At 54.4% G+C, this 68,681-nt stretch overlaps 3 protein-coding genes and 1 pseudogene across 3 annotated transcripts in view; 2 read left to right on the top strand and 2 right to left on the bottom strand.

The window, feature by feature from the left end:
- The window catches only part of SAMD10 (sterile alpha motif domain containing 10), an 8,132-nt gene extending 3,925 nt beyond the window's left edge, over positions 1 to 4,207 (bottom strand). Inside the window, exons 1-2 of the mRNA XM_075022607.1 lie at positions 4,138 to 4,207; positions 1,639 to 1,823 (exon numbers count right to left, since the gene is read on the bottom strand). Of these exons, the coding sequence (XP_074878708.1) occupies positions 1,639 to 1,823; positions 4,138 to 4,207 (255 nt within the window). The remainder of the gene's footprint in view (positions 1 to 1,638; positions 1,824 to 4,137) is intronic.
- A 14,542-nt stretch (positions 4,208 to 18,749) lies between these two features.
- Positions 18,750 to 44,348, top strand: PRPF6 (pre-mRNA processing factor 6). Its single transcript, XM_075021071.1, has 21 exons — positions 18,750 to 18,948; positions 19,910 to 20,078; positions 20,881 to 20,999; positions 21,647 to 21,725; positions 22,519 to 22,695; positions 23,540 to 23,695; positions 24,408 to 24,502; positions 25,233 to 25,389; positions 25,599 to 25,761; positions 28,666 to 28,784; positions 29,443 to 29,661; positions 31,307 to 31,429; positions 32,284 to 32,405; positions 33,553 to 33,691; positions 34,681 to 34,800; positions 36,025 to 36,201; positions 37,076 to 37,209; positions 37,696 to 37,787; positions 39,892 to 40,006; positions 42,072 to 42,198; positions 42,992 to 44,348. Exons 1-21 carry the CDS (start codon positions 18,878 to 18,880, stop codon positions 43,142 to 43,144), a joined length of 2,826 nt encoding a protein of 941 aa, XP_074877172.1. The 5' UTR covers positions 18,750 to 18,877; the 3' UTR covers positions 43,145 to 44,348.
- Positions 44,349 to 46,555: 2,207 nt separating this feature from the next.
- C2H20orf204 (chromosome 2 C20orf204 homolog) lies at positions 46,556 to 52,292 on the top strand. Its single transcript, XM_075021087.1, has 5 exons — positions 46,556 to 46,687; positions 49,696 to 49,830; positions 50,075 to 50,137; positions 50,225 to 50,377; positions 51,300 to 52,292. Exons 1-5 carry the CDS (start codon positions 46,685 to 46,687, stop codon positions 51,453 to 51,455), a joined length of 510 nt encoding a protein of 169 aa, XP_074877188.1. The 5' UTR covers positions 46,556 to 46,684; the 3' UTR covers positions 51,456 to 52,292.
- Positions 52,293 to 57,637: 5,345 nt separating this feature from the next.
- On the bottom strand, positions 57,638 to 59,032 carry LOC142028767 (ammonium transporter Rh type A pseudogene; annotated as a pseudogene).
- Between the last annotated feature and the right edge of the window lie 9,649 nt (positions 59,033 to 68,681).

Raw genomic sequence — 68,681 nt, 5'->3', positions numbered from 1 at the left:
GCAGCTGGGGACATTCGAGCGAGAGGGAAGAAGGCAAAATTGGGAGGCTGTAAATTAATAACCAAGGAGCCCATCGCCAAAGCAGACGGAAAACGTGATGGGCAATGCGCACAATTTGGTTTCCCAACCAAACCAAACCCCACCTTTGGGGGGGCCCCTGGACACATCCCGGGAGCTGCCTGCCTGCGGGAGCAGCCCCAGCCTGCGCCGGGCACTCAGCTCCTTCACACTCGGCTGAGCGTGCCGGAGAGCGTGCCGTGGGGAGGAGGAGGCGATTTGTTCTGGGCTCACTAACGAGCGATGATGAGAAGCGGAGGGGCTGGGAGAAATAACAGCCAGCTTCCCGTAAGCTTCCTGCGAGCTTCCCGTGAGCTTCCCGCAGCTATTATCCAACTAACCCTCTGAGGCACTGGGGAAGAGGTGACAAACAACCTGCATTTTCCCTGGGCACTCTCACATCTGCAAGCGGTTCGCGAGCCCCTGCGCATCCTGGGTGGGAAGGGGAGGTGTAATGAATCACAGACTCATTTTCCAGCCGGTTGAGCTGCGCTGTCTCTCCGATAAACTCTCAGCCGTGAATATCGAGCGCCGGTGTTGAGGAGAGCAGGCAGGAGAGCTCGGAGGTGGCTGGGGGGGAGCTGGGTGGTGGGAGCCATCCCCTGGGACCTGCAAGGAGCAATTCGCATCACCTCCCTCCTCTTGGGCATTTTCCCTTGCCTGTGGCAAAATTAAAGCCTTTCTCCCCATCAAATCCCTCTGGGAGGTAGGTGGAGGCAGACAAGAGAGAGCCATGATGAACGCAGCTGGTACCCGGAGAGTGGCTGGCGTGTCCCTGTGCAGGCAGCGCTGTGCAGGCAGGACTGTGCAGGCAGGACTGTCCCCATGCTTTTCGCAGAGGTGTGAGAGGGAAAGAGCCAGCGGGGTGCTTGAAGGGGTGATGGGGACAGTGCCACCAGGACAGGGGACACTGCACCCCTGGGGCTGCCGCTCCTGTGAGCATCACAGCATCTCCATGTTGGAGGCTGGAAGCCGGGCAGTTCCATTTCCCCCATTTTCTTTCCAGCGCTCACCAGCTGGATGTGCTGCCTCTGAACACCGCTCCTAGGGTGTTACAAAGGGGTTAGGAAGCACCAGGAGCCGCACGCTAGGAAGATGCTCCTTCCCATGGCCGTGCAGAGGCAGGGCAGCAGGCAAATGGCTGGAAACCTTCGGCTCACAGCCTCATTAATGCAATGAAGTTCAGAATTTTAGGAGGACAATGGCCCAAACCTGGCTAAAAGACATACCCAAGCGCTCAGGGATTTTACGGCATTATAAGGAATTTGGTTCCGGCACATTTACTGCAAAATTGTATTTGGTCCCATGTCCAGGCGTGGAGGGGAGGCGACACGCAGAGCTCACCCCAGCCCAGCCCCCAGCCTGATGATAATAATTAAATTATTATATTTATGTATATTACTATAATTAAATGCCCAAATGCACATGCTTTCAGCAAAACGGGATCGAAAGGCCTGATCCTGCAGAGAAAGGAGAGATGTTCCTGCAGGGAATCGATGGGATGGGGGGGGACGACGACAAGGAGCCGTCCGGGCACCCCCGGGGCAGGGGCCGGGGGGTACGGAGGAGCCCAGCGGGTACCTGCGAGCCCTCGGTCCCCGGCTGCCGCAGGAGCTTGACGGTCCGGCCGCCGTCGGCCCGCTGGCTCCGGCCGTCGTGCCAGGTGAGGCTGCTGCCCGGGTTCCTCTGCAGGCGGTAGCTGAGGTTTTCGGCCGAGACCGTGTGCTCCAGGAGGCTGCGGCAGAAGCTGAAGTGAGCGGCGGCGGCTGCGGAGGGAAGGGGGGTGAGAGACGGCCACGTTTGGGCACCCAAAAATGCCTCTTGTACCCCACGGGACCTGCCGAGCTCGGCTGTACCCCCCCACTGCCAAAAATCTCTTCCCTTCCCATTGCCAGGGAGAAAACCCATGAGCCCACGAACTCGCCGGCTGGCGCCGTCAAGATGTTTGCCCACACAAAGCCCTCGCGAGCGATGCTTGTTTTGACACCCGCCTGCCGAGCAGACGCGGGGACCCCGCAGCTGATCTTTGCCGCGTGGTTATAACCTCCTGCTCATCACCGCCGCTCTGCTGGGAGAGACGCCGGGAGGGGGCAAAGGGGAAAAGCCACTTTCCATGGACCAGGCTGACATTAAACTGCTGCCGCCTCGGGATGGCGAGCAGAAAACCCCCATCCTGGGCAGCCTGATGGAGAAGGGGATGCAGGTTTGTCCCCCCCCGCCCCAGCACAGACCGTGGTTGTGTGGGGACGGCTGCTGCCCCACAGATGTGCAAACCTGCACACCCAAGCGAGGGCTGAACACGCACCAGCCCATCTACCGTGGCCCAAAAAGAGCCATTTACCCACGATGAGGGTTTTTGCCCCTCACCCCTTGTGTTTTAAGCAGCTTGGGGTTTTGGGGTTGGAATGAGGATGCAAAGCTTTCCTTTGTGGGGGCTGAAGGGACCTGGCTGCTCTGGGAGAAGGATGTGCAGGTATTAGGGGTTCACACACTCATCTGCTCCAGATAAAAGCCAGCCGGCTTGACATAAGCAGCGCTGATCCACAGAAGCAAAGACCAGAGCATCCCCCAGCTCACCTGCTCCTACTACAGCAAGCCGGGCAAGCCACGAACCACCACCGAAATCAGAGCAGCACCCGAAGGAGATCTACCTCCAGGGTAACCCACCCTGGGGAACGGAAGGGCTGGAGAAAACCTGCTGCAGATCATTTTCATCATTGGTGGGTTTTAAGAGGGAAGGGGTTTCAAAGAGACCTCTTGAGCACACCTTCATGCAAGAGGAGACCAACCAGCCCAAAGAAGTCAAAACGGAGCAGGAAACGGTTGTTGATGTATCCGTGTGGCCCAGATTATCCAGACCACATCACACCACCTTGCTCCTTAAACACACCCACCAACAAGCACTGCCTTGGGGAAACTGAGGCAGGGGACCTGACCGACGTCCGGGGAAGCAATTTTATGGAAAACAAGCTGAAGGGAGATCCATGGAGGGGCTCGGTGCTGAGCAAAGACAGGGCTGGCAGGAGTGGTCTCTGTGCCTGTCTCAGGCGATGGGGATATCTCTGATATCTGGGGATATCTGCCTTCCTGCAGCCTCAGACACCCCGGACCCAGCAGGCAAGAACCGCAGCGAGTTGCGTTCCCTCCAGCCAAGGATCCCTGAGATGTCCCCGGCTGTCCTGCCCCGGCACCCAGCCCTGCCGTGGCTGTGCTGGGCTACCCCTGAGCTGAAAACCACCCATCCCACTGGGCACTGGGGGCAGATATGGTCCCGGCAGGTCCAGAGGGGATGGTGCCAGAGCTGTGTTCTTCAGGCTGTGCTGGGGCTTCCCCAGGACTGGCTGCAGAAAGGCTCAGTTAGGGAGCGGTGAGGAAGAGGGCTCTGGCCATCATCAGAATCTATATCCATGGGGGGCTATAGAGCATCTGCCACCAGCAGCAGGACGTGGGCATCTACGCTCTTCCAGCAAACAGGGCTGGAGGCGAGAGAGCCGGAGCGAGAGCAGATGGGAGAGCGGGGGGAAAGACGAAGGGAAAAACAAGACAAGAAGAAAGGCAGGGCTGGGAATGCCGGCGGCACCGCTCCTGTCGGGGGCAGGCAGCTGCAGCCCTGGAGCCCAGAGCTCCAGCCAGCTCCTCCGGCAGCTCCTCCGCAGCCTCCTGCTCCCCCAGTCCAGCCCTCGGTTCCCAACTTTCCCATCGCCTGGCGGCACTTGACCCGGGTAAGGGTAGGGGGGGTGCTGAGCCAGGGCACACGGGAGCATTTCAGAGCAAGGGAAGGATGGGGGTCAGAGGAACCCCGTCGCAGGGCAGCCCCTGGGCTGGCTTAACGCGGGGACACGGAGGTGGCCTCCGCCACGGGCTCTCCTCTCCTTCCCACGCCCTGCACGGGAGCAGCCACAGCAATACCACGAGCACCCAGCCGCCCTCCATCCCGTCCGCTCCTCTTTCTGCTGAGCCGGAGGCTGTGCCCACCAGCCGGGGATGCACATGCAACATCTCCCCCCAACCCTGCCGGCCCCTTAGTCCCCCCCAGCCGTGGCCTGAAGACCCCGGCCATGCCCTGCAGCCCCCCCTCACCTGGCTCGGGTGGTCCCTGCGAGCTGCGGATGGTGGAGACGCAGCAGAGGGATGGCCGGCCCTGCTGCATCTCGGCGGGAGGAGGGATGCGCGCGAGCGTTCGGCAGCACCGGCTGTCACGAGCACGGCTCCATCCCTGCCTCCCCTCATACCTCGTCCACACCTGACTGACTCCCCCGATCGCCTCCCTCCCGCTGCCAATAAATGGTGGCTGCACGCTCGCCCCAGCTCCGGCGCTGGGCAGCCCCCAGCTGGCCTCGCACGGGGAGGGGGAGATAAATTACACCCCCTCCCCGCTGCCCCGTGGGCGTTTGATCCGGAGAGATGCTCGGTGTTTTCCCTGCGTGCTCCCGCCTAATCCCGTGGCAGGGCCAGCTGGCACTGGGATGAACGGGAAGCCTGGGGGGCTGCTGGGGGGGACACCGGACCCGCCGGGCATCGAAGTGCCCCGGGGCTGAGCTGAGCCGTGGCAAGCTCGTGTGTGGTGGCACCGGGGTCACCGGTGGCTTGAGGCGTTTGGGATGCAGGAGGAAAAGAAAAGAGGGAGCGCGGTGATGAGCATCCTTCCCAGGCAGGGGCTGCGGGGCTCAGCATGGTCTGCTCCTGCACCCGGCCAAAGCCGTCATGGTTATGGCCATGGTTGGGGTCCAGGCAGAGGGGGGTCCCTGCAGCCGGCAGTGTGGGTCGGTGAGCAAACGCTGTGCTGAACCTTGAAACAGAGCTGCAGGAGCCTTCAGGCTGGCTGAGCCCGAACCGGGGCAGAGGGGAGAGAGCTCAGCTCTGGACCCCAAACACCCGCTGTGCCCCCATCTTTCTGGGTCCCCACAAACCGGTCCACGGTCCCTGTGCCTCGTCTGGCAGCCCTGCGCGATGGACATCCCACCGCCTGCTTGTGGGCTGAGGAATCGCTGCCGGCTCGTTTTCTCTTGGTGGCTCATTGATCCATTTTGGGCACCTCTCCAGCCACACAGGACAGGCGGAGGGGGAGGCCAGGGACTGGGTCACCGCAGGGAGACCAGCGGCCGCCTGCCCCGGGGCGGTGGGACAGGGTTTGCAGCAGCGGCAGGGACAGACATCGCTCCCTCCCCTCGCCCGGCACGCCACGGCTCCTTTTCCTTCTCCAGACACTTTTATGGCTGGGGAAACGTGAGCGCTGGAGAAGCTCAGAGCAGCAGCAGTCACTGCCGGGGAGAGGGACGGGAAACCTCCCGGGGATGGAGACCTCAGGGCAGGACGTGGCAGCACGCACCGGCAAAAGCATCCCCGGATCGGTTCCAAATTGGGAACGAGCTGCTTGCTGCCAGCAAACCAGCATTGAGCTGACTTTCTGTGGGCATTGCCTGCCTGCTCACAGGTGTCCGGGACCTGCCCCAGGGGAAGCGGTGACAGGCAGCCAAGCTGCAGGAGGAACAGGCAGGGGCACGGAGAGGGGAGCCCAGCACCTGGACAGGCAAAACACTGCCTGCATCCATCTCCCTCCTCTGCCACCGCTTCCCAGCATGGCCTCGGGGTTGTCCCTGTGTCTTTGACACCGTCGCGCGCGTGGGTGTCCCACAGACCTGCCCTCTTGCTGGGGACGTGTCTGTAGGCAGCTGCCGTGGGGGGAAGCCAGGCTTCCCGGGGTCAGTCAGGCTTCCCGGGATTAACGGCGGGCCCTGGGAGAAGCTTGGAACAAGCTTTGCAAGGAACGAAATCCCTTTGTCGGTTTGCGTGGTGTCTGGGAGGGAAAGAGACATTTAGCACCAAATGGGGCGAGAGATTTGCCTACAGGCGCAGAAGGATTCGCGGGGAGCTGGTTGTTCCTCCTGTGTTCCTCCAGGCAGGTGAAGAATGGATGAGACCAGAACTCTCCAGGGACTCCTAGGACAGGGAATCCACTCTGCTCACGGAGCAGCTTTGCGAGGGACTTATCTCGCTTATAGTGGCATCTGCATGAGCCGCGAGCCCGGCTGGCATTGCCATTGCCCTGGTCCCCTCTCTCCCTTCCACGTGGCTTCACCCTGGTGCAGGGCAGAGCTGCTGCTTGTGCTGGCAGAGCCCCTGGGGAGACGGTGATGCTCGCTGGGAGCCCCCAATGCACGTAATCTTTGAAGCCGTACCCGTAGGATGGCCTTACGGACCAGATCCTGCCCTGAGCCATTCCCTAAGACCTGCTGGCCCCGAGGAGGACGAGACCACCACCCCCTCAAGCCTCTCCAGCTTCCCCTGGGGCATACTCGGCCCAGGCCCTGGCTGCGATGAGCATCACCCAGCATTTCCCTCTAAATTCTCTGCTTGCGGAGGTGAGCTGGGAGCCCCGCGCAGGGACGGAGCTCAGGCCGGCGGCTGCTCGCCGCTGGTGCTTCCCGAGGAAGGAGGAGGAAGGGAACAAAAGGCAAATGCCCTTTCCATCCTCCCCGTGCAGCACGGTGCCCTGGGTGCGCATCGGGGGAGCGTGCATGGGTGCTGCCTGCCTGCCTGCACAGAGGGGCAGGCAGCCCTGTGACGGAGGGCCCTGGGGCACAGCCTTAGGGGGGGACTGCCTGTGTCTTTGGGGGTGTCTGTGCTCCTGAGCCCCCTGGGGGTACTGCTAGGAGGTCCCCACGCATCCCAGGACAGGGAAGCTCTGTAGGGTTGGGTACCCAAGAGAGCGTGGGGTGAGGGCAGCAGGCAGGACCTCGGGGCGGCTCTGGGCAGGGCAGGGTCTCCTGGCAGGAGACAGGCATGGGAGCCCACAGGCATGGACACCCCTGCCTGCAGCGAGCCCCCTTCCACCTCGACGTGCTCTTCCCGGGGGTCCTGCCCAGCTCCAGCACCCCCAGGCCTGCCCTGCCCTGCCCTCTCACCCGCTCCAGCCAGATTTCCCAGCCCATTTCACTGGTACCCCACAATACTGGGGGTAGGGAATGGGGACAGACCCTCCTCGGGATGTTGAGGGCAGCAAAGGGGGATGTGGAAGAGCAGACACTGGGGATGGAGAGCAGACACCCGGGATGGAGGGGGCAGCATTACGGGGTGGAGGGTGGGCAGACCCCCAGGATGGAGCGGGCAGCATCGGGGTGGGATGGAGAGCAGACCCCTGCGATGGAGGGGGAAGCATCGGGGGGCAGAGGGAGGGCAGACCCCCGGGATGGAGGGAGCAGCACCGGGGGGGGGATGCAGGGCAGACCCCCGGGATGGAGGGGGCAGCACCGGGGGGGGATGGAGGGGGCAGCATCGGGGTGGGATGCAGGGCAGACCCCCGGGATGGAGGGGGCAGCATCGGGGTAGGATGGAGGGGGCAGCACCGGGGTGTGATGCAGGGCAGACCCCCGGGATGGAGGGGGCAGCACCGGGGGGCAGAGGGAGGGCAGACCCCCGGGATGGAGGGAGCAGCACCGGGGGGGGATGCAGGGCAGACCCCCGGGATGGAGGGGGCAGCACCGGGGTAGGATGGAGGGGGCAGCACCGGGGTGGGATGCAGGGCAGACCCCCGGGACGGAGCGGGCAGCCCCCCGGGGCCGTGCCCGCCGCTTTTGGGGCTGGGGGAGGCGCGTCCCGCCGTGCACCTGAGCCCCCCCGTCCCCCTCCCCGGCCCGTGCCCGGTACCTTCCATGTCCTTGGGCCGGCCGCAGCTCATCCTCCGCGCAGCGGGGCCGCGCTCAGGCGGGGACGGAGCCCCGCGCCCCCCAGCGCCGCCGCCGGCACCGGGCGCTCGCGCCCCGCCCCGCCCCGGTGCCCGCGCCGGGGGCGGTGCCGCTCTCCGCCACCCCCGGGCGCCCCGCCCGCCGCGCCGCCAGCCCGCCCCGTGCTGCCGCCCCCTCCCTTCCCCGAGGATGCTCCCAGCATCGTGGTCCAGGATCCCGGCCCGGAGAGCACCGGGCATCATCTGCCCCGGATCCCTGCCCGGAGAGTACCGGGCATCATCCCCCCGGATCACCGCCCAGAGACCACTGAGCATCATTCCCCCCTGGATCCCTGCCCCGAGAGTACCGGGCATCATCCCCTTTGGGTCCCTGCCCAGAGAGCACCGGGCATCATCTGCCCCGGATCCCTGCCCGGAGACCACCGGGCATCATCCCCCCGGATCCCTGCCCGGAGAACACCGGGCATCATCCTCCCCAGATCCCTGCCCAGAGACCACCGGGCATCATCCCCTTGGATCCCTGCCTGGAGAGCACCAGCCATCATACCCCCCAGATCCCTGCTCAGAGACCACCGGGCATCATCCCCTTTGGGTCCCTGCCCAGAGAGCACCGGGCATCATCTGCCCCGGATCCCTGCCCAGAGACCACCGGGCATCATCCCCCCGGATCCCTGCCCGGAGAACACCGGGCATCATCCTCCCCAGATCCCTGCCCAGAGACCACCGGGCATCATCCCCTTGGATCCCTGCCTGGAGAGCACCAGCCATCATACCCCCCAGATCCCTGCTCAGAGACCACCGGGCATCATCCCCTTTGGGTCCCTGCCCAGAGAGCACCGGGCATCATCTGCCCCGGATCCCTGCCCAGAGACCACCGGGCATCATCCCCTTTGGGTCCCTGCCCAGAGAGCACCGGGCATCATCCCCTTGGATCCCTGCCTGGAGAGCACCGGGCATCATTCCCCCAGATCCCTGCCCGGAGAACACCGGGCATCATCCCCCCCAGATCCCTGCTCAGAGACCACCGGGCATCATCCCCTTTGGGTCCCTGCCCAGAGAGCACCGGGCATCATCTGCCCCGGATCCCTGCCCAGAGAACACCAGGCATCATCCCCTTGGATCCCTGCCTGGAGACCACTAAGCATCATTCCCCCCCGGATCCCTGCATGGAGAGCACTGGGCATCATCCTCTTGGATCCCTGCCTGGAGACAACAAGGCATCACCCTCCCGGTTCCCTACCCGGAGATCACCGGGCATAACCCCAGATCCCTCCCCAGATGGGGCAACAGGTCCTGGGGACATCAGGGTGCAGTGGGCACCACGCACAGGTTTTTGGTCGTGCTTGCAGTGGACACTGCATGGAAAACAATGCCTGGTTGTTCCTTCCTCCCCAAATTTCTCTCCTCTCCCCAACATGCAGATCCCCAGATGGGTGCCAGCAGGGTGGGTGAAGAAGGATGCTCGTCCCCTTGTGCGCAACATGGGCTCTGGTGGGCAACCTCAGCGTGAGTGGGCACCCACCAAACCTCACCGAAGCGCAGCACACCGGCATGGAGCAGAACGGCATCACCGGCACCCGTCACTCCCCCGGGGATGGCAACCCCATGAGTATTTTTGGAGGTGCCTGCCTTCAGCTATCGCACCTGACTCCCAGCCAGGGACCGTCACTGTCAGCCCAGGCAGCCGCAGAGCGGCTGGGGTCCGGCTGTGCACCCTGTGATTATCCGGCACTGGGGTGGGACAGGGATGGGGACACCCCTGGATGCCCAGGATGAGGACAAGTAAATGCCCGTGCTGAGATGCTTCACCTTTGCAAGGCGTTCCCTGTCACAAACCTACCACAGCACCCTCACCCTTGTTTAAAGATGAGGATAACTCAGGCTTGTGGGATGCTGCTTCCAAAACCACGCTCCCTTCTTAGCCGACAGCTCCGGCAGGGTTAGGCACGTTGCGTGGTGATCAACCACCGTGGGCTGGGGCTGTAAAGGTGCAGTGGGTGACAGTGACCTTGCATGTGGCCTCGTGCCAGGGGTTGTGTGGTTGTTCATGGTGCTCTGGTATAGCTACGGCATAAAACCCACTCGGATCCGGGCTACGCAGCCGTGTGTGTGTGTGCAGCACCTGCAAGAATTAAATTCAGCTCCCCAAATCAATACGAAATTTCCAAAATTTTGGATGCTCGCTCAGGAGCTGCTCTGGATGGGGCTCAAGCCCCCCACCAGGCTCGATGCCAAGGATGCCGGCTCAGCTCCGCACCGCAAGCTGGTCAGGGCTGCCGCATTTGGCGAGCCAACAGTGCTGCCGTGCACGGAGTGGGGACGTCAGGCCACAAACCATGCGCTTACCCTGCAAACAGTCTACTACTAAAATACCCACCAGCCCTGGTGTTAGCATTCCTCCTCCTCCCACCGCAAGAGAGTGGTCAGGGCAATATTGCTCATTGCAGGCATCCGACTCCATCAAATAAAGAAAGAACTTATTTTCCACCACCCTGAAATTCCCACTTCTCCCTCAGTCTCTGTCTACACACGGAGCTTTCAAGCCATGGCAGAAATCTTCCAAGAGAAATATGGTTAAAGATGGGCCTTGGCAGGAAAAGGCTAATGTCGCTTGAAAAATGTGTGCAGATTATGCCAAGCTGTTATTAAAAATAAATGCTGCACTGTTTCCAGTCTTTGCTTTCCCGGATTTTTCTGGTAGTAATTGCACTTCTCCAGGAAAGTTTTCATGTGTCTGGGGGAAGGAATTTTTTTCCTCATCATCGTTTGCGAACAAGTCAAGTGCCAACCTAGCATCCTGATGGTGCAGTGGGGTCTGGGTGTGTGGGGAAGCCTGGACCACTCACCCGTCTGTAATTCCAAAGGATTTTCAGGAAAACCCCATGCCTCGGGGCTGCCCATTGAGGGCTGGGGAGATGGTGTGGTCCCATGCATCTCCACATCTGCTCCACGGTCCAGCCATCCTTGGCTGTTACAGCATCCAGCCTCATCCTTGGGTTATCAACTCAATCCCTCCCAAGTTGGAGCATCTCTTAACCAGCCCCAGCAACTCTGTCTCGGGTTTTGGTCTGTCTTGGGGTCTTTTAATATCCAATTGAGGGTTTTCTGCAGTTGAACAGGAGTTAAATAACCAGAGGGAAAAGCCTGGGCATTGCACTCAAAGCCAGAATACAGCTCGGGAAGCTCAAAGCGCTGATCAGGGGCTCCTTTCCCTCACGCCTTGGTGGGAAGGGGATAAGCTGGGGCACCAGCTCCAGCCAGCCCCGGACCTACAGGTTTCCCCTCTAGTTGTGTATAGATTTGGGTAGGGAGAGCACTCATGTCATCGTGAGCGCCGTCCCTCCCCTCCGCCAGCCTCCGGCGAGGGTGCAAGGGTGGGATGATTCAGCATGTTCGTTTTTCAGAGAATAAAGGAAGTAATTAAACATCAGCTTTCCTCCCGCCGCAGCCCTGCGAGGATGAGAGGGAGAAGATAAAAAGCCTTCAGACGGAAGTTATTTGTCTAAGGAGAAAAGTGGCTAATTTCTCTGTTGCTTTGCTTGTCTGCTCGTTAATGAAAACCGCTCGTCAGCAGGAAAAGGGAGCACCCAGCGAGGGGGGAGGAACCGCACCATCCATCGGTGGCCGGGCAGGTGGCCGTCGGTGGCCTCGGGATGTCCCAGCCCCGTCGGGATGTCCCAGCCCCGTCGGGATGTCACCCTCGCAAAGCCCCCCGTGGCATCCAGATGCTGAGCCGGGGGCTGCGGATGCAGTCGGGTGTCAGGGAGCCTCCCCTCGCCACAGCCCCATGGACTGGGGACCGGAGCTCGCAAGGCAAATGCCACAGAGGGGTTTTCCCAATTCCCCCTCCCCCTGAATTTTTGTGCAAAGAGTTTCAAATGAGTTTGTTAAGGCACTTGCAGGGAGACAGAATGGAAAACAGCTTCGTGCCTGGAGCCTCCTGCCTGGCGCGAGGTGATGGATGGCGCTTAGCTCGACTGGGCATGGAAATATTTAGTGTTATGAAAATCTCTCCTTGAAAATAATTTATTTTCAGGCTGATAATAAAGCACCAAACCTCGTTGCTGCAGGGTGAGCATTGCTTCAGGTGGCACCGAAGCTCTGGCTTATAAAGCCCAGGTGGTGCCTGCGGTCTGCGGTCCCCGGCCGTGCAGGACACCCTCTCCCTGCTCGCACCGCGAGGTCTGCACCTTCCCAAGGACGATGATTTACTGGCAGAGGACGTCTGAGGCACCGCTCCCTGTTTTCTGTTCCCTTGGACACAGAGGGGGGCTTGAGACTATGGAAGCTCTTTCATTTGGAGGTTTATATAGCTGTATTTCTAATTGGATTTTGGCATGTCACGGTTATTTTCAAGGCAGCCTGTAATTATTTGAAAGCGTAGCCCAGATCGCCTCCTTTCTCTCAGCACAGAGGTTTTTTTTAATATTCTTTCCCAAAATGAAATTGTGAATTTGCAACTTAATCCAGTGAGAGGACACACGCGATGCCATCATCCACAAGGGCACAGTGAGGCAGCGTGATTCACATTTCCCAGCTTTGTAATCAATTCACAGCAAGAATAAAATAAGTCACAGCAATATTTTAAAGCATATATTTTCTAAGAAGCTGCTCTACGCTTATGGATATTTTATGAGCTGGGGAGGTTTCGCTGGTCCTGCTGTATCTCAGCCCACCCTGTGCAGAGATGCTGAGCACCGCGGAGATGCGGTCGGACGCAAGGCCGCCTGTGCATCGTCCTGGCATGGCCGAATCTCCCGGCAAAGCCAGGACCGTGGCAGAGGAGGGCGGTCAGATGCTGTTCTCAGGCTTTTTCTCTCCCAGCTGAAACTTGATGAAATTGCCATTAGTTTGGGGTTTGGGTTTTTTTTTTTTTTACATGTGTTGCAATTTTTTGGGGCCAATATAATTTCATCTAGCTCCATCTGCTCTCCATTAGGTAATTGAAGCGCGAGCAGGTTGGATCCTGCCATCCTCACCAGGGATACACCCCCAGGCCAGGCACTGCCATCACCCCAGCACTGCAGTTGTTATTTCAGTGCCCACAACGGGCACAAATGAAAATCATCATCAGAGCAAAGTTTTCCAGCATCTAGCAGCTAACCAGCAAGAGCAAGTTAATGACCGTACCACGGCCCCGTTACATCTCAGCAGCCTGAAATTCTTCATTTTCTTCAAGCCTGATTTCAGGGCTCACTAGCCGTATTCAATTGCTTACAGAATCCGATTTATTATTTACGTTGCAAGGTACAGCCTGGCTTGAATTGATTTGCCGTGCTCTGATTGCCACTGCACGCTGGTGTGGGATCTGGAAACTGGTTGCACACACAGTCAGGCTGCAAAGTCAGGGATTCAACAGTTAGGGAATGGCAGGCTTAAAACTGCCTGTGCATCCCGGTGCTCTGCATTCTGCTGCTGCCTTCGGTTGCATCTCTCGGGATGCAGGGAAAGCTGACCCTGCCAGGGGCAGTGGGATTGATTAGCTGGTGTCTCCCCCAAGGGTTGTCACCCTGGTGCTGCGGAGAAGATCAGACGGTTGCAATGTGTCCCCCCTCGTTTAAGCAGCCCAGGTCCAGGGAACAGGTGAGGGCAAAGTGACACTGGTTTTTAGGAAGGAGCCATGGATGGGAGCGTAGAGCAGATGGGGAGAGCAGAAGTGATGGGAAATACCAGAATTGGGAAACCACTGGGAGCCCTGGTGTTTTGAGGGATGCTTAGCAGGCCTTCACCTTCACCATCACCTGCACCTTCACCATCACCTTCACCTTCGCCATCACATTCACCTTCACCATCACCTTCACCTTCACCTTCACTCCTTACCCTGCCCATGGTCAGAGCTTGCAATGCCTTGGGTGGCAGGAACGAGTGAAAATCCCACAAACCCAAGCCCACTGCTCCAGGCCCATTGCTCCCCAAGCTCCAAGAGGGAGCAGGGGCTTGGGCATCTTTACTGTGGGCTGATCTGTTGGAGATGGACCTGGACCAGTGGGCTGGTGGGCAGGACCACAGGCACACTGCCCTTGGCACAGGGACCCTCTGCACCCACCTCGTCCAGCTGCCCAAATCACCGGGCGCTTTGGGAAACGTTGGTCCGCCTCCAGGAGCTCTTGACTTTAGACATCCCTGGATTAAAAGGTAATTTTAAAGAACGCTATTTGGGTAGCATCATCAGCATGCTGCTGGCAAACAACCCATGCCCTTGAGCTTTCTCCCACGTGGGGATTATTCCCAGCAAACCTCCAGCTGATGCCAGCTCCGCTCTCTCGATTGCCGAGGGTGTGAGCTCCGTGTTGAAGACCCTTTAGCAGTCTCCGCTAATTGTCTCCGAGATGTAAGATGGCTTCAGGGGAGATGTTCAAAGGCACCTCGCTCCCTCCCAGTTGCGGTGGGAGCTCGGTACCTGCCTGCCGCCGGCTCCGGCGAAGCTCCCCGCCGCGTGTTGGTGCTCGGCTCGGGGAGCAGAGGGGAGCAGATGCTGCAGTCACGTCCTCGGGGCCCCTCCGCATTGTTACATGGGACTAATTAAAATTTCAGGAAGTATATTTACCTAATGCGGAGTTGATTTCACTAAGTAGGACATCCTGTCTTCAGAGGATTTCACGGCACGGGGTGATAATCAAGTGAGAACAGGCTCCAAAAGTGTTAATTTAGTAGATGAGCCGACAGGGATTAAAAACAAGCCCCTGTTTTAGTCTTTTCTCGCATTTCCGCGCCTGAAATCCAAGTAATCATCCCATTTGGGAGGGCAAAGCAGCGGCACCTCCACCCAGCAAGCACCGTGCCAGCTGCACACGGAAATGTGCCCAGGGCTGCGGTGCCCAAATTCGGTCTCTTTTACCTCCTGGGGCTCAGCTGAGGAGCTTGCACTGCTCTGGGTGCCCCCGGGTACCCCCAGGGTGCTCCGTCCCTGTGCATGGCACCGGCACCAGTACACAGGCAGGTGATGCTGGTGTGGGGCTGGGTTTCTGCTCTGGGCTCGCAGGCAGGAGTTTTGCAGGCAGACACCGGGAAATGGTGCTTGGGAATGAGCCCCACCATTGATCCTGCCCCGCGGAGGCATTCTTCCTGCACTATGCGATATTTAAAACCATGAATTTCCAGCTTCGGGAGAGCCCTAGGGTTTGTTTTCCCGTTGTCCCGGGAGAAGCCGCCTCCGCCTCCGCTCTCCCGGGGGACACAGAGGCGGCTTTGTCCGACCGAGGGGGCCGCGGCGACCCCTCCGCAGCAGCCCCGGCCACGGGCTGGGCAGCTCCTTGCTCGGTTTTGGGCCAGATCCTGAGCAGCCTGGCCCCCAGCGGGATCTGCAGTAAATGAGCTTGGCCTCACGCTCCCATCAAAGTGATTATTTTTCACTTTCAAGCCTTTGTGAGCGATTACGCGCATGTCCGTGCCAACGTGCCCAGCATCCCCTGCCCAACCTCGCTTTTCTTAGCAAGGCGTGCAGAAACTGAGCTCGAAAAGTCCCAAAACAGAAGCGGGGTGACTCTGCGCAGCCAGGAGAGAGAAGCGACCGACAGCGGCTGCCTTTGGTGGCTCCATTCCTCCGGGGGTTTTATTCCCCACCCAAAAAAATGCCGTTGACAGAGAGAAGATGCGCTCTGCTGACACGCAGACCCGTGCGGGTGGTGCATCATATTTGCACGTTTAACAGGTGCCGTTACCCCCCTGCCCCTTCAGGTTTTGTTGCACTGGGGAGAAAGCATCTCCTCCCTGCTTCTCGCCCTGTTTCAAGGTGGTTTTGCAGGGCAGAGCGATGCCGGCAGCACGCACATCGCAGACATCCCGCTCCTTCCCACCACAGCACTACAGGGACCAGCCACCTCTCGCTTGATGCCCACGGCCACTTTGCTGTGACCTGAGGAAGAGCCCGTGGCTTTCTCACCCCCCTTGCTTCCCAACCCACCACCCCCCAGCTGCATTAATCAGAATAACTGCTGATTAATAACCCTGCGGGGCTTTCGGCCACGTCCCTGCAGCAGCCCGGTGCCAGGGCTCGGGGAGCAAAGGGTAACCCCAGCAGAAATCCATGGGGGTGTCCAAAGAGCAAGAACTAGGTTGGTGAGGATGCTCAAGGGCCAGATCCTGAACTGTTCATCCCCTCTGTGTTCCAACACCGCTGGAAGATCAAACCAGAGCTCCCAGTGCGCAGGGTCAGTGGGATGCACAGCGGCTCAGGGCCACGGTGGTGCCTGGCTGCTGGCTCTCCCCTGCGCTTGCCAGTACATTACAAACCCCAGGTCCTTGCACGGAGATGATTAAAAATCATTTACGATTGATTTTACTCAACCCATAAATTATTCTGAGTTTTCTACTTGGTTGGAACGTGCGTGTGCTGTGAACGCCAGCCAGCCGTGGGAGAGGGGAAACCTTCCTGCATACGGAAAGGCTGGATTTGTGCCGGCGTTGTGTAAAGAGAGAAGATTCACAGACCAGCCCCGCGCTGGGGTCACCTTGCTGCCATCTCTCACCTCAGCTCTGTTTTTCAGGAAATATCCCCCAAAATGAAATTCCGGCAGCTTCCACGACCTCAGCAGAGATTGGGCGCTTCCCTGCTCTCCCCATCCCTGCTACAGCTTCTCCCCTCGGGTCGAGGAGGTTCTTGGTGGCTGCTGCCGGGCTCTCCTTCATCCCTCATCCCTTCGTCCCCATCCCCTGGGAGGGACAGGGATTTACCTACCCCCCAGCCAAGACCCTCTGCGTTTCACCCAGCTCTTGGTGGTACAGGATGTGCTGGAGCACAGATGGAGCATAAAATCAGTCTGGGTATATAAAGGAGGCCAAACTTGCTGGGACAGCAATATCTTTTATTAGCTCTACCATAAAAGCCGCAAGAGCTGGTGGGGGCTGATGGACCCTTCTTCCAGGGCCAAATCCTGCCCCAGCAGGGAAACGGTTCCCGGATGCATGGTTGCATGGACGGGCTTTGCAAAGCCGGCGATGCCGGGTTTTCCTGCAATGGGGAGCGTTTGCAGAGCAGCCGCTCAGGGCAGCCCCTGCGGGGCTGGGGGGGTCGGGGGGTCCCGCAGCCCTCCCTGGCGCTGGGGATGCTCCCATGGGCTTTGTCCTCACCTGCTCCAGGGTACCCGTCCAGGAGAACTGGGACACGCAGCCTCCCTCCCCCCTCTGCCACCCCAACTGTTTGGCAAAAGTGATTTTATTTATTATATTTTTCCTCCAGCAAAACCCCCAAAATAGATTGATGGGAAGCGGCTGGGGGCTGGGTTGCCATTAGCATGCCAAATGGGGCTATTTGTCTTCCCCGCAGCTGGTTTCTGCTCTAATATTTGGAGTGTGGAAACCTGGCAGGAGCTGGCACTGGGATGCAGGGCTGGATGCTGGGAGGGGGCTGCAGGATGGAGACAGCCCCCAAACCGGCCCCGGGCCCTTCACAGCCCTCTTGCTCCCCTTTACCCTTGCGATCGGTGACCCTGAGCCTCTCCCGAGGGACAAGGACCCTTTGGTTCCCTGTTACAGCTGGACACGGCTCTCAGGGACCCCTGGAGATTTTGCTGGGGGGCAGCTAATTAATCCTCGCACCCCCGGTGTGGGTGGGTGAAACCTGCCCGGTGTTGCCGGCTGGGGAAACTGAGGCAGGAGCCCTTGGGACATCCTGGGGTCCCCTGGGAGGATGGATGGTGCAGGCAGAGGGGCTGCTGCTCTGTCCAGCCCCGAGGGGCCGGATCCTTGCACCCCAAGGGACTGGACTTGTGCCCCTCGGCCCCTCGGCATGGTCATCCCTGCTGCTGCCGTGCGGCAAAGCCCCCCGGGCTGGCGAAGGGATGAGCATAAAAACCTGCTCGTGCTCATGGAGATAATTGGTCTTGGAAATCGTTAGTGGGTGGGAAGCGGAGGGGAGCGGGGGGAAAGCAAGGCGCCCGCGTCGCAGCCCTGCAGGGGAGGGCTGGGGAGGGACACGCAGAGCCGGGGGCTTCGACATTCCCGGCCCCTTTTACCTCTTTTTTCCTCCCCAGTTTGGCTGGGGGTTGCTAAATACGGGGTGTCAGCTTTGCTCCCCAGCAGAGACGCTCACCTCTCGGGGATGCTCCAAGCCATCCTCAGTAGCTACTCGTTTCCTAACAATAATTGCCATAAATTTTAAATGCTGTGATAGCGCAGGTTCAGCACCCCCGGCATCCCCAGCATCCCCAGCACCACCAGTATCCCCATCCCCCCCATCGCCAGCAGGCCCCGCTGCAGGCAGGGCCCCAGCGGACCGAAGCACCGCTGGCTGTAAATGAATGGCGCACCATCTGCTCCGTTAATTACAGATGCAAAAGGAGAGGGATCGAGTTTGTAATTAATCAGCAAAAAGATCCCGGTTGTTCGATGCCCACGGAGGGTTTTTGCCGGGCGCGGTGTGGATCGGCGAGGGTTTTCTCTGTTATTAGGGAGAAATTAGGAGGGAAATGGGTGGTGCGTGGGCTGGTGCACCCCAGGGTATCCGTACACACGTCCACTTGTGCAGCGGGGATGTCTGAGCCGGCACGGGAGCGCGTTCGCGTGTGTGACGTCGCGCGTGCAGCCACCCGCGCGTGTTTGCACGGGCGAGGGTTGTGTAAATGCCAAGAAGGGAGGTGTGGGCTCGCAGGGGGGGGCGAACGGGGAGGTGGTTCTTTGCACAGGGGAGCTGGGACCGGGGGGTGAGCAGCAGGCGAGGGAGGGGGGAAGGCGTGTTTCACACGTGGAGGGAAGAGATGCGTGGGGAGAGCGCGTGCGTGCACGCAGCGCACGGGTGTGCGCGGTGCACGTGCGTGCACGAAGGGGTGTGCGTGCACCTGGGGGTGTGTGTGTGTGCACCTGCGTGTGTGTGTGTGTGTGAATGCGTGTGCGTGTGCCTTTGTGCGCGTGCGTTCCCCTGCGCGTGCCTTCACACGCGTGTGCCTTCACACGCGCGTGCGTTCAGGTGTGCAAGTGCCGGCAGGTGTGCGCATGCGCGCCCGCCCCTCCTTCCCTGCTTGGGACCGCCGCGGCGCTAGGGGGCGCTCTACCCTCCTCCGCGGGAGCGGAAGTGCCGCGCTGCCCTCCTGGGTAGCCCAGCTCCGTGTCGCCGCTTGCTCTCGCCGCCGCCGCCACTCTCACGATCGCGTCCAGCGGCTCCGGTCCCGGTCCCGCCTCGCCGCCGCCGTCTCCGACACCATGAACAAGAAGAAGAAGCCGTTCCTGGGCATGCCCGCCCCCCTGGGCTACGTGCCGGGGCTGGGCCGCGGGTGAGGCGCCGCCCGGGTTCTCCCGGTACCCCCGCGGGCCCGGACTAGGCCTCTCCCGCCCCGGTTCCCCCTCACGGCCCGCCTGCCCTCCTCGCCAGGCCCCGAGACGACCCCGGGCTCCGTTTCATGCCTGGCTGGGTGCCCATCTACCCCCGACCCGCCCATCCCCGTCCCCTCGGGGCAGGCCGGAGGCCCCTCGCGGCCTGCTCGGCTTTTCAAGCGTTATTTCTACGTGATGGTTCCTGTCTACTGTTTAGATGGGCGGGTTTGTCTTTAAATGCGAACCTGGCACCCGGGGATAAGTTGCTGGGTGCTTTAGACGCTGCTGGCTGGGAAGGGATTGTGTCCTTCCTGATTTTGTAACTCTGTGTGTACGTGGGAGCCTCTTGAAAATCATTAAATCTGGGTGCGTTTGTGCTGGGAACAGTGAGAGGCAGGTTTTGGTTTGGGGCGGACGCCAGGAGTTGCCCTTTGTGGGCTGTGAGTTAGGTTTGTCCTCTGCTGATGTGTCAGGGCCCTTATGCTGGGGCGATTCTATCGGCTGTGCCCTGGGAAACACTGGCCGGTTGAACGCAGGGTTTCTGATGAGCCCCCCCCCCGCCCTGTCCCTGTGCCCAGACCCCCACCCTGTAGTGCCCTACAACCTGCAGGATCAGCTCTTTTACTGTACTTAACCAAGAGAGACAGTTTAGAAGAGAAGGCATGCCTTGGTAGAAGGTGGATGGTAGAGCGGTGAGCAGGGTGATTACGGTGTCTTTGTAGATAAAGTTCTCCCTATAAGAAGACAGTATTTTTTCCCTCAGGTTTTATGAACGGTAGGGATGGGGGATGTCTGATGCCATTCTTGCAAAAGAATGATATTTTTATTGTCTGTTTTAAGTTATAATTTTGACAGACTGCCTGCATAACAAATGGTGGGGTTGCAGCGTGCTAAATAGCTGCTACTGGTTTGTTAACACAGAGCCACAGGTTTCACCACCCGCTCTGATATTGGCCCTGCACGTGATGCCAATGACCCTGTGGATGATCGTCATGCTCCGCCGGGGAAGAGGACTGTTGGAGATCAAATGAAAAAGAATCAGACAGCTGATGATGATGACGAAGATTTGAATGACACCAATTATGATGAGGTGATGAGATTTTCATCATCCTGGAGGTGTTTTTCCCCGAGTAGAAGAGAATTCCATTAGCTCCCTGCTCTCTTGCTATGAAACCTTGTATTAGTGGAGGTTTCAAGGCCAGAATTTCCCGTAGTTTGCTAGCAAGACTTGCTTTTTTTCTTTTTTTAATTGAGACTCATTATACATAATGGCATAGTGCTTGCAGATTTTTGTTGTGGCATTGGTCCACGTATTGTGGTTTAATTATCTATACAGAGCCCTGAGAGTCATGGGAAGAGTTCCATAAATAAAATATTAGTTTAGGTACTTTGGGGGATGTTTGGTTTTTTTATTCTGCACAAATGAAATCTAAGCTCTTGTGCTCTGACATGTATTTGTCTTTATGTGGCCTGTGTAGTCTCTTGTGTTTAGATCCCACTTTGGTTAGTTGAATGTTGTGTTATTCTTTTTGTTTGCTTTCAATAGTTTAAAAAAAAAGTGGTTAATGGAAGAAAATGGCCTTTCTATACTGGGATCTCATTTATTGCTTAATAGAAGCAATTTTGAAAGAGAAGCAATTTAGAAGCAGTTTTGCTTTTGAAATAGTGTGGGAGAATAAACACTAGGGGTGGTAGAGGAAAGCTGCTTTTATTTAGGGATGTGTTAGTCTGATGCAATGTTGTTAGAAATAGCCTGCTCATGCTTTTTCCTTGTTCTGGGTGACTGTTGGCTGTAGCAGGAACATAACAGGAGCTTTAAACTGAGAATACTGCTTTGGTTTTTTTGCTTTTTTCCCCCTCTTTCTCTCTCTTCTCTCTCTCCAAATTCTTAGTTCAATGGGTATGCTGGGAGCCTCTTCTCAAGTGGTCCCTATGAAAAAGATGATGAGGAAGCAGATGCTATTTATGCAGCTTTGGATAAGAGGATGGATGAACGCAGAAAAGAAAGAAGGTAGGATGAATTATAACACTAGCATGGGGTGTTTCCTAGTTAGTTTGTGCTTTAGAGTTTTCCTCTACCTCTTCCATTTTCCAGTTCAGATTTTGTCCTTGTCTACTGGGTACGTTTTCAGACGCAGTTTTTATTTGTTTTAATGCCATACGTTTGACCCTATGGCTCCACATTTTAAGGATGGTGGGTATTTTGCACAACTTGCTCTGCGAGTTGATGTGGTTGAATTACTTCACTGTAGTTAAGATTCACTGTAGTTCATTAAGATGATGTGGGGAGATGTTGAGTGATGGGTTTTGACCGATCACATACCGCACGGCACACTGGAAATGGTTAGAAGAGTCGCGTAATACCGGTGTCTTGTAAACTGTTGAGTGTTACTTAAGTTGTTAAACTCGCTACCTGGTCTACAGGTAAGAGGATGTTAAAGACTGAAGTTCACTTGGTTGGAGATGTCTGTTTTTACACTACGATATTGTCTTATCAAATAAGACATGTCTGTTATAATGTTGATAACCTAAGCTTGGAAAAAATGCTTTTTTTATGCCTTGGCTCTGATCAAACACATTTTTCTGTAGTATCAACGCTTTGTTTAAAGACTTGCCAAGTGTTACTTTGAGCATAACCTCAGTACTCCTTTTCCTAAGGGAACAACGAGAAAAAGAGGAAATAGAAAAATACCGTATGGAACGACCCAAAATTCAGCAGCAGTTCTCAGATTTGAAAGTAAGGAAAAATGTCTGAAATGTGACTTTTATTTTTATGACATGTGAGAGGTGGATGTATGTTCTGCATTTCTGTGCTCAGATTTTGTGTGTTAGCAAACAAGTAGTTCATTATTCTCCAGATTAGAATTACTTTCTGTTGGAAAAATAAGTAAACGAATACGAAGCTGGCCGTTAGTGGTGCAGAAGATCATCTTGCTTTGAAGTGCTCAGTTGATGGAAGTGGGTGTTTATAAGCTGCTTTTTAGGGATATGGGAGAATACAGTGATTCCGCCTGTTGAGCACTTCTCTTGTGGATGCACAAGGTAGTGAAATTTATGCAAATTTTGATACTAGTCTTTTGTTTTGTGCGTTATTGTGACTTCACCTCAGTTCTTGAGAAGGTACCCCACTTCTGTCTTTGAGGGACTGATACCTTGTTGGCACTGAAATAGTAGTTGAGCAGGATCTGACTCTAAATCTTCTTTTAAATAAAATGTATCATTTAAGCTATTGTTGAATGATTAGTAGTAAAACCCTGAGTGCTGCAGGCACTGAGATTAATCTGAATATTTGTAGCACTGAGTTTAATAACAATTGATTTGAAATCTCAGCCTGGACTAAAACCAAATTCTAATTAAATGCATCTAATTCTTTTGTACATTGGATTAGAGAAAACAATTTGATCTTTGATCTTTAAGCCTTTAATTGATCTGAATTCTTTCAAGAAAAAAAAAAAACTATTAATGAATAAGAGCAGTTGAAAAGAAAAAAATTCTGCAGCAAGTAATGATGACAACTCTTGTTTGAATAGCGGAAGCTAGCAGAGGTCACAGAGGAAGAGTGGCTCAGTATTCCAGAAGTTGGTGATGCAAGGAACAAGCGTCAGAGGAATCCTCGTTATGAGAAGCTGACTCCTGTACCCGACAGCTTCTTTGCAAAGCATTTACAGTCAGGGGAGAATCACACTTCTGTGGACCCACGCCAAACAGTGAGTACCAAAGCAAACCTGATGAAGATGTGATCCGTACTTTATAATTAGAGACAAGGGTTAAACTGTGCATTCATTAGTGGGATTTGGAAAAAAAGATACTTGACCAAAAAACTTGGGTGTAGTTTGTGAGTCTGTCAAAAGAATTGCTGGATGTTAAATTCCTGCGCTTGCCAGAGTCTTTCAGTGCACACCTGTTGCCAGACAAAACTCAAGGGTGGAGAGGGAAAGATTGGTTCTTGTGTGAAAATGGAAGAAAGTGTTTCTTTTTCTTTTCCTTTTCTCTGGCTGTAGAATGGTGATAATGAGTTTTGGTGAACATAACCAGCATCCGTTTCTGTTATAACAACATTTTGCAAAAACGGAACGGAAAATAAAGTTCAGTTTCACCTAATGGTTTGCTCAACCCTGGAGCAATTGTGTTAAAAATTATTTGCCTTACAGTCAACTGAAAATTCAGTGATTTAGCTTGTTGCTGTATGGCCGCAAGCTACTATGGTCATACAGTTACAGGAGAAGCTGACTGGCCCTGAACTGGCACCAGATGTCCATGGGACTTCCTTGTTTAAATGTGCTAGATGTAGATGCTTGTGCTTGAATTTTTCACTTTCTTGTTACTTATGTCACTGACTTGACTAAACTTGAGAAATTACCCACGGATTTGCAAAACCTGCATGAGAAATGTTTCGTGATTCAGGGAAGCCACTGTTCCAGAAGTACCTATGGGGTTTTGGCATCTCTGTCCTGTAGGCACTCAAGAAGAGTGGATCAGCCAACAGCCTTGAATTATCTTTGAAATCTCAGAAGAGGTTTTAAGAATGTATTCTCTCACTCTTGTTTTTAGCAATTCGGTGGATTGAATACTCCATATCCAGGGGGCTTGAATACTCCATACCCAGGAGGAATGACACCAGGCTTAATGACACCTGGAACAGGTGAATTGGATATGAGGAAGATTGGCCAAGCCAGGAACACCTTGATGGATATGAGGCTAAGCCAGGTAAGGATGCTGAAAGGGAGGATCTGTCATGGGTTCACCCGGTGTTGGTGGTGTGCTGCTATTTAGGACCTCGTTTTAGAAAAGTCTTACATTCTCTTGGATGTTGGAGGGAAGAAATAGCTCGGCTGTGACTAGAAATAATTTTGCACTCATCAAATCTCATGCCCTCTACACTGATAAAATTTCCTGAGAAATAAGTTTGTCCCTGGAAGTCTTGGTCATTATGGGAGAACATACTGCCCTTTTATACCAGGGGTGGACCATAGACAAACAGCACTGGTAGTTTTACCAAGGGAAGCCCATCTTCTATCTTGTGTAGGGATGCAGCGCAAAATGCTGAAAAATACTAATGTTAAATTGTTGTTGACTTCTGTTCTTTTTCATTGATTTTTCCCATCTAAATCTGGTTTAAACTAAAAAGATGGGCTTTAGCTGGCAGGGCTGCGAGAACCTTTTTGTGACTGAAAGCCAAGCTGTTCATTTTCTGCATTTTCAGTGGTACTAAGTTCTTCACGTTAAAGTCGTGTATTTTAGACGTGGGAAAATGCTGATAAGCAAGGCTTTGTGTTTTCCTCCTTCCTTGGTTTGCATAACACATAAATGTCTAGGATTTATTTGTATAGCAGCAGTGTCTTTTCCAGTCTTCAGTGCATGCAGGCAGGCTGTGTGGCCATGAATGGTCATTTCAGTAGCGCTGATTTGACTTTTGCAGGTGTCGGACTCTGTGAGTGGCCAGACTGTAGTGGACCCGAAAGGATATTTGACAGACTTGAATTCGATGATTCCCACACACGGAGGAGACATCAAGTAAGTTTAAGAAGGATTAACCGATTTATCCTCTTAGTAATGGCTGTGATCCTGCATATAAATGGAAATCTGTCTGAGCGGGTGGCTTTCAGCTGACATTTAGTTTGTAAAAGATGCTAGGTGAGTTTTTGGGGATGAATTTCTTTAACATGAGATCTGGTGTAGTCTTTCAACTGATATATTTAGCATCTGACCTGGATGTATCAATTGTGGGGATTGTTTCTATTCTATCCCTGGAGTAACATGCCAGAGTGATGGCAGTGTGTGGCAACCTGCCAGCCAGGAAATAACCTGGTTAATTGTACTTGTGTACTGCTAATTTAGGCTTGATTGATGACCTCTGAAAACCTCGTTAACCTGAAGTTTGACACCTGTTTCATAAAGAATTGCCATTTAAGTCAGTGATATGTGCAAATGTTGTTGCTAACACTTGACTTAAATCAATGCTTGTGCTTATCAGCTTCCAACTGCAAATGCCCAGCTGTAATTCCTAAAAATCTTACTTAAATACTTAACCAGTTTGCAGTGTGATCTCACTGCGTTAGTGTGCATTTGTAAGCTTGTTTTGTAGTATGTAGTTTGTGTCACCAGTATGGAAACATTTGAGGTCACAGTTACAGTGCATCTGAGTATGGCTGTGAAGAACTGACTGTAAAGCACTTACTGACTGAGGAGAATTGTTTGCTAGTGCACTGAAAATTTTCTTGTCTTGTCTTTCCTCCTCCTTTAGTGATATCAAGAAAGCCCGTTTACTCCTGAAATCTGTACGAGAGACCAATCCTCATCATCCGCCAGCCTGGATAGCATCAGCCCGACTGGAGGAGGTCACTGGTAAACTCCAAGTGGCTCGAAACCTCATCATGAAAGGAACGGAGATGTGCCCCAAGGTCAGCATTGCTTTCCTTCCCTGCTGATCCTTGCAGAACAGTAGGAAAAGATTGTGGTTACAAGCAGGCAGCATCTCTGTTAAGCTTGTATCAGGCTATGCCTGATACAGTTTTACTATCTGCAGTATCAAAAGAACACCTTTAGCTAGAAGCTCTGATTTTAAATTCTTTTTTTGGTGTAAAGGAAGATTGTGTCTTTTTCCTGACAGAGTGAAGATGTTTGGTTAGAAGCTGCTCGGCTTCAGCCTGGGGATACAGCCAAGGCTGTTGTGGCCCAAGCTGTCCGCCATCTTCCACAGTCTGTCCGAATCTATATAAGAGCAGCAGAGCTGGAGACAGATATCCGTGCAAAGAAACGCGTCCTTAGGAAAGGTGAGAGCTTCTTCCAGGGTCAGGGAACAAAGTCCGAGTTTCCCCTCTGTGTGTTGCATTGTAAATTGTTCAAGATGTGTGGTTGTTAATAATGATGGAACTTGCTGCTGTTGAGTCAAAGAGTAGAGTTGTTGAAGTATCTATAAAATATCCTTCAGCGGAAAGCTGCTGTTAACTAAGCAATTGCAAAAAGATGTTTCACTTACCAAAACCAATTCCAACTGATTAAAGTTAGATAGGTAGATGAAAGCAATTAAAAAATGATGCTCTGAGGAGAAAAGGGTGTTTGAACTGTCACCTTGTGATACATTTTGGAAAAGGTACTGGACTTTGTGTTTGAGTTCCAACTTGTATGTAACCTGTTAGAGACCATAGTGATTCCTGGTAGAGGAGCTTTAGAGGCTTTGGGGTTCTCGTTTCATTGAGCCTGTGGGCCTTAGGGTTTGCTTTACTGTAGCAAGTTCTGTGTTCTTGACAAACAGCTTTTCTCTGTGGTGCTTACCTTAGAACCTTACATCTTCTGTTGCATTGCACTTGGAGGTTTTCCTCTTTTGTGGAATTCTGTCTTTTCCAAACAGTGATCTCTTTAACAGCAGTTTGTTGTGTTGTCCTGAACCCAGGTCTTCCTCACAGTTCATAGTATTAATTCTTTGATTACTTTAAGTTGCTGTGCCTGTCTCAATAGAGATTAGATCCTTCATGACTATTGAATTGTGTCAATTATATCTCCTGAGTTAAATCTAGACAGGGAAAAGGGTCTGGATTTCATACCTTTACTAAATCATTGTGAAGCAGTCTACAGTATTGAACGGCTTGGCTTCAAAGGAAGTAAATTGCCTCCTACCTCTTACTGTTGCAGGTAAAATTGCACAGGTCTGGTGAAATGACCTCTAACTGCATATGGATGAAAGGCACTTAAAGGTTCCTGGGTTTGAAGTAGTAAGAGTTCAGATATTAACTATTCAGTAGCTTTTTAAAATTTTCATTGGCTAAGCAGTGCAGCATGCTGTGAAGTATTGCTCCTGTGACACTGTGTGTTCCTCTCAAGCATGATAATGGATGCTGAACAGAGAACGCTTTTACATGAGCAGAAATAGATTTCTGAGTCCAGCTCGGGTAGGAGAGCATCTTGTGTGAAAGCAGTGACTTACGCATTAAATACTGAGTTTTGCTTTAAACATTGCATTTTCAAAGAGAAAAACATCTTGCTTCAGCTTTTGGAACCACCTACTTAATGTCTGATACAAAGCTTTTAGTGGAATGGAACATGATTTGTCATTATCTTTCCAATTTCTGCCTGTTAACAGCTTCACAGTGCTCTTCTGCTACCTAGGGAACATCAGTAATATGATGCTTGGAGCTGTTTGTATATACAGCCTTAAGATAAGTGGCAGTTTAACCCATTATTTCTCCTAAAGTAAAAAAGACTGACTGCCAGGTAATGTCACTGAAGCATGAGCTTTCATAATGCATTTCTCTCGTCTGTTGGCTGTGTGCATTCCTACTGTCCAGAAGAACCTCTGGAGTTTTTAATGCCTCTCTCTGACTAGAAAGCCAGCAAGCTGAGTGTTTAAAATGCATCTTGAGGTGTAAAAATTGAATGCTCTATCTATGAAAACATGTTCTGTCCTGCTGAGTGATGCTTTCAGCTCTCGCAGGCTGATATTATTCACTTCAGTCCTTCAGAAAAATCTCCTGCTGCTGCAGACTCGAGGAGAAATGGTTAATGCCCAAATCCTCAGTGCACACTACTTCTAAATGCTCTGTGTATTTCTGTAGAGCTGAGATGTGCTCTGAAGTTGAGCTTTCAGCAGTGTGCCTCTCTCTGCCTTTGCAGGAATGCTTAAAGGAACAGCCTTGCCTAGAAGCCTAGCTAGTTTCAAAGTAGGTTTAGATGCCTCTTCCCACCCGTTTCTGTGTTCCTGCAATTATGCTTGCTTTATTGAAGAAGGATGTGCTCAGTCCTCTGTTACTATAGCACGTTTGTGTACAATCACCATGGAAGCAATGAAACTACTACCGCAATGCAGCTAATGCTAGTAATCTGTGGTGTAAACTGTAGTGACAAAAGGCTAAAAAAAACCCAACAAACCCTTTAGTTTCTCAATGTCATTTGAAGATACAGGTTATGAAGAGACAGGCTGAGAAAAGCTGTTGTTTAGACTTTAATGTTTCAGACTGCACATGTAGGACAGTCTGCAGAGAATGCAATTTCTGCTAGCAGTAGCTAACTCTTGGACAAGATTAAGGAAGCCTCAAAGACTCTTAATTAGATGGAGCCCATATTGCATTGCTGAAAGAACACTTTGGATTCAGTGGCTTAGGGTGTTAGTGTCAGTGATACCTTTAAGCTTTTATGCATCCTCCTGTTTTATTTTTGCACAGGGGGCCAATAATGTTTTGGGAAGCTAAACTGGGATCTGTTAAGCTGTCAGGAGATGCCTACAGGAAAACTAAATGTGAAGGGACAGTTTCAACATCTAAGGAACAAGGTTGTGTTACTGGTTAGGACTGAAGATACTCCTTTTCTTATAAAGGGACACCCAGCATGATTAGGCTACCCAATTTTGAAGGTCCTACATATGCTCATTTGCTGAGACTGGAGGCTTTGTTCAGCTAGGTGTTTTACTGAAGAGGATGCAATTACAGCTTGTACAGGGAAAAAGCCCTTGGCTCTCTCCAAAATCTGTTTCCAATTAAAATTATTAAGTAAGTTTTTTATTTTCTGATTTTAAGTTCTCATTGTTGAAGCAAGAGCTAATATAAGTACAGTTCCCTCCCTTCTCTTTTTCAGGAAATTGCATCTGTAATTGGACAAAGCCTTTAATATATCGTCTTTAAAAAATACAATTGTCTTTGGTAAACTACTTTGTTGTGATTGACATAATTGTTTTTCCTCTCTAGCCCTTGAGCATGTTCCAAATTCGGTGCGTTTGTGGAAGGCAGCCGTGGAGTTAGAAGAACCTGAGGATGCCAGGATCATGCTGAGTCGGGCTGTGGAGTGCTGTCCAACTAGTGTTGAAGTAAGTTTTAAAAAAGTAAAATAAAGCAACCCTCTACACACCGTTTTTAAGTTGGCAGTAGAGCTTTGAAAACAAAAGGCAGAGTGAGTGCAGTGTGAATTTCCTACCACGCACTTTATGCCACAATGAGAAGGATGTGATGAGTAGTGGACTGTGCTTTTTTTCTCCAGAGTTAATTCTCTGGTGGTCATTATATGCCTCATTTTCCTGTGTAATTGTTACATTAGTTATGCCAGTGTAGTGCTGTGCCTGCTGTAGCCAATTAGCCATGTTCGTGTTTGGTGCCTTGACGGTTGTGAAAACAAGCATACATATAGCCTGGGGAATCTAAAACCAAGTTGCTTGTTTCTGAAACACTGAACCGGAGTGTAATATTCAGCTGTTTAAAAGGTGATGTGGACAGAATATATGAGTGCGGCAGCCCAGCAAACAAAGATGATAGCTTGACGTGATTAGGATTGAGCTTTAAGGACAGCAGTAGACTCTGTTTCTACTATTTCTCCATTGGTATTCTGCAGCCTGCTTATACTACTTGAGGACAATTGCCAACTAGTAGCAAACAGCATAAAGCTGCTTATCTCTTTGGGCCGACACTGCCATGCAGCAGCGTTGTCATCTCCTTGTTCTAATCTAAAGTACATCTTCTGTTGCTCTGCAGCTGTGGCTTGCGCTGGCAAGGCTGGAGACATATGAGAATGCTCGTAAAGTCCTTAACAAAGCCCGTGAGAATATTCCAACGGATCGTCACATCTGGATTACTGCTGCCAAACTGGAGGAAGCCAATGGAAATACCCAGATGGTGGAGAAAATCATTGACAGAGCCATCACATCTCTTAGGGCTAATGGTGTGGAAATCAACAGAGAGCAATGGATACAGGTATTTGCTTGGTCTTGGTTAGAGACCCAGATGAGCTCTTCAAGTTCTGTTTTGAAGGCTATGGATGGAAAATATTTTAGGATAGAGTAGTTTTGCACTAGGCTTATCAGTGGAGATCCCCATGAAAATACAAGAGGTAAGACTAAACAGTTGAGAGCCAAGGCCATAGTTGGGTGATACACTGGGCTAACATTGCATGTGTTGAGCTGAGGAATGTCTGGTTTACTTCTGTCTTGGAAGATAACCAGCTTCAAGTTGAAGCAGCTGCTGCCTTAAGTAGGACAGAGGCTCTAAGCCTCCAGTGAAGGATTTATGTATTTTTTTTGCTTATGTCTCTTTTGGCTTAAAAGGTACCTGTTTGCCTAAGAAATCTTTGTCAGATAGTGTTGTAAGAAGTCAATACAAATATTGCATATGCAGCAGGCAGGAAATATTCTGTTAGTCCTTTATTGGCTCGTAGTCCTGAGGGTGTTTGAAGCAGTCACAGCTGACACGTGGAACTGTGTTGTACAGTGATGTTTACAACACACAACCTCTGTGCAGGTTCATCCCAGGTCATCATATTTTTCATGTTCTGTGCTAGAAAAGTTGCAAAAAGTAGTAGGGGTTTGCAGTGTTTTGATCACGTTCAAAAGCTGTGGTGCTTGAGTTTCTTGAGTTAGTAAGACACTTCAGAGACTGTTGCCATCTAAATGGCTTGATGTTCAGGTTAAAAGAACCTCCTTCCTCTATGTACTGTGCTTTGTTTAAGCATAAGTCTTTAAACCGGTTTACTACTAAAATAACTTAAAAGGGGTCAAGGCAACAAAATCTTCTTGCCACGCTGCTTAAAAGAGCATTGATAATGAGCAAAGTATTTGATATTAAACGGATATCCTTGTTAACATCTAGAAGAATTCTAACTTTCTTTACAGCAGTAAAACAACTAAAGGTTAATTTCAACTTCTGGTTAAAAAAACGAACACCACAGCCTCTGCATCATTGTCTTCTCGAGTTCCTTTTCAGTACTAGAACTGTTCCATTTCTGTTATCTGATCAGAGGTCTTTTTAACAAGTTTAAGCAAGACACGCTTGGCTTTTCAAAAGCTTCGGATGTCAGAAAACCCCACTTTTCCATATATGCTCTGGTGAGAGAGCCTTTGCACCTTCAACCTAACAGTGGTTGAGGGTTTTGTTTAAATTTAGTTATTGCTTAGCCCTTATTGAGACATCGTAATCAACCCAAAGCTGAAAGAAGGTCAGTAGCTTTGATGTTACAATTCTTTCTTCCCAAACTCTTGTTTTGTTTTTTTTTTATTGGCCAGGTCCCTGCTTGACCCAGCCCAGGGCAGGTCAGTGTAGCTGTAAGAGGAGACTTTTCAGTCTGGAAAGGTCACACATTGTCACACTTAACTCCTTTTCAGTGGATGCAGTTGACAGGCTCTGTTTCTTAACCAACTTCTGACTGATTCTATGTACAGCTATAGCACCTTCCTTGTGGGTGTAGGCTCACTGGTTAGTGTCAAGATATGTTTAAGTAATAAGATATTTTTGATGTGGCAGTGACGCATAATGTCTCTGTGTTTGCACATGAGGAGTAGTGTTGCAGAATCTAACTTCTTGTGATGATTTCTCAGAATGACCAGGGCTTTATTCTTCTTTCTAGGATGCTGAGGAATGTGATAAAGCTGGAAGTGTGGCCACGTGCCAGGCGATCATGCGAGCTGTGATTGGGATTGGGATTGAGGAGGAGGATCGGAAACATACCTGGATGGAAGATGCAGACAGTGTATGTCCAGCTGTGATGCTGGTTTTTGTTGTTGTTTTTGTTTTGTTGTTTTTTTTTTAACTGGGGGAAATAACTGGAGCCTGGGAAGTGACATTTTTTGTTCATGAAAGTGGATGTGATTCCCACAACACTGCCTGCGTTTGGCCACTCTCCCTCTCAGGAGGTTATTGTATTGTAGAGCTTTTTTCAGATTTGAATTTTTACTAAGCAAAAATTTGGTATTGTGATAGATTGTTTGCTGGTTTTGGTGTGGATTTTTTTGGGGGGACGGGGGGGTGATGTCAACAGGGATTGAGGTCTGGTTAAAGGAACTGGGAGTGGAGTTTCAAGGCATAAACATTGTAGCTCAAGTGTTAATGTAAGACTGGAAAGGGGAGTGGGTAAAAGTTTTACCAGACTTTCGTTGCTTTAGGGGAGTAGTTTGAACATGCACTAAAAACTAAATTATATTTCAGCATGAGAAATGTCCGCTTCACTGGCCTTGAATTGAGCTCACAGCAGTAGGGGGCATATGCTGTGGCACTGATAGTTTTGCCTGTAAAGAAAAAAATATATGAAGTGCAAGCATGAGACAAACATGAGAGCCTTTACAATGCCTTGCTAATGTTTCAAGCTGGCTTGTGTCCCACTGAAAGGCCAGTGACACTTGGGGTCTGATAGATGGATGCTTGAAAATTTCTTCACTGCTTTCTTTGAAAAAGCTGATAGTAACTGTTCTGTTTTATATAATGCCCTAATTCATGTATTACTTTGAGTTATTGAGTTCTGTGTTGAATTATGCATGTGTCATTGCTTCTTGCACTTGATTTCAGTGCAACCCTAAACTGACTTAGTTCTGATCTGTTTTTCCTTAGTGTGTTGCTCATAATGCTCTGGAGTGTGCCCGAGCAATTTATGCTTATGCCTTGCAAGTTTTCCCGAGCAAGAAGAGTGTGTGGCTGCGAGCAGCGTACTTTGAAAAGAACCATGGAACAAGGTATGTGTGCTGGTTAATCCTTGGGTGGAGGGGTTCACCCTTGTTACAGGGTGGTAGATTGGGGAGGAAGAAAAGCTACAAGATCAGTCCTGAAGTGGTGTGTTGTACATGCAGAGTTAGTTCAGCTGGTAGGAGCTTGCTGGCACTGTTTGCAGGTCTGACCTTCTTTGTTATGGTTGTGGTCAGAACATCTTCGGTTTTTATGAAGTCATAAAAAGTTCTTTGGCAATAGAGATGACTTGGTAAAAATAGTTACGAACAGGCAAGGTAGGGACAGTCATCTTTGAGAAGGCATTCCTAGAAAAAATTGGGAATACAAATCACCTAGAAATACAGTATGTGTTTAGTTTTCATAGATAAACTACTTCATCACTGAAGTTGTCCAAGCATCTCTGGCATTTTCTGATTAAACATACTATGAATGTATATCACGTTCTGTATTAAGATGGGTGTTATACTGTCACAGCTCAGGCCTCTTTTTAAAAGTTTGTTCATAAAGCTTTACACATGTGAAACTCTCTGCCCTAAGTTTAGAATAAAGCAAACAGTCTATGCAATAGACCATTTAAGCACCTGGAATCATCCTTATTAAAGACAACAAGGCTGTTGTGTGGAAGTGGCTGCAGATGCTGAGTTCTGCCTCATTCAAGCATTTTTTTTATTATTTTTTTTTTTCTGGAACAAGTATGTCTTTGCTTTTGATGTTCTCCCACGTTTCCCAGTGGTGGCTGGCTTTTAAGCCCCTTGTTCTACCTGAAAAGTATATTTTCCAGATGAGAAAAAAATTTTCAGTAAAATCAAGCCAGCTTCATCTAATAATTCTGAAAAACTTCCTGTCTCAGTTTCTTCTAAGGTTTGTTAAGAAGAATGGCCCTTTCCAAGACAAATGAGCTGTTTGTGTGCAGGGTCTTTCTGCAGAGGCTATCAAAAAAAAGTGTCTGAACAATGAGTCGTTTGTGGAGTGCTGATTTCAGAACCCTTGTGAAAAAAGACCCCACCCTTTCCTTGTTATGAAACAACTTATCAAGGTTTACAACGTTGGACTTTGCAACAATATTTATAGCATTGAGTGATAGTGGAAATGGTGTGTGAGAGCTCACCTTTGGCAGTATTTCGAGTGACTGTAACTTGCTCTTTCTTGTCTCAGAGAATCCTTGGAGGCTCTTTTGCAGAGAGCTGTTGCTCACTGTCCCAAAGCAGAAGTGCTCTGGCTTATGGGAGCCAAATCGAAGTGGCTGGCGGGAGATGTGCCAGCAGCCAGAAGCATTTTGGCCCTGGCTTTCCAGGTGGGTATATTAGACTTGTGTGGTGGTGTTAAGTACAACTGGTAAAGAATACAGAGTAGGCTTTTTCTGTCAACACCTGATTCCTGCTGCCTTTCTAAATTATGGCAGCTTCCGCTGTTCTTTGATTGTTTTATGTGCCAAAATGTTCTGTAAAATAGCAGCAAGCTAGAAGCAAGAGTATATTACTGCTCTTTTAGTAGTACCACACCAGGTTCTGAGTTCATAAGCCATTAATTTTACTACCATGGCTCCCACCAACCCCAGTCATGGATCAGAATCCCCTTGTGTTGGGTCATCTGTCTCCTCAGTAAAAAGGATAGTGGTCTGCCCTAATCAATGATGTTACTGCATCACTTGTGGCTGGGACCAAACCCACTAATCCACAGCAAAACGATGGGAATTGTCTGCTGGATGCTGAAAGAAAGATGGGCAGAGTGGTACAGTTCTAACACTGGGAATGAGGCTTAAAAGCTAAGAGGTAGCAAAACCAAATGACAAATTCTGAGATGGAACCTAAAAGATATTTACTTCCTAAATTTGTTCTTGGTGCTTTTTGTTACCGTCCTGAAGACTTCTTGACATGGTTGCCACTGAAATGACTTTTATTGGAGGAGTGTTCACAGACCTCAGCTGGAAGTTCAAGCTTCAGTTTTTTTGCTCAGGGATAATAAAACGAGGGTCTCATTGTGGCAAACCCTATGATCTTTTCAGTATTTAAACTGGAAGTTCAGAACATCAAGCATTAAGGCTTTTCAACAATTGAGAAGCATCCAACTTCTAAACTGGCATATATCTTTGTGTTGCGCATCTGTTTTGGAGAATTCCTATAAACTTCAAAGGTCAAAGAAGATTGGGAGGAGCTTGAACTGAAAAAAATCCTAGTGTGGATTGACAGAGCTCTGATTTCAATTTTAATCTGGATCAAACGAAGGATTAAATCTGCTGTTGATTCACTGTATGCATTTGTCTGTCATTTTATGTTCTTGCAGGCCAACCCCAACAGCGAGGAGATCTGGCTGGCTGCCGTGAAGCTCGAGTCAGAAAACAATGAATATGAAAGAGCAAGGAGGCTGCTGGCAAAAGCTCGAAGCAGTGCCCCCACGGCAAGGGTAAGGATGTGTGAAGGGTGGAGAGGCTGAGACCTCTTTTGGCCACGGGGGAGTTGAGACGGAAGGAGGAGTTCCTTCAGTTCTGTGGCCTTAGTGATTGACCAGATGGCTAGCTGCCATTGCCTTTTGCAGGCATGTGGCCGCTTTGCTGCAGTGCTTCTCCAGTGAATTGCGACACAAAATCATGGCATGCTGGGAAAAAAAGGCTAGGATCAAGTGAAGGGTTTCAGTTTTTTTACACAAATGGCAAAAGTCAGGAAATTCCCAGTTTACAGCTGTTTGTATAATGTTCATGTTGCATAAAAGCATGTCTTGGAAAAAAGAGACAGAAAATACTTTCACAGAAGACTCACTTATGCTTGTCGTGCTAAAGACAGCTCTGGTCGAGTTTTTTGTTTAAAGTTACACTCTTGTGTTTATCTCTAGACTTACTTCTGGTATGATAAACTTTGTCGATTTTCAGCTGTTCATACAGAACCATTTTAACTTGTCCAAGTAAAAGAAAAATTAGTTTGGTGTCTGTCTGCTGTGTCCCTCCACCCCTGCCAATTTGTGCTTCATCCTAGATCTTTTAAACTCTCCTCTTCCTCTTTTGTCAGTCAGGGAGCTTCTCTCCAGCTGGCAGCTGGGACTGAAGCTCTGGTCTCAGACTTGATTCCTCTCTTGCGAAGTCATTTGGGAATGGGGAGGACAGGGATCAAGGAGTAGTGAAACAGCCTTCAGTCTATAATGTATTTCTCACAGCTGTAACTTCCATGTGTAGCCAAAAGAAAGGCATTTGGGGGCAGAAAAGTATATGTACCAGTTTGTAATTAGGAGGACAACAGTTGCGACTTGAAGCCGTAAGTAAGAGTAGGTGGTCTTGGTAGCTTGGATCTAAGGAGATCAGATTGTGCTGATGAAACAGGTTCAAATTTGTTAATTGGTTGTGCTCTTAAAGGTATGCTTTTTGTACAAATATTATACAAATGTCAACTCTACGCTAACAGGTGAGATATAGATTGATTACGCTGTTCCAACTCCTTTAATATTTGCATTTACCTTTCTCATTGTTATCTGTTCCCACTATTATTTAACCCTGGTATTTTTTATTTTTTTTTTACTTTAAACTGCAGCTAATCAATAACATTCAAATGAATGTATGAAAGTGGGGACACACTGCCTTGACGGAAGTAATGGTTTTTCAATGGCTGCTAGTGATAAACAGCTCTGGTTCGTTCTCAGGTCTTCATGAAGTCTGTGAAGTTAGAATGGGTGCTTGGGAACATTGCTGCAGCCCAAGAGCTTTGTGAGGAAGCCCTGAAGCACTATGAGGACTTCCCCAAACTGTGGATGATGAAAGGACAAATCGAGGAACAAAAAGAGCTGGTGGAGAAAGCACGGGAGGCTTATAATCAAGGGGTAAGGTGTATGTTGTTGCACTTTGTTTGCTTTGTACTTGTGGCATGGAGAGATGTTTTTGAATCAAAATGGTGAAGGCTGTGCCTCAGACTAATTGAAGAGATGATTTCTGTTCTCTCTGTCATTGGTTAAAACAGTAACAAAACAAAACAAAAAAATTAGGACCTTGAAATAAGCAGCAAGAATTTATCTTACCTGGTATCCATGTGCAAAATTCACTTTCTTGCTTGAGAGAGTTTGCTGTATGCTTGAATCCTCACTGGTAGGAAAAAAGTCATTGCACAATAATTCTCTAAGACCTGTAAAGACTAAAAGCAGAACTCTTAAAAGAAAAGCCTCCTAATGAGCTCTTAGATACACACAGTAAAAGGAGGTGGCCTGCAGAGCACTCGTGTCTCTTCTAAATGGTAATTGGTGTCCTTGGGTATGAATGCTTCTGAAACTTGCCAGCCATGAAAGTAATATGGAAGCAGGTTTCTGCCGGTGTCAATATCCTAATGACTTCTCCGGCTTCAAAGGCTGTCTGTTTCCTGCACACTCTGTTGCTGTGGTTCAGTTATGTATAAAAGCCCTCCATTTCCAGATGGAGCACAAACTAGATGTATTATTAAGGGAAGTGTATTCTTTCTCTTGCTAATGGGATAGCTCAGTCATAGTTGATGTACCCAACTGTTTTGGATATAGGAGAATCTTGGCTTCTGTACTGTTCTGTGTTGTAAGACTAACTAGGAGAAATTTGAGCGACATAATCAACTTTGTCTCTCTTCTTCTAAACTCTCCAGGAGGATGTAGGGAGGGAAGTTCTTTTCTACAGGGGTTCTAAGATGTTTTTGGTTTTTTTGGTGTTGTTTTTTTTTTTTTTTTTTAAAAACAGTTGAAAAAGTGCCCCCATTCCATACCCCTGTGGCTTTTGCTGTCCAGGCTGGAGGAGAAAGTTGGGCAGTTGACTAGAGCAAGAGCCATCTTGGAAAAGTCTCGCCTAAAAAATCCAAAGAATCCAGATCTCTGGTGAGTTGTGTGGAGATTAACTGGATTTGGGCTACAAAGCGAATGCATTCTTCAGGCCAGCTATTTTACATCATCTCAGCCATTTGAGCCTGGAACTTGTGACCATGCTCATCCTAGAGTTTCTTCTGGACCAACAACTTCTGAATACCAGAAATGCTTTGCTCATCCTGGCTAGTGTGTAGCTACTCTAAGGAGCTGGGGACTAGTTATTTCTTTACTGATAGTTGTAGTGCACAGAGCATGAAACCCCAGGGAACTTTCATTTCTTTTATAGTCCCTTTTTCAGATTGTTTTTGATCTAGGCTATTACAGAATAAAGGTCATGTTTATTTTTAGATGGAGAGGAATGGGAAGATGTCAGTCACCTAAACTTATTCAGAATATGGGCAGATGTTTGCAATTTCCAGTGACCTTCATGTGACTCGCTGTTTGTTTCTGCATGGTGAATATGTTGTCATATATATCACTGAGTCTTTTCCTTACCAGGTTGGAATCTGTGCGATTAGAATACAGAGCTGGGCTAAAGAATATTGCAAATACTCTGATGGCCAAGGCATTGCAAGAATGCCCCAATTCAGGTGAGCTGGATCTCATTTCTATCTTAAACACGGTTGTTTTGCCCAGTTGATAAAGGCACATCTTTTTCCAAGGTGTCCTTTCTGGACAGGTCTCAAAATACTATGTTTTGGAGAGGTATCAGCCATCCTTCTGCAAATGAAATGTTGAGGGTGTTTGTGAATAATCCCAGTTGCTTTGTGCTATCTCTCACAAAGAGAGGTCACAAGTTGGTGTTAGTTCCATTTCACTGCAGTGTCCAGTATATTACTGGGTCTGCGTTCCACAGTTTGTTCCTGGGTTTCCAGGGAAAGCATCTTGGATATGGGTGGCTTTTCTCTGAAGCTGGTAGAAGTCTGCCAAGGTTTAAAATTGAAGAAAGACTCTCAAGTGTTTGAAGTTAGGAAGTTCAGTTGAAAAAGAATGGGTTTTTTTCCCTGTCTCATTGGAGTACAGCTGGCCATAGGAGACTTCCTGTTGTTGGTTTGCCTGCACTGGTTGCACCACTAACTGTGTGCTTAATAACTTGTGCTGGCAGCAAATTTCAGTTGCAGTCATGATAAGGGGATCATGTACCATAAATGTTTAGTCTTGGGTTTTGATTATTTTAACTCATTTCAGAAAAGGCAAATAGGTCATATCATGTAAGTCAATTGGTTCTAACCAGCAGTGGAAACATTTGCCTCTTGGGATGGGAGGAGAAAGTGTATAATGCTTCCCTATTTTTTGGCAGAATCGCAGGAAGACTTAATTATTTAAACATGTTGACATCTTTGGAGAGAAGATGTCACGTAACTACAAAGTGTAGTAAGTCTACTGAAGGGCAAGCCTTTTTAGCTTGCCTTCAGGCTAGGTTTTGAAAGGTGTTTGATTGGCGGCTGCTAACGTCCCCGTGAAACAATTGGGAATTAAGTGGCTTTTATGACATGATAAACTCATTGCAAGCTGCTCACCATGCTAGTGGGTCAACAAAGCAGTACCACCCAAGTCCCAGTTTGTTTTGTGAATGACCTAATGCTTAATGAGTGTTTGCCACCACAGGCTTTTTTACAGAATCTACCAGTTGCTATGGAAATGGGCAGCAGGATCTCAGTTTTTGTTTAAATAAAATTGCTTCCAACTCTATCTTAAAACTCTACAAACCAGAATAAAAGCCTGCAGGAATTAGCTCATTGGACACCTACAGTCATGTAAACCAGAGACTTGCGTCCATCGATCGCTGAATTGATTCATAGTTACTTATGGCTGATGTAGGCAGGCTGCACAAAGAAAAAATTGAAATACGATGGTGTTTGTGTCCTCAGCAGGCCTGAAAATAGAGGCCTGAAAAATGTGGTTTGACTCTATATATAAAGAGCAAGAAGAGAAGAGTTCTGCTCCAGTCTGTCACTGCAGTCATCAAAGCTTGTGTATATTCCCGTGGTGCAGTTTATGGGAAGTGAGAGCACTTTGATAGAGTCCTGGCAGACATGAGCCTTCAGGCTTTGCTTTGAAGTGATCAGCAGGTATGGTTGGCTGACATGAGAAACTGAAGATTTCATGCTCCTCTGAGCATATTTCCTTTCTGGCTTTTGGCAGTGAAAGGAACTAGGGATTAAACCCGGCTTTCCTGGACCTACTCTGTCCTTCATCGTACGTGTGGAGAGCCAGCATCAATAAGACTGTGGTGCTCTCTGGCACCCTTGAAACTGCTTCCAAGTGGTGTACTTTTACCTTCTGGGATGAATTCCGCCACTGCAGTTTCCCATTCAGACAAATGGATATCTTTCACTTCTGAAATGCTGATTTGCCTTCCCCTGTTCCACTGCTTGCAATGTCTCACCTGAAAGGCATGAGCTCTGGGTTAGCACACACCAGCGTAGGGAGTGCTGAAGCCGCAGCAGGGTTATGGTACAGAGACGTTCAGTACTGAAGGTCCAGCATGGTGCACGCAGTAGCTAAAAATTCAGAGTACTAAATGAAATATCCATGCAGAAAGAGTCATCTGGGATGAGGTTGGGGCATGGATAACTGCCGGGGTGGGGGCAGTAGTGCTGCTTGTGTTAGGGAGCACTGGCCTGGTGACAGGATGGGGAGGGTTAATCTCGGAAATAACACTAAACGATCTTCCTACTTGACTTGATTAAGGAATCCTGTGGTCAGAGGCAATTTTCCTTGAAGCGCGACCGCAACGAAAGACCAAGAGTGTGGATGCTCTCAAGAAGTGTGAACATGACCCACATGTCCTGTTGGCTGTGGCTAAGTGAGTTCCTGTGCTTGATGTAGTAAAAATGCCCGTTTCTGTGTGTGGCTGCATCCATGATGAAACATTGCACTCGAGCACGACCATGTGATTCTGGCTGCAGCAGCTCTAATAAGCCCCAAAGCAAGTAACAGCTCTCAAGCTGTCTCCTAGTAACTGTGCAAATCTCTCCCTTGATTCAAAGCAGGGGATGTCAACCTGCCCTGGAGCTGTTCTGGTGGGCCTGGGACTGCAGCACAGACAACAATACATTCACACGGAGTCCTTTTCCAGTGCTGGGTATTGGCACTCTGAAAATGGCTATCTTTGTGTCCCTTGAAAGGGATTTCAGTGTGCTTTCAGATGAGCTAGGCTTAATTAAGTTTTATAGGATATGTTTTAAGTATTTGTGAAACTCGGGGCAATTTTTGCTGGTTACTTTTCAATTTTTACGTGGCTGGCTGTGTATTCTTCATCTTTTCTCTCTATCCTAGATCCTGTCAGATTTTTTTTTAATCCTGAGCTAAATTCTGTGCTGTTGTAGTTTTCTCCCCTCCTGAATTTCTGCTGTGTCATTTTTCTTCAGTTGTGGGCCTTCCTGGAATGCAGACTACCAGTCATACTGTAGTTTGCTTCCCTGAAACGGGAAGATAATATACTAGGAATTGTCTTGTCTGGATCCAGTTGTGAGGCCACCAGTGATGAAAAGCCGCTCTTAGAATTGACTCACGCCATATCTTTTCTGATCTGATGTGCGAACAGCTCTACAGCAGTCGTGATTGGAAAAAACTGGTTTTTTTCCTTTGTGAATACCAGAAGAGGTTAATGCAGGAAGCATTTTGCCCAAACAGTTGCCCAATTCTTTCACAACTCTTTTTTATAAGCCAAAGAAAACTGTAGGATACACTCCAGTGACTGCAACACTGGGTTCTGCCAGATAATGACAGCTGACTTGTTCAGCTTTAGCAGCAAGTGAGAAAAATGTTAACTTTTGCTTTATGGAAACTGCTTCCAGACCCCTTCTGGTGCAACCTCGGAGAGTTTAGCAGCTAATCCCAACACAAACAGCTTCCACCTCCCATCACGACTTGCATGTAGGTACAGTAATACCATAGTGTCACACATCTGTGAAAAACCTTTGTTAAATATGTTGCTGAAAATGACCACTGCCTGCAGGTGTTGAGCCTCTGCTATCATTGTTCGTGCTCTTTTAAATCACAGTTTATTTAACACGGAACAATCAAGAGTATTATAGGGCTTAAAAACAATCACATAAGCTGTATAATTTTATGACTGGCTAAGCTCTTTATGAGGGATGGCTGTCTGATTTGATAAAGACCTTACTAGCTCAAATGAACTCTTTAATGCAAAAGAGTGAAACCAAGAGACTATTGACTCAGCTGGTTAATTACTGGGGAGGAATTTCAGAATTCACGAGTACCTTTATGAAATGGCAGCAGTCGGGCTGGGTGCCAGGCTAGGATTTGAGCGTGGAAGCTTACATGCTCGCCTTTCCTCATAAAGTGGAGCTGACAAGGTAGGTCTGCTCCACCAGAACATGCTTCGTGGATGTGAGTGTGTGACCGCACACAGCTGTGGCTCCAGGAACATGCATGAAAATTCCAGCTTTTAGAAGTTATTTCGTTGTTAGATGCTAAAATCGACTTGAAATATTAAGTTGGGAGAGAGGAATTAGATGTAGGCATAGGATCCTGTCCCTTTCTACACCAAATCTGGAACAGCAAAGTTAAGCCATTGAGGTAGCAAAGATTATGCTCAGAGAGTCAAAGATTGAGCTCAGAGACTAATTCCCTTCTCAGGAGTGGCTGTCTCTTCCTGGGGCTAAGTTAACCTCCTTCATGAGGGGGAGAGTGAAGAGGAAGCAGTGGATGTTCTTTTCGGTCCTCTTGTATCTCTTCACTTCCCAGGGGAAGGACAGTCAGCAGATGCCTACAAAATCTGCTGTTTCCTTCTTGTGAGAGGAAAGAATTGAAATATCTGTAGAGCCTCTAAGTTAGAGTGCTTGCAGATTGGCTTGTTCCTCTAAAGAGGCTATATGTCAACACACTTTTGCTTTTCTCAACAGGCTGTTCTGGAGTGAGCGTAAAATAACCAAGGCCAGAGAATGGTTCCACCGAACAGTGAAGATAGACTCTGACCTGGGGGATGCCTGGGCTTTCTTTTACAAATTTGAGCTCCAGCATGGCACAGAGGTGAGTGCATTCCTGGGAACAGGCAGCAGGGGAAGGCAGCAGGAATCCCTGGCTGTTGTTGGTTACCCAGTCCCGGGGACTGCTGCAGCAGTTGAGCATGCTGCTGCTGCCTGTGTGGCTCACAGATGAGGCTACGGCTGTCACGCCTGGTCATGAATGAGCATGAACAGGCCTGCGTGGTGGTTTTTAAAAGGCTCTGTCATTAGCTGAGCTGTCTTTCAGGCTGCTTTGCTGTCCACAGTCATGCTAGTTTGTGCAAAAATCTATGAAATCAATCTTCCTTCTGTAAAATGCATGCTTTCTCATAGGAGATTTCCCTGTAATTGCAGTGCTGGGTTTGTGTAACTAGTCCCGTTTCTTCACAAGTGTCGAGTACAGGTTGCATGTGAACACAACCGGAGGAACGGTCTGTTCTAATCTCTTATGGCAGTTTTTACTGCCTGATATTACTGCAATGATGGGAGTGTTTATCTTCTGACTTCAGAGAGACCTCTCACTTGACAGATTTCATGCAGGCGGTAATGCAAAGGAAGTTTCTGCTGCAATTTCTCTGGTGTAGCCAAAACTTGCTTGACTGTAATTTGGTCAGTTTGTTCAGCAAGGCAGGAGAGTTGCTGCCTCTGAATTTTGACTCAGGCTTCCGTACCGCCTTCAAAAAACATAAAACAAAAACCCCACCATAAACTTTGGAAGAGTGTTTGAATCAGGGAGGGAATTGTTAAATTTTTGGATCTGTGCTGGAACAAACCAAGGCATTAAGAGACTTGCAAACTGTCGTTTCTCTTCCTCGTAGGAACAACAAGAAGAAGTGAGGAAGCGCTGTGAGAATGCTGAACCTCGCCACGGAGAGCTCTGGTGTGATGTCTCCAAGGACATAGAGAACTGGCAGAAAAAGATCGGCGAGATTCTCGTGCTTGTGGCAGCCAAGCTTAAAAATACCTTCTAGAGTATGCTGGCTTCAGCTATGTTAGTCATCTCTGTAGGACTTGTCTGCTTACCTGCTTTCAGTGCATTGGCCCTTACAGTGGAGCAGATTTTGGAGGACAGGAGATCGGTGGCGATGTGAAAGATCTTTCTTCCAAAAAGAAAAGCTGCTTCCTTCTCTTCCCAGTGATAGTGCTCTTGGCTCACACAATGTGGTCATTGGCTTCAGCAGCCCATCTGAACATTGTTGCTGGTGTCACGTAGGAGAGACGAGCAGTCTTGTGAGGCTCCCTTGGCATTTTCATTTTGATGCCTGAATCCCCCCTGTAAATACAAGCTTTAACTAGTGCTTCTATGGATTCTGACATTTAGCAGTTCCTTTGGTTTGTCCCCTAGCATGCATTCCTGTCCTGTCCTGTCCCCCTTTGTGCAGTTTCTTTAGTGTTTGGCCCATCTGATGCTGGTTTGTTGTCAGCAGGTCTGGTTCGTTGCTGTTTGAATACACTGAATGTCCTTGAAGGAGACAAGTGGAGTTCTGTTGGGGGAAGACCAGCAGCTGAGGGAAAGGGCTGGGCTGGCCCCTCTTTTTCAGTTTTTTGCCACAAGCCTGGTTTAGCTTGGTCTCCTCTGCTGGCAAGCTGCAGCACAACTCGGAAGTATTCCTCAAACCTGAGCAGACAGAGCATTTTGTGAAATTCAAGAGCATATTTTTAGAGACCTTTTCCTCAGTTTTTTTTAAATGTATATAGTATAACCCTTTAGGTGTCTGATTTCATTAAGCACAGCGGTATTTTAAAGTAACAAGGCAAAATTCAGCAATCCCTGAAGGCCCTTTTGAAGCAACAACCTTTGTTTAGAGTCGTTGAGAGACTGTGCACTTTTACAATGGCATCTGCTTTCAGTTGGGATGTTTGGGATGACTCTCTTCAAGTACAGATGGCAAAAAGCAAATTCATGAGAGGAAAAGCTTTGTGTTTGGGACCCTTTATAGGCTGTCTTCAATTTTCTACACTTGTGATCTGTATTATTTTGACCCTCAAAACCCTGACTTCCTTGTGATCATTGAATGAAAAGCTGTAATGTCTTACATGTTAGGATATAGCAAAAGTATCCAGGTCTGTGTATGTGCATTATATAATGTATTTAGTTGGAGAAGAAAACCCCTTATCACTTGTTTGGACAATATGTATAAAATACAGCTTGGTTTTTTTTGTTTTGTTTCCTTACGTTCTCTTTGACTGTGGTCTTGCCCTTTGACTCTGACTGGGAAGAGTGGGTCTGATAGCAGAAACCTTTGAACTTATCAGGCTCCCACCACGCTGGGAATGTATCTGCCAGCGGTGGTTACACCAAGTTGTGCTACAGCCTTTTGCCAAAGAGGATGAGAAGCCTGTCTTTTAACACTGAAGTAGAAATGGTTGGTGTTGAAGCAGAAGCCTGTTTTGCTTTGGATTCATAACGGAAACTCTTGTGCTTTCTCCTGAATAGCTGGTGAAAGCGTGTGAAGCTGCATTTTCATTAAGGAGGGTGTAGATCACGGATGTCCCATGGAATTGTAGTTTCCTAAAGGTGAGTGAGAGGCGTTGGGAGTTGAGGGACTCTTGCTTGGAGATTTCATGCCATCATTGGCACCCTTCCTGTATGTGGGCTTATACAAAGGGGAAGGGAGGGGAGTTTGGGGAGGAGAATGGAGACATCACTCTGTTGTGGAAAGAAGAGGGTTGACATGTGGGAAGGGAACATGGCTGGACAAGGATTTCAAGACTGAGCCAGAAACTGCAGGAGAAAAAAATGTTAAAAAATGGTTTTCAGTGCGTGCTGTCCTTCAGTCCCTTATGCTTCTCCCACGGCTTTTACTCTTCCTCCATAATGTGATCTGTGTAAGTGCTTGGACACAGGGACTGTATCCCGCTTCTCTGGGAAGGGAATATGGCATTTCAGTTGCTGCGACACTTCCTAGCGTAGTGGTGTGCTTGGGAAAGCTGGGTGCCAGTGGTACATAAATTCCTCTGCCCTGCGGTGCTCTCGTTTAGTGGCTGTGGAGTTGAGGTGGGGAAGGTTGGTTGGAAGCGCAGTGGCACGGCTTTTCTCCCTTGATAGACTCCCGACTTGTACCAAATGTTTGCAGCATCTCCTTCGAGCCAGGTACTGTGTGTGCACCCACTGGTCAGGACCCGCGCGCTTCCCCTGCCCCTTGCTCAGGTGGCAGCACCACATCCCTTAAGGATTTGTTAGGAAAGGCTGCCCAAGAGCCTTGGGATTGAGAAAACGCCCAGGACGGACTTGCTGGAGGAGAGTTGCTCGTTGTGGGTGGTGAGAGAAGAGATTGTTTCCCAGTGCTGTGCACCGAGATGTGCTGGAAGACCTGAGCAAGGGGACCCGCGCTGGATGCTGTGCCGTGTCCTCGCAGCACCAAGCTCCTTTTGCCACCTGCTCTGTGTATCCGCAGCTTCCCCTTCCCCTGGCCCAGGGACGTTACATTCCTTGGGTTTGGGATTATTTATATTAATTTTTTTTTTAGATAAAAGGGATCATCAGTCTTAGAGCCTTTTAATGTTTGTAGATGTCTCTGGTTTTTAAATGGATTATGGCACCTATGAATTTTAGCTATATATAGAGCTCAATAAACAAGTTATATGGGTCCTGTCTTCAGCGGTATGTGGTTGTGTATGCTGTGGGTCCCACTTTGCATGGAGGAACATTCTGGCCAAGCTGAGAAGAGTTGGATTATTCAGCCGTTTGTTTTATCTCTTACTAAAACACGTGTGCTCCACTCCTCAGCGGAGCCTTGGTGCTTGTCGGTTCATTACTTGGTTTTTTTTTCATTGCATCCTGGATGAAAGCAATTGAAATTGAGTCAGGGCAGTTTTCTGTGCCGGGGCTGGTATTGCTGATGTTGATGTGCCTGTTCAAAACTCAGAGGGGAAACAGGAGGGGGGGCTTGGGCTGAAAGCGGGGGGACACCACGCATGTGGGGGTATTTCAGGGGTCTCTCTTTTGGACGGTCGCTGTATGTGGCGTGCGGTTGAAGTGCTAACCAGCAGCCGAGTGTGAACCTGGGGTGGTAACGATCACCGCCACCACTAACAGGAACCAAAACTCGGGGTGCTCACACCTTTGCGACCCAAAATAACAGCCCCCAGCCCTTCTCTCCCTCCTCCTGCCCTTGCACCGGCGCGTTAGGGACCTGCATCGCTTTGGAGCCGCGGGTGGGTGGCAGCGTGGGCTCCAGGCTCCCCACCCTGACCCCTCCAGCCGCGACCGAGCAGGATCCGTCCCTGCAGCCCCCCCGGGGGCGGGGGGGGGGACGGACACACGGGGACGGGACCGGGAGGCGATGCCCGGGGGCGCCGGGGCGGGTGTAACCGCCGGGTCCCGTTCCCCCCCCCCCCCTTCTTCTTCCCCGTTCCCGTCCCCTCCCACCGTGGAGCCAAGTTCAAACCACGAGCCCCGGCGGAGCGGGACGCGGCGCAGGGACCGGACCGGACCGAACCGGGGTTCGGCTCCCCGGGAGCCACCGCAGGGTCCGCGACCGGCGGTCCCCCAGCTCCCGCGGGGCTCCATGGTGAGTCCGTCGGGGATCGCTGCCCCTTCCCCAATCCCCGGGATCCCGCCGTGCTGGAGCGGAGCCCCCCCCCGTACCGCCGGGATGGGGGGGGGGGGGCAGCTCGGTCCGGGTGGGATTTGCAGCAGCCGGGACCCCCTCGGGACGTGGCTGGTTCTCCTGGGATGGGGGAGTTTGGATCGATGAGGAGAGGGGACGGGCTGGCTGGGAAGGGGCTGTTCCAGCCGGGAAAGGGGCTCAGACTGGTCGGGATGGGGCTGGTCCGGCAAGGAAGGGGCCTGGACTAGTGGGAATGGGGCTGGGCTGGGTCAGGATGGGGCTTGGATCCGGCTGGGAGGGTCGCGGTGGGATGGAACTGGGAGTCTGTGGGGAAGGGGGCTCTGGTCCGGCTGGGAGGGTTGGTCCAGAGGGACCAGGTTGCTGTGGCCGGGATGGGGCTTGGACCTGGCCGGGATGGGGCTTGGACCTGGCCGGGATGGGGCTTGGACCTGGCCGGTCCCAAGGGGGAGAACGGAGCCTCTGACCCTGCCCGGGGCTACGGCAAGTGCTGGGGGTCCGGGTGGTGGCAGGGTCCCTTTGGGTAGGAGGGTGCTGGGGACAGGGTCACTCTGGCTGGAAGGACCTGGGGACCCCAGTGGGGCTCCCGGGCAGGCGGCTGGCATTGCCCCTCGCTGCCTGGGTGGCTGGGGCTAGCACGAATGCCACCAGGAGCTGCTCTATCAATAATGGTGATTTCCCTTATCTCCTCATATTTGCTGGAGGATTAGAGCCGAGGAAGAGATTAGCTTCCCCTGCCAGGCGCAGCAGGCTGTGACCGTCCTGCACCCACGCTCTCCTGGCTGCTCCTTCCCTGCCGGCCCTCCCCTAGGACGTGCCTAACCCCAGAGCTGCCCTGCCTGCCCGCAGCTTGCTGCTGCGGGGATGGGAGCTAGGGGAGACGGAATAACCCTAAATCAGCCCCTGAACTTAGCTTCCTCCATCCTGAAGGGTGCGAAGCACTAGCCGGGACCGGGGTTTGCCGGCTTCGTCTCTCCCCCGCATCCCTCTCTTGTCACCGCCGCTTCCCCACTCTCTGGGGGGGGGGGTCGGTGGGAAGCACCTACTGCACCCTCCGAGCTCGTGGCCCGGCTGCTCGCTGAGCTTTTTTAACTGCAGGCTGTGTTTCCTCCTGTGCTAAGGACTGAGAGGCCAGTGCCAGGCTCGGCTGCCTGGAAATGCTGTAAATGGTGTGCTTTCTCCTGGAATTTGGTCCCAGTTGTTTAATAAGCCACTTCAGGGAAGTCATTCCCAGTTTAATGGTAAAATTGCATGGCCTTGTCTTCCTGGCGGAGGAGGCTTCCTGAGAGCAACCCTTAGACTTTGGACAGGGTGTCCTCATGGAAGCAGCCCTCTCCTTTGGTGTCCCTGAGGATTATACCCTCGGCTCTCTGCTGAAACACCTCTGGGGCGAGATCCCTCTGTGGGTTTGCAGAGAACAAAGCTAGCAGCACGGGGACGCTCTTCCCTGCCCTTCCCGGCCCCGGGATGGAGCCCAGCATGGCTCAACTGGAAGGCATGCAGCGATTAAGGAAGCTGAAGAGCCCAGTGGGATTTGTACTGGTTGCGTGTGGTTTTGCTCATCTCCTCGCACGCGCTTCGGCTCCAAGGTGACGCCTGTGTCCGTGGGTTCCCAGACTTGCGGCGTGTTGGGTTTCGCCTCGTATTAAGCCCCCATCGCTTCTGCTGAGCTGCGGGAGGGTGGGGAAAGGTTTCCTCGTCCTTTTGGAGCCGGGACCAGTCCGTCATCGAGCGGGGAGCACGGAGCGGATGCAGGTTTTATGAACAAACCCTCCAGGTTCCCACCGAAGGGCAGGATGAATATCGTCTGCCTGGGGTTGGACTTCAGCGAGGGAACTTCTTCCTTCTGGCTTCTCTGAGCAAAAGGCCAAGCCCGAGAGCCAGACGTGGCTGGGACAGCAGTGAACCTGCTGAGCTGCGAGCTGGGGCTCGGGGCAGGCAGATGCTGGCAGCAGGCAGAGCTGCCTGCCCCTTCCTCCTTGCTCATACTATGAGCACAGGGGTTGCATCTTTGGAAGGAGGTGAGCGGCTTTCTGCCTGCCCGGACCTGACACCCAGAGCTGGGGGGGGGGGATGTGTGTGTGCTGGGGGGGATTTGGGGGGGGCTTTTCCTGCAAACGGGAGATGATAGAAATGCCCCGGTGCCAGGATGGGGCCCCAGCACCGTGGCATCGCTCAGCGATGCGGAGATGTGGAGAGCTGTCAGGCTCCTTTCCTGGCAGATGCCGTGCGTGTATCAGGCTTCCCATCCTCGCCCCGCTGCTGTGGGACCGCTCAAATATCCCCAGTCCCGGTCACCTGAGGTTGCGTTGGCTTTTTTTCAAAGCCCCGGGGACTCATCCCTCGGAGGGTCCGGCCATCCCCTCCTTGTGCTCCCCCGCCAGCTCAGATGTCAGCGCTTGGGTTTCCCCGCTCTGCCGGGGCCGGCTCGGGGCTGCCAGGAAGGCTGGGAGCTGGGAAATTCGGAGGCAGCCGGGACGCGCTGGTGAAAGCAGGCGCTTGTGCTGCTTCTGTCTGGCTCTTGTACGAGGGCACCCGAGCCTGGGATGAGCTGGGGCTGCGTGGGAGCTGGGAAAATGCTGCAAAACTGCATCCTTGCTGCGGGGGTTTGCAGAGGTGCGGAGAGCATCCTTCCGAGGGTGCCTGAAGCTGTTTGCGTCGAGGCGTGGAGGTTTGCTGGTGGGGAACCAGGCACCTCCCTGCCTCCAGCTCCTCTCCAAAGAGCAGAGCACATCCCTTTCTGCTCTTCTTGATTTTTGCTGGTCTGGCCTTGAAGTGCCACGAAGTGGGGAGCTACTGGGGACTCTGTTGGGGCAGAGAGCTTGGGGACAGACCAAGCCGGGGACAAGTCTGATGGAGGCTTGTGGCCAGGGGCTGTGAAGGCAGAGCCCAGAGCATCCCTTCATCCCTGGCTTGCCCCCTTGGCTGACACTGAGCCCTTCACTGCACAGATTCTCCCCCGGGCACTCTCCTGCGCTGTTCTGCTCCTTCTGCTCGTCGCCGTGCTGAGCAGAGGCAAGAGGTGCAGCATCGCCAAAATCCTCCGGCAGTACCGTGCCGTCATCTTCCACGAGATCCAGAACCTGGTGAGCGGGTGGTGGGATCTGCCCGGGGCCCTGGATCCCAACTCTGGGGGATGCTGCTGAGCTGGATGCGGCCCCGCTGCAGAATGTGGGTGGGGAGGGATGAGCCTGAAAAGCTTCGTATGGGGTTGGCCGCTTTTCTGGTGTTTGTGGGGAGAGCGCTGTGTTTAAATGGGGCGTTCCTGCCCCACTTGGGAGGCGTGGATGCTTTGGAGTGCCTGATCTTCCCCTTGCTTTATTTTTCCAGAAAAACCTGAGCAGGTCGGCGGAGAGGAGCCCAAGGGCTGGGCCGGCTTGTCGTTCGGATAAGGTGAGCACCAAGGGACCCGGGACTGGGATGTTGTGTGGGCTGAGCCCCTCTCCCTGCCCCAGGGCCGCATGCTTTTCTCCTCTCCAGGACCAGAAGATCCTGCTCTCCATCTACAACATCAGCATGTCGCTGCGGGAGGTGGCGGCCGGCACCCTGCACGGCCCCGAGGAGCTGGTGGTGTGGAAGGTGGCCAGAAACACCGACTTCGTGCTCAGGGAGAACTGCAGGAAAATCAGCAAGGTGGGAGACCTGCCCCTTCCCAGTCCCCCCTGTGGCTCCCAGTTCCCCTGAGTGTGGGCTGCCCTGCCTGCCGCATCCTGGGGGGTGAAGGTCTGTGCTGGGTTTGTGGCTGGGGGATGCTGACGGCACAGCCTGCTGAGCTTTAAACTGGCCGGGGAGGGAAGCCTGGCTGTGGCAGCGTGGGACAAGCTGGGGGGTTTTTACCACCAGTTCCCAAGTGGGTTTGCCCACCTGTGCCACGATGCCATGGTTGATGGGAACACAGACCCCATCCCGGTGGGATGCTCACCCGGTGGGTGGGCTTGCCCAGTCCTGCTCTCACTCCCAGGTGCTTGTAGGCGAGGACTGGGATTTCTCCCCAAAGGGCTGCTCTGGGCTCCCCCGGCATCCCCAGGGCTCTGCCGGGGAAACCCCAGCCAGGAGGATCCCCTACAGCAGCCGCCAGCAACTCATTAACTAGCGGGGAAACCCCAGGGCAGCGAAGCGCCGGCTCCCCAGCCCTGCCCGGCTCTGGCGCGGTGCTGGGGTTGTCCTCCTCACCATCGCTGGGGAAATCAGCCGGGGCTAACCCTGCCTGGGGCTTGCTGGTGTGCGCTGGAGATGCTGCTGGTTTGGAAAGTCACCTGCAGAGCCGACCTGACTGTCTGCCCTGTCCGTGGATGAGCTGTGGGGTGCATGCTGCCAGCTCGGGGAGGGACGGCCAGCTTTGGGGAACCCTGGGGACCCAAAAGCATGTCCCCGCCATGGCCACGGGTGGTTTGGCCACCCCAGCCTGCAGCTTTGCCCGTGCAAACCCCGCGTACACGTGGGGTGTGATGTCCCAGGCGCATCCTCGGTGCTGGAGCGGTGGCTTTTGTCCCCGCGACTAACGCCTGCGTGGTGGTGGTGGGGTATTTCTGCTCCCTCGGCACGCCGACTGCAGAGCCTGCCGCGCATCCCGGCACAGCCCCGGCGCGGGGGACCCGGCCGCCGGAGAAAGCAGCTGCGGGAGATTGGGAGGAAGGCAGAGAGGCTGGTGACCTGCTGGGAGAAGCTCTACGCCCTGCACGCATCCCACCGTACCCCCCGGGACTCGTAGGGATGCCCTCGCCACGTGCCGGAGGGACGCGCTGCTCCGGCACCGTGGCTACCGGCTTCTTGTTTGGAAATCTGGGGCGAATTCAATCCTGAAGGCAGCGGAGTTGCAACCGGCGGGTGCCAAAGCTGAATTTGTCCTCCTGTCTCAAGCGGTAGCCAGGGACCGGCCCCATCGCACGTGGTGGGGGCTGGCAGGTTGGTTTGCCGTGGGATGGCTGCGGCAGGAAGCTGGAACATCAGAAACGTGGGGGAGAAGAAGGGGAAGTGCCAAAAAAAAGGAGGTGAGGCGTTGGATTTCTGTGATGCTCCCGGCCCTGCATCACCTGCTGCTTTCTTGGGGACAACGGTTGCTTTTCGGGGCAAAAAAGAGGAGATGTGGGGCCGTGGTTTGGAGGGCTCTGCTGGAAGCGGGATCACTGCGCATCCGCAAGGCTCTGAGGGTGGCCGGGCTGCGGAGCGGGACAAGTGTCCCTGTTACGCTGCTGGGACATGCAAAGCGCCTGGGCACCCACAGCGGACGGGGAAGCCAGGGTGCATCACTGGGCACCCAGGGAAGCCTGGGGAGCACTGGTGCTCGTGGATAAAAAGCAAAACCCCAGGCAGCTGAGGGGGCTCGAGGCCAAGGCACGGTCTCTGGGATGGAGGCACCACGGAGGGACCTGGTTTCTTGGCACTGTGGGTGCCCCGGCACCCCGTGGTGAGCCGAGCCCAGAGGGATGCGGGCTTCGGTGAGATGAGGAGCATCCTCCCTCATCACCGTGCTCTGCCAGTGCCCTGGCCGGGGTCCCGGCTCCCCCGTTGGGTGGCAAAAAGTCTCTGGGAAGCCAGAAATAAAACCTCTCCTTCCCTGGAAGCCCTTGGGGTGCTTTATCTGGTGACCCAGGGGCTCTTGTGCTGTGCATGGGGCTGGCGTGGTGCAGGGGCCGTGCAAACCCGGGAAGGAGCGTGCAGCGGCGGTGGGCACCGTGGCATCCTGCCTCTGCCCGCCGTGCCTGCATCCCTGGCCCGCGGGGCTCCATCCTGCACGCTTATACTGGCGCACAGGCGGTGGAGGACAGGGCTCTGCTGCAGAAGCTGCTTTTCTGGGAGACCGTTCCCCCTCCCTGAGCTGCGGGCAGAGCTGGAGCGTTGTGCCCCTGCCTCAGTTTCCCCAGCCCCTCTCCACCCGGGTGGACGCCGTCACAGCCGTGAGTGGGGCCAGCCCTGGCTGTGTGGTGGTGGGGACGTCTGTCGAGGACACGAGATGGCAGCAGTGGGCTGCGTGCGCTGAGCGGAGCCGGACGGCTGCCCACGGCCGTGTGTCCCTGTGGCCTGGGCCACGCGGCTGCCTGGACCACGGCCACGGCTCCCGCCTGGACCGCGGCCACACCAGCATCCCCTGGCCCCATCCCCGCTGGGGTCTTGGCCACCCTCCCTGGTCCCGGTGGGTTTACAGCTGGCGGGGGGCAATGGGTGCTGCTGGCAAGTGGGTCCCTCACCCGTGCGCCTTGGGGATGGGGGGGGAACAATTCCCTGGTGGGTTCAAGCAGCCGGCTAGGGTGGGGGGGTGCAGGGAGGGGAGGGCAGGAGATGCTCGGGGGTCCTTGCTCACCCCCTGCCTCTGGGACACGGGCTGGAAGGAGCTTGGCGGGGGGGGGAGACCCCCTCCAGGCACACCAGGTCTCCTGGGATTTAGCAGGGTGCAGGATGGGCCCCTTGGTTTGATGGGGCATGACAGGGACCTTGGTTGGGGGAGGGTGAGAACAAGGCGAGGGGGGGGCGGCCAGGCTGGGGGTGCTGCTCTTGTGGGGTCCCTCCAGGGCCCGTGGGTGACGCCGTCTTCATGGCATGGAGCAGGCGGGCACTGGCAGCGAGGCCCATCCAGGGAGCCGTGGTTCGGCACATCTCGATGCCGCGGGCCTCCCGGAGCTGCACCGCGCTGCCACCGGTGCCACGTTCCTCCCTGGCCGGCTTCTTCCTCCCAGCTCCATCCTCCTCCTCAGGAACAAGCACTGCCTTCTTTTCCTCCTGCCCTTTCTGTTGCCTCCATGGGGGCTTTCGCACCAGTTTAGATTCAGGTTTTCTTTCTTATTCCCCCCACTCATCCCACACCCCCCCCTTTGCATCCTGCCAGCACCCCAGAATAGCCCTATTGATGCTTTATAGACCATGGATGGGACCCGGTGGCTCGTGCACCGGCGTGAGCGGGACGGTGGCTTGGGACGTGGTGACTCACTGCCTTTTTCTGCATCGAGGCTGGAGCAAAGTCCACCCCCCTCCACCAACCCGTCAGCACCTTCCCAGATAAAACAGAGCAGCAACAGGGGAGGGCGGCTGCTGCCGAGCCGGGAAATCACCGTGTGCTGCCTGTGCACCCCCCCCGGCATCTCGCCCTGGCTGCCTTTGGAGGCAGGGGATAGGGGAGGTTGTGCCCAGTGCTGCCAGTTTGGTATCTGGGTGGCGGTGGGAGGCTTGTGCTGGCGTTTTTGGGGGTTTACAGGCATTGGCACGCTTGCCGTGAGCTTGCTGCGAGCTCGCCGTGAGCTTGCCGTGAGTACCGGCTGCGGCGAGGGGGGAGAGGGAACCCGGTGCAGCGGCAGGAATGAGTGCATGGAAAGGAAGGAAAGAGTGAAGGAAGAGGCAAAAGGGAGGGAGGGGAAAAGCGAGGTCGAAGCGACGGTGGAATCACAGCAAAAACAGCCGGAAAAAGGAAACGGGCCCTGAAAAGTCAAATAAAAATAGCAGCGAGGCGAACCCAAGTGTGCAGCACATGGGAGTGAGCGCATTTCCTTCGAGGGCAGCACCGCACGCTCCCGGCTGCTCCGGGGGGGCCGCTCTGATGTGGCTCCAGCAGCCGCTGCCGCCGTGGCCCCCCCCTCCCCGTACCGTGCCAGCCGCTTGGCAGCCGGTCGGCGTCCCGCCAGCCCCCGCTTCGCCCGCGGTCCGAGCACGCTTTGCCCGGACCGCGGGCCGGGCGGTTGGCGGGGATGCGGTACGCTCGCTCGGGGATGCGGTTACGCTCGCTCGGGCACGCTACGGGGCAGGACGCGGCTGCACACGCGTGTGTTAGGGCACGAGGGGATGCGCGGGGTGCGTGTGGGTGGGGGGGCTCGCTGGCCGTGCCCTCGGCCGCCGTGCCATGTGCCGCCGGCTGATCTCCTCGCCAGATGCATCCGAGCGCTGTGCAAACAGCGCAATCATGGTTTCCTCCCTTCGCCGCTTGTTTTGCAATCGCGGCAGGGGCCCGCCGGGAGCCGGGGGGTCGGCGATGGGGATGAGGACGGGGATGGAGACGGGCGCTCCTTTACCAGGGCCAACGTGCCGCATCCCAAGCCGGCTGCGGGCAGACCCCAGCGTGCCCGGGGACCGTGCCCAGGGGACGGTGGCTGCCCTATTTCCGCAGAGCCGATGCCGGAGGCGCGTTTCACCCCTTTGCACCGTCGCCGTCCCACCAAAACGCAGCTGCCTTTGGACCAGAGCAGAGCCGTCACCATCCTGGGGTACCAGCAGCCCCCCTGGCCAGTGTCTGGGGGGGCCCTGACCCACCCGTACCCCCTGCTTCGGTCCTCACCCCCCCGGCAAGCGGGGCTGGGGGCCCGTCCCCTGGCAGCCCCAGCGCTGGGGGCACTGGCACACGCAGGCTGTGTCTGACGAAGCAGAGCAGCGTTTTGTTCTCTCTCCCATCTCCCCGCAGCATCGTAAAGCTGTTGAAAGCCCAGATTTACGGTGTGATAAACGCTAGGGGCTCTGCTGAATATTTTACTGCTCCATCCTTTGGAGAGCGGCTGGTTTGGAGAAGCGGGGAGAGCCGGGCGCGGGGCGGCACACCCAGCGGCATCGCTGCCCAGCTCCAGCTGGAGGACAGCGGATCCCGGGGGGATGAGGATGGCCAGGAGTGGGGCTGCATGGAGCCGTGCCACGGCCCAGGTGGCTCCCGGCACCCCCAGCCGTGGGATACCGGGTGCCTGAGCCGCTCCGGGCAGTGGGAAAGTGCTGACCTCCCCCCATAATTTCCCGGGCCTGTTGCCGGTTTTGGAGGCATCTGCCGAGCAGATTGTGCCCCGGCGTGCCGGGGTGCCCGTGCCAGGATATGTCAGCCGAGAGGCGGGGTGTGCCCGGGTCCGGCTTCGGGTGCTCTCCCTCCCCGCGCCCCCATCGCCCGCTCCCCCGCCGGGTGCCGCGGGCTGCTCGGCGGGAGGCTGCATCCTCGCTGGGAAGAGCTGGGCGATGCTGGAAAGCAGCTCCACCGCCGGCTCCGCCAGCAAGAGGTTGGCAGCCTCGGGGCTGCGCGTGGATGCGAGCGCGCACGCGTGTATACGTCCGTGCACGCGTGTGCGTGTGTGTACGGGTGCGTGCAGGTGATGGTTATGTGGGTGCGTGCGTGTGATTCCTCTCTTCCCGAGGTGGTGGCTGCAGGTCCCGGGACCACCGGCCCCGTGTACCCTCCTCCCTGCCGCCGGAGCCGGGTGTTGGAGCTGGCAGGACTTGGCACGGGGAAAAAACCAGCGGGACCGGGATGCCGGGCTCAGTGGGAACGCCAGCTTGCACCGAGGCTGGATGCTGCCGATCCGGGTCCCGATGGTATCGCGGCTCCCCGGGCGGACTCTGACTCCGGCGGCTCTCGACGCCCAGCGGGAGCCACGCAGCGGCGAGGGGCCCGGCCGGACCCCGCTCCCGCTCCGTGCCGGCGAGCGGGCACACGACGCCTTCCGACACCGGCACGGGGCACGTCCACGCCGAGCGGCCGAGAAGCTGAGGGGGGGACACTGGGGCTTGGCTGGGAGCCGGGAGTTGGGGGGGGGGAAGACCGGGCTGCCTCCCACCACCGCGGCCCCCGGCCCCGCTGCTCGACCCACGGCATCCTGCGCCGGGGCCCATTGTTCGGCCGCGCCGGTCTGCGGGGCAGGATTCCTTTGTCAGAGCTCGGCAATATTTTATTCTAACAATTAACCAAACACACCCGGGCCCCCGAGCCTGTTTGTGATTATTGGAGGGCGAATTCCCCAGCCTCGCTCCCTCTTGGTGTCAGCTCTGCCTGGGGCCAAGGGGATCCAGCCCCACTCCCACCGGTTCAGGGTTGGGGACCCCCAACCGCGCTGAGAGTCCCCCCGCTCCTGCGGCCTGCTCCGGGGTGGGAGAGGGGGGGGATTTGGTTGCCTCGACCCCCTCGGGAGCCCGCGAGCATCACCGACATTGTCTCCGCAGCAGCGGGATCCGTGGCGGCGCAGGGGCAGCGGTGACTCATGGCAAGGGGGGGGGATGTGAATCACAGCCCTCGCTCTCCGGGCAGGATGCGGCCCCGTGCTTGCAGCTTGCCGCATGCCAGCGATGGACCGCAGGCTTTGTCCTCCACGGGGTGGAAGCTGCTCGCTGCCCGCGGCGGGATGCTCTTCCTTGGGCCCCCCCCGGCAGCCTGGGATGCTGGTGCAGCTTTCCTGGTCCCAGCTTTGGGGTGGGATGAGGGTTTTGTGGGGTGCGGGTACCTCCTGGCTCTCTCTGAGGCTCTTCGCCGTGCTCTAGCTGCATCCTCATCACCGCTTGCTGCACCGGTGGTAAAAAAAGCTGGCACCTCCTTTTGCAAACTATCCTGGAGAGTGGATTGCCCAGCGCAGGTTATCAAATCCCTGTAAAATCCCCCGCTTGGGGCCAGCTCAGCTCATCTCACCCTGCCGCTGCATTTCCAACCCTCCAGGCGGTGAGTGCTGAGTCCCCAGCCCGGTGCCGTGGCTGGAGCCAGCAGCGAGCCGATAGCCTTCTCCGGGTGGGCAGGGGAGTCCTGGGTGGGAGCTGGAGCCGAGGGTCGGGGCGAGCACCGCCGGTGATGCCGCCCACCGAGAGCGAAGCAGCCAGCACCGGTGCCGGTTCCTTGTGGCAGGGCTGTCCAGGTTAGCCGGGGGTTATTTGCCATCCCGGGAGAGACACCCTGAGCGGATTGTTTCTCCAGTTGCTGCCGGGAATGGAGGGATCCCGGGAGCGGCTGGGGCAGAGGAGGGGGTTCACAGCCACGGAGGACGGAGGATGGACGGGTGTCACGGTGCTGCCCCGGTCCTGCCAGCATTCCCGGCAGCCGGAGCCGGGCGTGGGGCAGGGAGCGGGTACAGGCAGCGTTTCTGCCTGCTGCTTCCCACGGGTGATGGGGACAGAAAGGTACGACCCCTGAGCCGGTTCCCCCGGCTCTCGCCGCGGCTGCGCACGCACCAGTGCCTAAACCCGCTCCTTCAGAGCCAAGGCTCCTTCCTCGGCGGTGCCGCCTGGCCCCGGGCTCTCGGCCTGATCCTGGATCTTAAAATACAACGAGTCGTCGAAGCAGAGCCGCTCGGGTGGCCGGGCCAGGTAGGGCAGCCGAAGCACAGCACCGGTGAGCAGCCCGGCGAGCAGCGAGCCACCGATGGCCACCGCTAGCCCCACCGCCTGGCACAGCGCCTGCCCGCCCGCCCCACGGTCCCCCCACCATCTCCATGCCCCCTCACTGGTATCGCCCCCGACGGGGGACACCTGGGAGAAACGGGACCCGGAGGTGTCCTCGGATGCCACCAGGATGGCCACGGCACTGGCTGCGCCGCCGAGGATGCCGGGCAAGCCGTGGAGGTTGTGGATGCCGCACTGGTCCCGGAGCGCGAGATTCCTCGCCAGGAGCGGGGTGAGGAACTTGAAGCCGAGGACGCACGCCACGGCCGAGAGGCTGCCCAGGGCAAGAGCGGCCACCGGCGGCACGGCCATGTCAGCCACCGCGCCGATGGCCACTCCGCCGGCCAGGCTGCCGTTCTGTAGGTGGCCGGGGCTGAGCTTGCTGTCCCTCTCCAGCAGGCTGGAGGCCACCACGGTGGTCACGGCGCTGGCGCTCATGGCCAGGAAGGTGTTCAGGATGGCACGGCGCTGGGCATCTCCCGGTTGGCAGAGGACAGCCACGAAGCTGGGCCAGAAAACCCAGAGGATGAGCGTCCCCACCAGCGACAGGAGGTCGGAGTGGGGTGTCGTGGTCTCCTTGGGGTGCACCGGCCGACGTGCCGCCCCGAATAGAGCTTTGGACACGCCGAGGCCGAAATAGCAGGAGAAGACGTGGATGGTGATGGTGCCCCCCACGTCCAGGACGCCCAGACAGGTGACGATGGCCCACTCGCTGGCGAGGTAGACGGGGATTTCGCAGGTGGCCACGACGAGGAGCTGACAGAGGCTCGTCCTCCCCAGGACGGCCCCCACGGAGATGAGCACCGTCACGGCGGCGAACTCGGCGGTGAGGAGGTTGCGAAGGTCCAGGTGGACCCGGCCGTGTTGGAAATGATGGAGCAAGCCTTGCAGCACCAGCGCCCATTGCGTGGAGAAGTTGAGCAGGACGAAGTTGTGGGTGAGGACGCTGAGCCCGTAGCGGGGCAGGAACGTCAGCAGGAGCCCCAGTCCCACCACCAGCATCACCTGGATGTCCTGGAAGAGGGGGAAGATGCCGGAGAGCTGGTTGGCCACCAAGTTGGCATCTTCTGCCTGCGCCGAGGGCTCATCGTAGGTGATGAAGAAGGTGAAGAAGAGGAGCAGGGCACCCTGGAAGAGCCCCAGGGAGAGGGGCAGGAGGCGGTGGGGGCAGGCAGGGGGTGGCACGGCCATCCCAGGGTGGACAGGAGCAGACGGTGACCGGTGGGGTGGCTGGGCACGGGGCGGCAGCCCGGCAGCACTCGTGGGGTGAGCTCCTCTCGCTCCTGCATCAGGGGTTTTATGGCCACGGTTAATTTTTAACCGAAGATATAAGTTTATGTGCCAGAAGAGGTGTTTTTTCCCCCCCTCCCTTCTTTAAACACAACGCCCATAAATTACCCACGTGGTCTTGTTTGGCCGCCATAAAAAGTGGACGTGAGGGAGGTTGTGATTTTGAAGGGAAACAAGAAAAACCTGCTGTGGGGCAAAGAGGGCAGAAGGGCGATCTGTGAGGAGCCAGCCAGGGGTGAGGGTACCATGGCACACACCCCCATTTAACCCATCCCTACCCGGGAACGGGGACCATGCCACTGAAACCCCCGGAGCGATGCTGGGTGCTTAGACCCCAGCAGCTCCAGGTCTGGCTCTGGGCACATCCCACCCAGGGACGGCTCTGGCACCATCACCACTCCACGCTGCGGGATGATGCACGTTTTTGCTCAGCAACTGCCTGGATTTTGCGAAGCGCCATAAAGCTCCGAAATCGGGGCCGAAAAGATCATTTTCTCACAGGTTTGCATTGGCTTGAATGGCTGGAAATTCATTAACAATTAGCGCGCGAGAAAAACAAAGCCCAGAGCAGCCAAGCAGCTACCCCGAAGTTTCTGGGTTGCTGCTTAGTGTGACATTTTGCCAGTGAATGTCTGGAAAAAAAAAAAAATTAAAAAAAAAATATATGAGAACCACAAGAACAAAAGGCAGAAGGGTTGGTAAATATTTGTTCCAGAGAGAAGATATTTTTGTGCTGTCCCTGATCTCAACACCCCTGCCGCGGGCGCTGGCTCCGCGCCGCTCTTCGTCATTGTTACTGGAGGATGAGGCAGGCGAGGGCGCAAAATGGGAAACAATTGTTGAATAATCTGCGCGAGGCTCCTCTGCCAAACCCTCCCCGGCCATTTTTCAACCCAAAGATGCTGGAAATGGGGGCAACGTATATGAGGAGGAGGTGCTTTGAAGGCAGCGCCTTTGGGGGTTGAGGAGGAGTTGCGTTGTGCCCAAGCCGTGGCCAACAGCGGCGGAGGGCTGCTGAGAGCTGCGGGGGTTTGCGGGATGGGACCCGGGATGTTTTTTCCGCCCATAACATGTCCCTGCTGCTCGACTGGTGATGCTAACGGCAGCGGATGCTCCTGCAGGGATCCCTCGCCCGAGGAAATGTGGGGCTGGGGTCCCCACGGTGCCTTACGGCTTTCTCTGGGGTCCCCAGGGTGGCTGGGAATGGGATGGGATGTGTGGGCAGGATGTTCCCATTGCTGCTGCCTGTGCCCGCACCGGGGGCACAGCCCGACCCACCTCCCGCGGCTGCTGCCGGCTCCCACCTCCATCGGGGCAGCGGGGACGAGGGACAAGGGGACTCAGGAGAAGCCTCCCCCACTCCTTGCTGGTATAAAAAAGGCAAAGAAAGGTGATTTCAGCCCCCAACCCCTCTGCATGCCACGTCAGCCCTCCAAAGGGATTTTCAAGGGGACAGCCTGGCACAGTAAAACCTCTTTGGTTGATGGTAGGTGAGATAAAACCCCAGGGTGATGCTTGGAGCAGGTAGCGCTCCTGAAATGGAGGTGCTGGGCTGCTCTTAAAGAGCTGGGGAAAGCATTTTGGCCCCAGCTGAGCTCCCCTTGGTGTGCCTGACACAGGGGTGCTCGCTGCTGCGCGCTTGGTGCTGCACGCTCGGTGCTGCACGCTCGGTGCTGCACGCTCGCTCCCCTCCTGCCATCCCACAGCAGCTCAGCCCTCCTCTCCCGTTTCGGTTTGGGTCTTTTTTAAGGTGAGGTTAAAGAAAATGCTAAAAGAAAAAGCTTTTGAACAGGTCTTTTGAAAAGTAGAGCTCTTCGAAGATTTCAAGGTTATGGCACAGTGCCTCCTGCGAGGAGGAGGAGGGAGATGCTGGAGGAGCCGCATCCTGGAGCATCCCAGCGCTGCCAGATCTGCTGGGGAGGACAAGCATCACGTTGGGAGGTTAGGGATGTAAAAGCCCTCCTGGATCCGGCCGTCACTTCTGGCAAGGGGCGGAGGCGCGGGAAGTCGGGGTGCCCTCGCTGGACCCCACTTGCTGGGTCAGCAGACTCTGTGCGGGGGCAAGCGGGGAAGCGGCAGCGCGGGGACGGGCTGCCGGGCTCGGTGCTCGGGGCCGGGGGTGTTCCAGGAGGTGACACGACTCCTTATCTCGGTCGGCAGGCGATAGGGAGTTGCAGGCTCAGCGGGATGTCCTTGAACACGTGCTCTTTTTCCACCTGGAAATCTTGCTCTGGCAGCATTTGGGGATTTGGGATGCTTATCCGGGCTCCCAGAGGGGCAGAAGCCAACGGAGGGGCTCTGCCGCCACCCGCAGCCCCTCGCATCCCTCCATGAGCCATGCTGGCACACGTGGAGACCGGGACCAACCACCACCACGACCCTTTGCCGAGCCGCTGGGTACCACCATCCCCTTCCCTTGGGAAAAAGGCCATCCCATTTAGCCTCCTTGCTTCCCAAACCAGACGAGGCGCAAAGAGCAACGATGCCCAAGCGCTCCCTGGACCAAAGATCCCGCTGCAGAGAGGGGGGGAAACCCCTCCGGGGCGCAGATTAAAAAATAACCTTTATGGCACCCATAAAAGCAGGTCGAAGTTTCAAGAGGTCGCTGGGAAGGTGAAAGTCCCCCCGGCCCCGGAGCACCCCCGAGGGCAGCGAATAATTAACCCCGGGGTGTGGGGTGTGCCGGCGGGATGCCACGGTCCTCGCGGAGAGGACCCGGTTGCGGGGAGGAAGGTCCGGTCCCTCCAGTAAGATTTTCCAGGCACGGAGAATTTTCTGTCGGCACCGAAGGAGCGGGGATGGAGGAAGCATCTGGCGAGGGCCGAGGCGGCGGGGAGGGGAGCATTGAATTCCACCCCCCACGTCCCCCTTTCACTGTGTGGGCAGTTGTTTTATGGCAGGAGGACTGGGGAACCATTTTAGCATGATCCACGCTGAGACTGCTAGAGGAGTTCCCCGCTGAGGGCTGGATACAAAGAAAAGCTGAATTAACCGAGGGTCATATAAGGCAACAGGATCTGACAGATCCGAGCCAATATATGCTGGCAACAGCCAGTCCATGGCACTGTGAGAAAACACTCCTGCAAATTTAACAAATCCCTATGGTCTAGAAAGTCATGTACAAGAAATTACTAATGAAGGGATCTAGTCATATCTGGATTTCCAGACGTTGGTCATGCTCCCACCGCGTTTTGCAGGCCATATAAGTACATGGATCTGAATCCCGGGTGCTGGAGACCGGGAGGATTGTTCCGATCGTCTTGTCTGACCTCCTGCGTCAGACGAGGGCTCCCGGCGAGGAGGGGATGCTCAGCCCAGCCGGGCGGCGGCGGCCGGATCCTGCGGCCGTGCCGGGCTGGGGTTGGCTGGAGAAGCCCGAAGGGGTGCGAGGTTTGGGAATGCCGGGGTGGCACGGGGGGGGTGCGGCTGGGTGCCCCCACCCCGTGGCAATGCGCCGGCACCCGGGGATGGGTGCTGGGGCAGGAGGGAGCGGGAGCTCCGGCTTCATCCCAGCAGTGGGGAGGGACTGCCGACGGCACCCCCCGGCCTCGGCATCCCTCTTCTCCCCACCGCCCCTTCCAGCCGCTCGCTGGAGCCCGGAGCACCCCAAAATTCCCTGTTCCCTAAAGATCCTGCTGGCAAGCTACCCACGGAGCTACGCCTGGCTCCTGCTCCAGCCCCTCCGTAGGTCCTCCATAAACACCCGCCTGGTGTCTAAGCGAGCCGGGAGCGAGCACCGCCGGCGTTTTAAAAGCCCCGGTCCAGCTCTGACCCCAGGAGCCCCAGTGCCAGCTGTCAGGCGGCGGGTGGGGGGGCAGTCCCCCCCCCTCCAGCCCCTCTCAGCCGGGTCCTACCGAGGGTGGGGGACAAAAGCCGAACAGACGTCACACCGGCATCACGCGGTCCAAGTGGCCTTCTCCATCTTGTTAGCACATTGTGTAACACAACATGTGGAGGCGCTGGGACCGCACACGCATGCACTCCCCGACAGCCCAACCGGGGGGAAAAGAAGGAGAAAAAAAAAAAACAAAACGCAACCCCAAGAAAAAGAAGAAGAAAAAAAAAAAAGGAAGCAATTTAAGCTTTGAATCTTTCTCTTTAAAATGTTCTCATGGCTTCATTAGAATTTGCAGCCACAGAGGCTTTGAAGAGCGTGGTATAAGGAGTGAAACATCTGGAAAAATTAGGATTAATGAAAACATAATTCCCAAGACTAAAGGAAAGATTAATCCTGCGTTACCACTTGTGTGTTCCACAGCTTTTCCCCAGCTCGTAACGCTGAACTTATTAAATCGCCCTGAGCTGAGTTTTCCTTTTTCTCTCTCCCTCCCCTATTGAGCCCAATGGAAGCGACCGATGCCAAATGTAACGATAACCAACTGTGCCGAGCAGCGCGGCCGCGAGCGTGCCGCCCGGCCCCTCGGCACCCAGGTGGGCACCCACGGCCCGCCGGACCCATGGGTGGGGGTCCTTGAGTGGGGGACCCACGGGGTGGGGGTCCTGCGGGTGCTGGAGGGGTGTCTGCGCTGGGGCGATGGGTGCTGTACCCCGGCTGGGCTGCACCTGCTCCCGCGCGTGCTCCTGAGCAGGATGGGACCCGATCGGCTCGGGAGATGGGGGGGATGCTGGTGAATTAAAGAATAAATTAATAAACTGCCCTGCTCTGCTTTCAGATGCTTAGCTGGCTTGAGACCGAAGTGATGCTGGTGTCTCTGGGTGGCATTTCTGCAAGGACGAGGCTAGCCCTGGTGCTGTGCCGTGCCGTGCCACGCTGTGCCGTGCCGTGCCACGTGCTGTGCCCGCGCTGGCACCGCTCTCTGCTCCGGAGGCAGCTGAGTTTCGTTCTTGCAGGGCCGGGCTTTGAGCAGGGTGCTTGGGACACGCCAGCCCCATGCCAGCTTGGGCTCTGGCGATGCAGCGGGGCCGTGGCACGCTGCAGTGCCGGAGAGTACCGGGGGCTTGCATCGGCCGTGCCAACCCCTGCTCGAGCCCCCTGCGCTGGGCTGGCCCGGGGTCTCGGGCTGCTCCGGAGTGGAGCTCAGCCGTGCAGAGGGGCCAGCTGGGGAAGATGCTTTTGGGTGACAGACCCTTTGTCCCTCTAAAATACCGCTGCAAGTGCCTCTTTATTTGGGGCAGTGATGCCACCAGCACATGGCACACGAGTACCAGTGTTGGTTTTGGGAGGGGGTCACATCAGATATTTGTCCCTGCAGCTGCATCACTGCAGACGCTAATTCACAAAAACGGATGGAGTCGGGGTTGGAGCGTGTCTCTCCCCGGATCAAGCGGCAGCGCAGCCCTCTATAGCCTGGTGCTTCTTCAGAAGAATGAAAGAAAGCAGATTTCCCTTCATTACGTCTTCATCCGTCCCACGCTGGGTGCAGGGAGGCCGGGCAGTGCCAGCTCCGCGCCGAGGCCAGCTCTGCTGAGCAGCCCACCGCAGCTCTCCCGGCAGCCGAAGCCGGCAAACAGCTGCTCCGGCCGGCCGCCGGCGCCGGCTCCGTGCCGCTGCAGTCTCCCGTGGGGACCGGGATGCTCCGGCGAGCTGGAAGAGCCACAAGGGATGGGGACGGGGAACAGCACCCGCTCTGCGAGTCCCTACTGGGCTTTGGGTGGGCTCTTGCCCCCCAGGACCTCGGGGAGGGGGGGGCAACCAGATGTGGTCTGCACCCCCTCTTCGCCTGCTCCCCTCGCTGCGGCCAGGGCTGCAGCCGGCCGGGGCCAAAGGTGTGTTTGCCCCACGCATGGGGGAAAAGGGCTCATTTGCCCCACGCACAGGGCAAATAAGGGGGCTGCACGCCCTGGCCACCCCCCCCAACAGAAGGGGAGGCTCCCAGGGAATTCGACTGAACCCCGCTCCCTCCTTCCCACGCTGCCGCCCCGCTCGGCGCTCCCGCTTGTTTTCCAGAAAGGAAACCGGCAACCTTGCTATTCTTTTTCTTTTTTTTCTCTCTTTTTTTTTTTTAATTTTTTTTTTTTAATTTTTTTTTTTTCCCCCTGTACATGTGCGGAGCAGCGGGGCCCAGCTGGGGGCCAGCGGCGGCGGTGCCGGGTGCCGGCGGGCGCCAGGTGCCGACGGGGCGGCGCGGGAGGTGCCCGTCGGCCGCCGTGGGGGGACAATGCCGGCGACGGCCCGCGGTGCTCGTGGCCGTATTGTGCGAGCGAGGAGGAGATGGATGAAGGTCACATCCTGCCGCTCTTCCGATGCCCGGCACCAGGAAAAAGCTGCGCTTTGTAAATATAAAAATAAACAACAAACTCTTCCCCCCATTTACCACCTTCCCCCCGCCCCGAAGAAAACAACAACAGCCCCCGGCGGTATCGCAGCCACCTGCTCGGGGAAGTGATTTTTCATATAGGCAGGAAATGGGGGGTCTAATTAAATCTGGGGGTCAAGAACATAAAGGGAGAACAAAGTTTATTTAGGAGTTCTCCAGTGGGGCAGGAGGGGGGATGCTTGGCGGGGCTGCGGCCGCGTGTGCCTCCGTGGGACGGCGTTTCGGTGGGGCTGGGGGAGGACCCGGGGGTATTTTGGCCCCCGGGGTGGGTTGCAAGGCATCGCCTTCCTCCTGCCAGCGGGTCCAGCGTGGCACTGGGAGGGGGGACGGCGGTGGCAGCTCGGTCCTCACCGGGGCAGGGATGTGCCGGGGGGAGTCCCCACCGTCCCCGTTCCCCGCGGGTGGAGAAAGGAGCCCGGGGAGCGTCACGCTCAGACCTACAAGAGCGTCCCCAGCCTTCAGCGAGATCATATGAGGTTCCTGTTTCACAAGACGGAGGATGGCATTTCCATTGTGCTCGCCGGGGATGTGTTGCAACGGGGCAGCCGCTTCCATCCTTTGTCCTCCTCCCCGCAGAGGAGGAGTCTCAGCCTCTGCCAGGGTGACCCATCACACCCTGGCCCCCCCCCAGCCACCAAATTCGGCTCCGCTGGCCGCAGTAACCCTCCCCGGCGGGTCCCGGCCGTGGGCATCACCGGCACCGCCGGCGTTCTCCGGCTCCAGAGGTGCTCCCTTGCTGCCACCACGCTGGGTGCCCTCGGCCGGGGGGGTCCCAGGGGGTTGCGGGGACACCCCGTGAAGGCGATTCCCCATCTCGACTCGCTCCCGGCGCTGACCCCAGGGTGCCCCGGCTGCCCGCTGCGGGGTTCCTGCCTAATTTTCACAACCAATTAACAAACGAGGGGCTGACCCCACCGAAGCCCAACTATAGATCCCTGGGTGCTGGCGACAGCCCCAGCTCCCTCGGGATGATGCCACCATCCCGGCTCCGCTCTCCTGCCCGCAGCAAGCAGCTTTTAGGAAATGCTGCAGAAACCTTTGCCTTTGGGTCGGGCGCTCCCAGCCTGGACCCGCTTTCTATTCCCCAGCCAGGCCCAACGCGCTGCATGTAAAGTAACACGGCATTGTTCCGAAAAAATAATTCAAACCCAACAAAAAGGCAAGCAGCAGCTGGAAGGGCGAAATGGGAGCAAGGCGGGCTGGCCGTAACCCTTTGCGGGCAGGCGGTGAAGGCTGTGGGGCTGCGGGGTGGGCAGGGGATGAGCATCCTGCATCCCAGCTACGCTGCCGCTGCCGGCGGGAGCAGAAGGGGAGGTGACGGGCTAGAGGTGTCCCAGCGCAGGCCATGGGCAGGATTTGGGGCAAACTGTGGGCAGGATGGGGAACGGTTCCCCGTGGGCAAGGGGGCTTATGTCCTCGGGGCTTATAAACCAACGGGATTTTTGCCCCGGCTTTTGGGATGCTGAGGGGGTGCCCTGGTCCCCAAATCCCTGCTGGAGGATGGGATGTGCAACCTGGGGACCACTCAGCCTGGGGGGCTGCCCATCCCAATCCCCATCCCCATTCCCATCCCCATCCCCATCCCCACCCCGCAGCAAGGCGTCAGGTCCCTTCCGCGACCACCGGTGGGACGCAGGTGCCACCCACCACACCGGGGCCAGCGTCCCCTCCCTGCCACCAGCATCCCACCAACCGAGCGGGGTACCAGGGCCGGCGGCACGGGGACGAGGACGCGTCCCCGGCCACGGGCCTCGCTCCAGCTGGGCGCTGTTTTGTAAGGACTCCTGGGCCTCTGCGGCGCAGAGATAAGCCCAAGAATTCGCCGTCGGTTCCAAATATCCCGTCCGCTTCCTCCCGCCGTCCTCGCCGCCGCTCCAGCCCGCTTGTCTCATTTCCGCAGCAGCGTGCTGGGGAGAGTTTCCTGTTTTTCCCCCCCCCACCTCGGCCCCGGGGCGGTGGCGGGGGGCTGTGGGGCGCGGGGAGGAAGGGCAGGACAATGGGTGCAGGCAGGGACGGGCAGCTGCCCACCTTCAGGGCTGGGGGGGGTGTCTGAGCCAGGGTGGGGTTTCCTTGGTGGTCCGGGATGGGGCTGGGGGGGGGGGCAATGGGGTGGCAGTGGGGTTGGCAGGTGGCAGCGGTGGGGATGTGGGTCCTGGGTTGAGCTGAGATTGCGGATGGGGTTTCTTTCCTTTCCTTTTATTATTTCTTTTTTTTTTTTTTTCTTTTTTTTTGTCTTGAAGGGTTTTGCTGTAAATCAACCCAAGCTCCCTCCAGAGCATCCTCTCTGCGATGCGGTGGGTGAGAGCAGCTGGAGGAGCTCCCCAGTCCACCTGGGCATCACCCTGGCATGGGAACAGGGACGGAGCCGGGTACCACTGCTCAGCCCAGCCCGTGGTGGACCAAAGCCCTGGGTGGGGGGACCCTGCCCTCCATGGGGAGACGAACCTCCCTTCCAGAGCCACTTTTTAGGGTCCCTCCAGTAAAACCACCCACCACGATGCCCCCCCCCCCAAGCCGCAGCGTGGGAGAGCAGCATCCCCACGGGACTGCCACCTCCCAGGGACCGTACAGTGGGGTGGGGTGGGGGGGCCGGGATGCTGCTCCCCCATCCCAAACCCGCAGCCGTGGGAAAAGAGGGATCCGCTTTCGGGCTTCGCTCGCTCTGAGCCCAGCATCCTCCCGCTGCAGGTGGGACCGGCCGGTGGGCAGCTCCGTGTTCCCCTGGTTTCGGGGAGGGGAGAAGGCTCTTGCCCCCCAGCTCCCAGGCCGAGTGTGAGTGTTTACTCGCTGCCTTTCTCACCGCTCGCAGCGTGGCAGGAGTTATTCAAAGGCAGGCGGAAGCGAGCGCAGCAACTGAAACAACAATGAAAAGGAAACGGAGCTTGAAAAATTCTCCGTTCATAAATCAACTGAACTGCAGGTGATCCCCGGGCAGGAGCGAGCCGAGGAAAAGACACGGGCTCGGCTCGGCCGGCAGCTGGGCAGAAACCGGCCCCCCCAGGCAGGGATATGGGGGGGGGCTGGGGTGCCTTAGGGTGTTTCTGGGTGATGCTGGGGTTGGTGTCCACATCCCCGGGGCTGCACGTCGGAGGCTTTGGGGCAGGTGAGGTGCAAGTATCGCTGGGTTTATTTTTATTACATATAAGCCAATTTGGGTGAGAGGGGCGAAGCTGTGCCGGGTGGAACTGCTTTCTGTGGCGAGGCTGGTGTTGCACACACATGCACATAGGCACATGCACACGTGTGCACACACCTGCCTCCCAAGCCAGGGA

The sequence above is a fragment of the Buteo buteo genome, chromosome 2 (genome assembly GCF_964188355.1).
Source record: "Buteo buteo chromosome 2, bButBut1.hap1.1, whole genome shotgun sequence".
Classification (NCBI taxonomy): Eukaryota; Metazoa; Chordata; class Aves; order Accipitriformes; family Accipitridae; genus Buteo; species Buteo buteo.
Note: the sequence above shows the minus strand (reverse complement) of the source record. Positions and strands in the feature narration are given on the sequence as shown.

Bases quoted from the DNA above. Each gene is read 5' to 3' on its own strand.
- PRPF6 (XM_075021071.1), top strand. From the start codon at position 18,878: ATGAACAAGAAGAAGAAGCCGTTCCTGGGCATGCCCGCCCCCCTGGGC. The intron at 25,390-25,598 runs GTCAGCATTGCT...TTTTCCTGACAG, and splicing joins GAACGGAGATGTGCCCCAAG to AGTGAAGATGTTTGGTTAGA. The intron at 25,762-28,665 runs GTGAGAGCTTCT...TTTCCTCTCTAG, and splicing joins GAAACGCGTCCTTAGGAAAG to CCCTTGAGCATGTTCCAAAT.
- C2H20orf204 (XM_075021087.1), top strand. The intron at 49,831-50,074 runs GTGAGCGGGTGG...TTATTTTTCCAG, and splicing joins TCCACGAGATCCAGAACCTG to AAAAACCTGAGCAGGTCGGC. The intron at 50,138-50,224 runs GTGAGCACCAAG...TCTCCTCTCCAG, and splicing joins CGGCTTGTCGTTCGGATAAG to GACCAGAAGATCCTGCTCTC.